At 36.7% G+C, this 72,089-nt stretch overlaps 5 protein-coding genes and 1 long non-coding RNA gene across 9 annotated transcripts; 3 read left to right on the top strand and 3 right to left on the bottom strand.

The window, feature by feature from the left end:
- Positions 1–2,899: 2,899 nt before the first annotated feature.
- LOC136815098 (uncharacterized) lies at positions 2,900–7,468 on the bottom strand. Its single transcript, XM_067071538.1, has one exon. It carries the CDS (start codon positions 7,466–7,468, stop codon positions 2,900–2,902), a length of 4,569 nt encoding a protein of 1,522 aa, XP_066927639.1.
- Positions 7,469–10,705: 3,237 nt separating this feature from the next.
- LOC136815099 (uncharacterized) lies at positions 10,706–15,715 on the bottom strand. Its single transcript, XM_067071539.1, has 4 exons — positions 15,633–15,715; positions 14,492–14,640; positions 11,191–14,246; positions 10,706–10,714 (listed from the first exon to the last, which is right to left on the bottom strand). Exons 1-4 carry the CDS (start codon positions 15,713–15,715, stop codon positions 10,706–10,708), a joined length of 3,297 nt encoding a protein of 1,098 aa, XP_066927640.1.
- A 16,577-nt stretch (positions 15,716–32,292) lies between these two features.
- Positions 32,293–33,600, top strand: LOC136815100 (uncharacterized). Its single transcript, XM_067071540.1, has one exon. It carries the CDS (start codon positions 32,293–32,295, stop codon positions 33,598–33,600), a length of 1,308 nt encoding a protein of 435 aa, XP_066927641.1.
- A 7,897-nt stretch (positions 33,601–41,497) lies between these two features.
- LOC136815101 (probable serine/threonine-protein kinase DDB_G0267514) lies at positions 41,498–46,303 on the top strand. Its single transcript, XM_067071541.1, has 6 exons — positions 41,498–41,573; positions 43,962–44,080; positions 44,255–44,338; positions 44,587–44,643; positions 44,923–45,081; positions 45,195–46,303. The coding sequence occupies exons 1-6, from the start codon at positions 41,498–41,500 to the stop codon at positions 46,257–46,259; spliced, it is 1,560 nt and encodes a 519-aa protein (XP_066927642.1). The 3' UTR covers positions 46,260–46,303.
- Positions 46,304–47,439: 1,136 nt separating this feature from the next.
- Positions 47,440–48,629, top strand: LOC136815084 (uncharacterized). Its single transcript, XR_010847672.1, has 3 exons — positions 47,440–47,681; positions 48,125–48,230; positions 48,390–48,629. It is a non-coding gene; the product is annotated as an uncharacterized lncRNA (long non-coding RNA).
- A 455-nt stretch (positions 48,630–49,084) lies between these two features.
- On the bottom strand, positions 49,085–55,594 carry LOC136815156 (uncharacterized). 4 transcript variants are annotated; one of them, XM_067071606.1, is made up of 13 exons: positions 54,652–55,594; positions 54,082–54,187; positions 53,310–53,530; positions 52,960–53,091; positions 52,455–52,619; positions 52,062–52,198; positions 51,339–51,450; positions 51,105–51,188; positions 50,511–50,691; positions 50,285–50,374; positions 49,908–49,994; positions 49,694–49,752; positions 49,110–49,229 (listed from the first exon to the last, which is right to left on the bottom strand). In XM_067071606.1, the coding sequence occupies exons 1-13, from the start codon at positions 55,129–55,131 to the stop codon at positions 49,164–49,166; spliced, it is 1,920 nt and encodes a 639-aa protein (XP_066927707.1). In that variant the 5' UTR covers positions 55,132–55,594; the 3' UTR covers positions 49,110–49,163. The 4 variants fall into 4 exon arrangements, 3 of the variants coding, with proteins under 3 accessions (XP_066927708.1, XP_066927707.1, XP_066927709.1); XR_010847678.1 differs by having other exon boundaries at positions 49,166–49,229; positions 49,535–49,752; XM_067071607.1 differs by lacking the exon at positions 49,694–49,752 and having other exon boundaries at positions 49,085–49,229.
- Positions 55,595–72,089: the final 16,495 nt, after the last annotated feature.

Consider the following 72,089-nt stretch of genomic DNA (forward strand, 5'->3'; position numbering starts at 1 on the left):
TAATCAATTTACTTCAAGTCAAAAAAACTCTTTTTTTGGTTTAAAGTTTTAATTTGACTAAAGGGGAATTTCCAGAGATAGAGACATTGAAATAAGTACCTTCTTAAAAGATATGGAATACAGTTGTTCGCTAAGGGTCTTAGATGAGCATCTGCAGCAGTCGTTGGTAGTACCCATACGTCGCAACCTATTTCCTTTATGCTCGCTGCTACAGAAGAGATATTTTGCTATCGGATATCTAAAAATATTCGACAGTGCGTTTTGCTTAGAGGTGGACGATAATGGACTATATTGTTCTTTCGTCAGACGATAAAGTGAAATTTCTATGCTTACTGTTTGAAATTATTGCATGATCTTGCAGTTAGAAATGCTGATTTCTATTTCCTGAATGTACAGTATTTGATTGATGTGTTATTCGTTATTTGTTATTCTTGTTATTAATGCTGAAATGAAATGAAAGTAACAATACAATTGTATTCACTTAAATAATGTGACTAGAAAAGTTCCAGATTATATTCCAAATCATATAATATTCATACCAATGTTTATTAAAAAAGGGAGAAGGAAAAAGAATGCTGAAATTTTTTTATGTTTGATTATGATAAAATTTGATATTTAAATAAATTAAAAAATGCATTAAATGCTTAAAATTCAACACTGGAAAAAATACATAAATATTCCTTTTTTTTGTTCATGATTTAAATCAAAATTAGTTTATAATTTGATAATAATGATAACAATTTGATATTTAAATAAATAAAAAATGCTTTAAATTCAACACTGGAGAAAGTAATTGGATTAATTTACATTGTATCTAGAAAGGTTTACACTCCTTGTGAATCGGAAGATGCGATGTATCCCCAAAATTTGGTAGGTGAACCCAACTCAACTAGTACCAGTGCCACTTTTTTTTTAAAATATGATTTTTCTAAATTATTGAATATCTTTTTCAAATCTTAATGTTTCCCCAGACGTGCATGATAATTTGGGGACATGTTTGTAGAATCAGCCCTTAAAATTTTGAAAATTCAATTCCCCATAGATATTTAAAGGGGTTTAGTTTAGCCTCCCTTCCCCGTTAGGGATGCTCTGAACAAGTTTCAAGAGTTAATTAATAACGGAAATTCATCATATAGAGCTAAACTATACACAACTTTACGCAACTAAAAGTTATATACTATTAAAACTCCATTATATAAACAATATGTACACTATTCAACACTTTCAACGTTATCTAAACTCAAAGTTTTCCAGTATGGAGAGAAAACTGTATTATAAATTTTAGTAATAAATTCTTTTCAACAGTGAGATTCAAACTGTTGTATGTTTTTGAGACCCAATTATTGCTACGTGCCATGATGACATTTTCATGTTATCATAGCTATAGCTGAACACCTACAGAGTTCTCTCCATACAGGTTTACATTGAAAACTTTTTGTAAAGTCACCGACTCTCTTCTGACTACTGCCTTTTTGACTCTATTGTTTCTTTCTTTGTTGTTGTTGTTCTCTTTACTTTTGTCGTTTTTGAGCCAAGAATCTAAGAAACCTGGCTCATCTTTACACCCATTGCCCGTCCAAAATTTAAATGAGGAAAAAGATCTAGGCCCCCCATTTGCCCTTCTCATTTTTTTGTATTGTTTGTAAGCATTAAATTTCTTTTTATTATTATTATCATTTTGATCTTTTTTCTTTTCATCGTTACTCGTTTTATCATTAGTTTGCTGCTTTTTAGTTTTTTTGGATTGTTTGAGCTCGGTCTTTGAAGCAAATCTTTTCTCTCTTTGCTCCTCGGCTGCAAGTTCATCTGAAAACGAATCGTTGGATTCCACCTCCATTAACTCATCCTGCAAGCTCATATTGTGTGTTTTTTTTAAGATTTTACACTAAGAAAGAAAAGTCTCTATGTTACCATCAAGTATGATAGCAGCTGATCTATCCAAAAGGAGATAAAATTATAATGACCGTTTAAATTTAGCTACCACTGTTGTTTGAGTAAAAATTTCAAAGATCTTATCACCTTTTGGATAGCCTTGGCTTTTTAGTTGACATTTTCAAATTACACTTTTACTGCTTTGAAAATGTGGAACAGGGTACACCACGTGAAGGTAAGCCATAGGATTTTGTACCCCACCCTAAAAATACTAATTACAAAAATAAAACAATTTCTTTTAGGGTACAAGGCTGTTCAGCTGCTTTTGACTTTAGACAAAAGTTGATGTACCCCTGAAACAAACAACTATCAGCATGTTCCAGGGTGGCATGGATAAACCACACCACTATGAAAACAACTATCAACATTCATAGGTAAAAACTCTGTATGTGACAGACAACTATCAACATGTCACCAGAGGGTGGAAACAACTTTCAACATCCACTATTGATGGAAACAACTATCAACATCCATCAATCATCAACTTAAAGTCATTTGCAGCTTGACAGACAGAACAGCCTTGATTTAAACTAATGATAGTGAGACAAATTCAATTACATGTTTTAACAGTTCCTTTTCAAAAGAAGAAAAATTGAGCTTAGATGATTCATAGCCTTCAAAATACTGCCGAATTAACGTTTGTTTGAGTTGATTTAGAGCCTTCATTTTCCCATGTTTAATTGTTTTAATAGTTCCTTGATTGAAATACTCAGAATTCTATCTTTGAGCTGCTGTTCCATTCATAACAGTAACATTTGAAAATGTCATGCATTGCCAAAAGGTCTTACATCTCTGTTTTAATGTAGAATAAATTAAGTTATAATTGTTGTCTTAACTTTTTAAGGTTTTATCAGTCTTATTTATAAAACATGTAATTGAAAACGCCTTTCTATGCTAAGCAGAAAATTTAACAATTGCATATAAAAAAAGCATTACGATGCCCTGAAACGATGTTGAGGCAATGTGATCAAGGGTCTTCAAAACATGTTAGACCATCATTGACAAAGCGATCAAATTCACATAATAGTTCTCTGTAGGTATTCAAATCGCTGTAATGGCCATATGTTTGAAGAGTCTCGCCACTCAAAATTTTCAATCTTTCTTCTACTTCCCTTCTTCGTGGCATCCATGGATGGTTATTGATATAATTTAGCCTATCATATGGCACTTTTTCGACCAAAGCAACATTTTCTAGCTTAGATGCCCTACTGAGGGCTGTATAAGTTATGCCAAGGTTAAGTTTCTCCATAAAAATCTCTTTATTTAACTTTATCCGAATATGAGTACATGGCTCATTAGGACCTATTGTCATACCTTGGCTTTTTGATATAGGTATACAATAACCAGGCATCAAGGGAAACCCCCTTCTAGAGCAACAGTTAGTATCACAACGTGCTTCATTGACAGGTATAGGAACCCATGTTGGGTGTTCTGGAAGCCAGCTTGGGCCTTTGTATCTTGGAAAATCTACAACAACTGCTTCTGGAAATGATGGAGGTGCTTCTCCCTCAGCATATAATATTGCAATCACTTTCCCAATTGCTCCATTATTCAATCCAAGAGGTGTTAAGCTGAGCTGATTCTTAGTCAAAAGCACACGACTTCCAACAGCAATGTGAGAGGTTGCAGGAATTTGACCCATCTGATTAACAGATTGAGTGTGATGACGTCCTTTTCCTTTGCTTGGTATAGTAGCAACAGGGATCCCCAAATCAGCTAGTTTGTTGTGGTTCTCAACATTTACCTCTTGCCACGTTTCCATAACGGTCAAACATGTGTCTGATCTAAATCCCTCTTTGGCACTTTCAGGAAGCTCACCTTCATATCTTGAATTTATTGTCTTCCAGTCATTCAAATTGAGTTTGCCCTCTCTGATTCTCAGCAACATTTCCAAAAAAGACAACTGATCTGGGCCTTGTCGCATAGTTTCATTTAACAGAATACAATGTGAAAATGTACGATAGATTCCATAACCGGCAAGCTTATCTGGGGCGTCTGAGGATAATGGCTCAACATGCAAATCATGAGAATCAACTGGACCTAGCTGCCCTAAATCTCCAAAAAAATTGACAGTTGGTATTGCACCAAAGTTGTTGAAAAAATCACATGTTGCCTCCTTAAAACGTTGGCTACACCATGCTAACATACGGTGACTATACATACCTCTTTCATCTAAATTCAAGGTCATCAATTTCATAGAATTACCTTCCAGAGTGCTACCAGTTAGTTCACGTAAGGCAGTGAGAGATATGCTATTCAATGGCTTATCAGTTAACTGCAATGTTTTGGATTCTTTTCTCTTCACTCTTGGGATGTTTGTTGTTGAGTGAACAGTTCGTCCTAAGGGTAGGAGAATAGATGCTGCTCCAGTAGGTGCTAAATTCATTACAGCATTGTTTCGATTGCAAATTCTTCGCGACAAATAGGTCAAGGCAACAATTGTAAATGTTTTACCACTTCCAGCTGTCCCCTGCACTAAGAGACGCACTTTATTTTGGTGTTCATTATTCACAACAGACATAATATTAAAAATGTTAATAGCTATTATTACTCTTTGAAGAGCATTAGCCTTCAATAAATCAATATTTGGTGGCAAATCACAATTCTGATTTCGAGCCTGTTGCTGTGCAGCTGCCACCTTTGAGATGTTTTCTAGCCAATCTGAAGCATTATCAGGCCAAGCACCTCCAAAAGATTCAATTGCATACTGATGCCAATCAAAACCTTCTCCACCATCAGGCAGATCTCTAAAAGCATTCAAATCTTCAAAATCTTGGGGTCTATTTTCAGCCAAGTATCTTAAAAATTCATGTTCGTTTCTGATTTCATTCTCAAACTCATCTTCAGATCCAGATTCGTGGTCAATAGAACTATCATCAACATCAAGGTTTTTCCTCTTTTTTGCTCTTTGACGATCCCTTTCTAGTTTTTTGTCATGCTCTAATTTTGCTTTTTTGACAAGTTCTTTCACAATCATAGGACATAGGTCACTTTCTAAAAACTCCATGAATGATTCTAAATAAGAGTCTTTTCCGTTCTTAAGGTCATTTACATTTTCCCATGTTCCCAACGAGTGAATCATTAATTGACCCTTACAATAGTCCTCTTCTAGTGGCCATATGGGAAGAGTTGGAATTCCAGTAAAAACAGGAACATGGTTTTTAGCACACTTAGGGGTGCAAACACAAATTTGAGCCCAATTATACAAAGTCATATTGGGATAACGTATTCGACGTTTTTCACTCAAAAACTTTTCTAGAGGTGTTTCTTTTGTTGCATCCCCATCAGAAAACTTTGAATTTATTGCACGAAAACCACTAAGACCTATTCTCCTGAACTGTCGAGTGCAATGAAACAAACGACCCCCACAATTCAGAAAATCAACAGCAGCTGCTGGCATATCAATCAATCCTATAATTTTCAAAATTAGTTGTTGGGCAATACTTCTTACAGATGCAACATCACTATTAACATCTAATAAATGTTTATATAGACGAATGAAATCGTCTGTAGATTTGGCACCCTTGCAGGCATACTGAGTGATGTATCTTAACAGAGCCATTAAGTCTTGATCAATGATGGCTTGCGTGTCTGAGTTGGCTAACCATGTTAACAGGCGTGTTTTGACATGAGATATCAGAAAAGAATGATCTCTGTTGCCTTCAAAACGTGGATGTTCTCCTGGTTTTATTAGTGAATGGAAAGGATGAGTTTCTTTTCCTTCTGAAGTTCTATTTTCGATATCAAACTTACCAAAATGGAAACGACAATATTCTGTTTTAGCACCATCAGACTTCTCATTTAAGCAAGTATTATTACACTTATGCAAGCCCACCTTATTTGTCAAAGCAATATTAAAATCTCTCATGGATTCTTGGCTTGAGTGGTCAGAGAGTTTTTCTGACAATGGATTATAATCTGGAGGTTCATAATCTCCATCAGGTTTGGGCCATTCAGATTTGTTGGGGATCCAGACCCTTTTGCCATTCTCGTCAATTTCTTCATGGCCACCTGCAGGGTGCATAGATACAAAATTAGGAGAGTGAAAATCTTCTGTATTTTGTAAATCAGTCTGAAGTAAACTATGAAGTTCAAATGCTGCATCAGATGTATTTACATTACCTTTTCCATCATCGGTAATCAGAGCCATTGAATTTTCTATTTTCTTTGCGTGTGATTCACTAAAAACAATAGCGTGACTATGAATCTCACCACGACCTTTTGCAAACTCATACCTAATCCACATGTCAGATGTTTGAAATAGTTCTTTCCCGACAGTTTTGTAATAATTAAGGGTCCTTCTCTCAAAGTACTTGGTGACAATATGGAGATTTGACAAAACTAATTTACGATGGTATGAAAAATCATTATTAATGCACTCAAGGACGGTCTCGACGGGTACCCCTTTAACAACAGATTCATACTTGGCAAGCAATTGCTTAAGGGGATCCCAGTGGTATTCAGCCATAGAGTTTGTGTCAAAGTAGGCTGGAAGGTCCCCATATCCAATCTTTCTAAACAAAGCAAGGTTGTCAAGTTCAATTTTCCTGTCTCGCCAATATGGATCACTATTAGCAAACTTAGCACCAACACTTATCAATTTTCTTGGTACAGAAGTATCATTATTCTCTAAATTTTCACGTAATTCTTCAACAGAAAGATGTGCGTCATGAAGTTGTTGTGCAACAATAAATGAACCTTGGTTTAAAGCCCTTTCCCTTAGGCCAAGATTTAAAAGAAAAAATCGAAGTGTTGGATGGGAGCTCACACGGTTGTCACCGCAGTGGTAGATATGATCCACCCACTCTTGATAATCAGGGGTTGTTAGTTGAGGAATGGTGATGTCTGCTGAACCATTGATAAATATTGTTGGAAAAGCCATTGCAAAAAAACCACATGTTTTCCTTTCGGGCACAAGTTCACGTTTTTCACTTGTTATTTCGGCCACCCCAACTCTTTGAAGGCGTACAAGATCTTGTACAGTCTCTTCATCATCTACAATTTTCTGTAAAAGTTTCTCAAGATTCTTATCAACATCATTAGGTTCAAGTGGTGAGACAACACCTGAATGTGTATTTTCCAAATCTGAGGATCCTGGTTGACCTTCAGATAAATTCTTATTCAAGTTGGGAACCTTTGTTTTGTATTCAAGATTTGGAACACCTGGACAAATTTGTCGGCCATCATTAGGCAAATTCTCTAATCTTACATGGTCAATTATAACATCAAAATAAAAAGGGTTGGGAAGCCATAGAAAAAACCTGCCTTTTAGAGGTGTGTTAATATGATCTGGTCCATCATAAACTTTAGAACTAGGAAAGGCAGTACCCATTCCACCATGTGGAAAACCAAAGACGAGCCCTTTCAAAGCCTGTTCAACATTATCTCGTTTGACAATAAAGTCTTTCAAAACTTCCCCATTCTCGCCTTTCTTTCGAACCAATATAATTCCTACTTCTTGGGGGAGGCTTGGCAAAGTCTTTACAATTTTCATGTCATGTGGAACTGCAATAGAATGGCCGCGTCCTTTCAGCATGCCGTATTTAAGGATGGTAATATTAGTTATTATGTTGATTTTTGAAATCATGGCCGTTTCCAGAATACTCAGATTTTTCAGGTATGGGGGAATTTCTTCAAAATGCATATTATTATGTAATGTCCCATCTCCATGACTACTACTATCATCATTCCCGTACATGGAAAAAATACCAGAAAATTTGGGGGCGGCAGGTGGATTTTTTCTTTTACGATTATTTTTTTCTTCTTGGCGACATCTAATGCACTTACCATCCTCCCCTACTGACCATGAAGCTGGGGAAAACAAATCATTGTTGTTCAATTCAGGCTCAACATGAACAGTTTCATGAAAAACAGGTCTAACTTCATTACAAATTTTACATCGATCGATGTTGTGTTTTAACTCCCCTTCCTCAAAAATGCTCGCTGCTTCAAACTACCCTAGGATTAGAATGTAAACAACTGTTATTACTGAGAGGTCTTTCTTCAGCAAAAAAAACCAAGAAGGAAAAAGGCACACAGAACCCAACAGCGTTACACTTGAGGCTGCGAAAGTGCTGGAAACATAGAACAGACCCCCTGCTTAAAATTTTCTTCCATTTGCTGCTCTGGTTGTACCTTAAGTGGATTAATTTGCGTGAAGATTAGAGTTTTCCTCAAAATTCGCGAAATATAATCCTCGCGAAAAACTAATCATAACTTTTGTCGAAACCCTTAGGAAAGAAAATAAAAGAAATTAGTTCAAAAAGGGGCCGATTCGCGAAATGTTATCCTCGCGTAAATATTTTCTGTGCTCGTGAAAATAGGTCCTTATTTTTGAAAGAATTTGGCTCGCGAAAATCAATACAAAATTGGTGAAAACTTACATTCAATTTTCTCCATATCCGAGCCTGGAATATGCTTAGTGTTATGCTTATAAAAGCATAAAAAGAGTCTGGTCCACCCAACCACCCTTTCACATTGTGTTAAATTTCAAATGTATAGCAAGAACATGTGAAAAATCAAGGCGTAAAAGTAGTTTATATTTAAAAAAAATTTTCCGAAAAAAGCAAACAATCGATTGACGAATTACACGTTACAAAAAAATTATTTATTTAAGATCAAACATAAAGTCTCCTTTTTGTGTGATTTTGGAGCACATTCAGAAAGCTTTTAAAGATTAGACAATTAATAGTAAGTAGCGTTTATTACGTTTCGAAATATTTAACACAATGTGACAACCAGACTGACGCCAATCCCAAAAATGCACGAGCGACAAGCTCAAAATGCATCATAAAATCATGCAATGCACGAGCGACAAGCTCAAAGTGCAAATATAAATCATGCAATGCACGAGCGACAAGCTCAAAGTGCATATATAAATCATGCAATGCACGAGCGACAAGCTCAAAATGCATATATAAATCATGCAATGCACGAGCGACAAGCTCAAAATGCATATATAAATCATGCAATGCACGAGCGACAAGCTCAAAATGCATATATAAGTCATGCAATGCACGAGCGACAAGCTCAAAGTGCATATATAAATCATGCAGTGCACGAGCGACAAGCTCAAGCGTACGAGCATCAAGCTCAAGTACACGAGCGACAACCTCAAGTGCAGGTATCAAGTTATGTTAAATTACGTTAAGCCGTTGCTGTGGAACCAAATACTGAGTAAAGTTTTGTCTTATAAGGATGTTAAAAGCGAGGTTTTGTATTGCACTGTTAAGGTAACGGGGTTCTCGTATTATCTGTAAAGTATTAACTTGATTGGGTTTGGACCAGGAATTACCTATTAAATGACAATCTTAAAGGCCTTAATAGAAAATTGGAATGAATAAATCAAGTTTAAACATGTCAATTAAAAGAAAAAAAAAAAAAAAAAAAAAAAGATTATGTAATTAATTACACCAAAAAAAACTTAACTTTTTAATCTAGCCTTAGTTAAAACGCAACAAAAATATGTTCTGTATGTTGTTAGATTTTGGAGTAACAATAGATAAATGTTCCACTAAACTGTCACACCATACATTAATTCGATACAATTTTCATTCACAAACTTTAAAGCAACCCATGCGATACTTTCATGTTTTTAGAATCAAGCCATTGACAGTCGCAGCCATCTAGTCTTCAAAACCAAACCAAAGAATACACCAAACGAATTCAAAAACGTGAAATATGCTAAGCATTCCAAACAGGTTCTACCGTGTCGATTATATAACCAGTTCTAGCGCAACTTTTATTGTTATAATGTCTGATATATAAAGCTAAAGAGGAACCTTACAGGTCCTTTCAACATGCTAGTGTGCACTTGATTAAAATTTATCATAGTTTGCTGATTCGACCAAAATTGTTAAAGTAATTAAACTAATTAAATCCAATGTCAATACTTCAGGTCTCTTTATGTTTTACAGTGCTCATTAAGTGTTTTTTTGAGTGTTATCGCGAAAAGATCGTTTGTGTTTTACTTATGTCTGTGCGCTGTTTTTTATCTCCATTAAATCAATGATTCAGCCAATTTTTTTTATTATTTTATACTGAAAAGAAGTTGAAAAAGTAAACATTACCTTTGCGGAAATAAATATTTCTTAGACTGTATTGTATTATATGCCCTGTGGTTTGATTTTAAGTATAGGGAACGACGAAAGATTTTTGTCCAGATTGCCTCCCTGATTTACGATTTTCTTTCAAAAATGTAAAAATTGAAAAGCAAATTGCTCGATGTAGTTTTCTAAATTGTTATCCAACGAATATTTGAAAAAAACTTGCATTCCCTAAACAAATCAAATCAGAGGGAATCTATGTAGAAACTGGCATTGCTCAGTCAGCTACAGAAAATACAAAAGTGGGTACTTTTAATGGCATAGAATTTTGCGGATTTTGCAGAATTAAGTTGGAAAAGCCTTATCCCCAAAATCCTTTAAAACAAAACATAAAAAATGTCAAATAAACTACTTTTTAAATGTTTACTGGCATAAAAGAAGCGCTATTAATGTGTATTTCAACAGCCAACATGCATGATTTGGCTGTAAAAGGTATAAAATATCGTGAAATATTGTCTCCCAATAGTGCCATCCGTGAAATTAAAAAAACAAATTCTTTCTATAAGGGTTGGAAAATTCACAATCGTGAGGTACCTAGTACCCACATGCTTTATCATCAATTTGAACAAGTATAAGTTGCAAGTAGAAGCTGTTCGGTATAAAGTTTTAATTGGTAATAGAACTCCTACTTTTACTAAATCTGGTTTCAAAATGAAATATAGTGCTGTTTATAGCACCTGGTTGAAAATAAAGTAAAAAGTACATAAATGGATAAAAAATAGATAAGGGAAAATACTGATTAAAATGCTTAACACGGTTTAAAAAATGAGGAATAAACCAACTTCACTTTAAAGGGATAAGACAGACTCTTTAAACAAGGCTCAAGGCTTAGGTATTTTGTAGATCTGACAAAAAACAAAGTTTAACACACTCAAAGTAGGTCCAAACCCTTCAAGACCCTTATTAACAAACTAAACAAAACTTTTAGACAAATTTCTTTTGGTTCTTCTTGAAACAGCAATCAAGAGCTTAACGATCTTTTACAGTTGTGACATTCAAACATTTCGTCATTGACATTAATATTATCAATATTTTTAAGGCACTCATAATGATATCTTTCATTACAAAAAAAACATTTTATCATTTTATCAGTTGCTAGGGATTGACAATCACAAAAGACAGGGATTTTCTCTTTCGATTCTGCCTTAAATACAGAGTCTACATCATCAATATTATTTATAGGAAACCTCTGTAAGTCATATGAATCAAGACAAGATTCCATATGTTCTCTGAATTTATTTTGGATGTAACACTCGTTGTCTGGTAGTACCCCATTAGCAATATCAACTGCATAAGCTATGCAAAAATAACCACAGTCATTAGTTCCGTGTTGCTTCAAAACTTTAGGAAAATAAACATTGAGATAGCCATCTTCAACAAAAAACTTGTAAATTTGACACAACTGCTTTTGTAATTTTATATCAGCTTTTGAGTAGATGCTATCATAAACATAGACCTTCCCATTTCGACCAGTCGACAACACCCAATGGTTATTTCTGACATGGTGAATTTGAACACTTTCATCATAAATGTTGACTGGCATCAGGTTGTTCTTATCATTTTTAGAAATTTTAGCAGCTTTAATAGGATCTTGAAGACCCTTAAGGGCTGGGTAACTTCTTTCTAACAATGTCATTACCTCTTTCAAGAAGTTATCATTTAGCCAATTAGTTTGACTCGAGGTGTAATTGAATTTATTCAAAATTGAAACAGCTTTAACTTTTGCTTTCTTATTTGAAGAGCTTGCTGGGTTTTGCTTCTTCGCAGGTTTAGTCAAGTCAATGGATTCAGTGGAGGACTTGTTGCCTGTGCTTGTTCCAATGCAAGCTTCGTCGGCCCTCTTACGTTTTTTTATTTTCAATTTTTCATTCTGGGGAGTTTTGTCCTTTTCATCTTTTATTTTAGGAATTTTTTCAGGCCTATCAAGATATGCAACAACAGAAGCTTGTCTTTTCTTAGTTGAACACTTAGATACAGAATTCTCTTTCACTTCATTATCCATTTTAGAAACATCTGCAAATAGAGGGGTTGTTAGTCCAACTCGTCTACTGTAGCGGAAAGGGCGATCAAAGCATGAATAATTCAACCAAGCTGTTTCTTCAGAGTTTTTGAATTTGACAAGATACAGGAATTCATGACTTTTCAGGTCTACTTTTCTTTCAACTATGCTTTCCACTTCTTGAAATTCTAGCGGAAGCAATGATTTGGAAACTTTTTTGACGATTTTTTTATTTTTTTCATCATTTAAGTCATTTCTACGATCAGTCAGATTTTTTTTAAAATGGGGCAAAATCGTAAAGTATGTTTTAGAATCATCTTCTGGCTTCATAGCAATCTCTTCAAGGATGCGAGATGCTTTTAATTCTTTTGTCATTGTAAGAGATTCAGGAAAAACAAAGATAAAAGTGCCCATTCCTGTTTCCTTTAAAGGAATAAGTCTGCATCGAACAGATTCATCTTCACTGGAAGCACTAGGAATGGAAGATCCATTTCGAGTGATGGATGCTACTTTGCAAACAACTATTTCATCTGCCAAATTAGCAAGCACAAAACGAAAGGCTATAATATTGTGTGTTTTATCGATAGTACCTCTGCCCGGAAGAAAATTGCTAGCAATATGACGACGAGATCGATCACGTGACACATGCTCACGAGGTGTTAGAATCTTCAGAGCAGCTCTTAAATGAATTTTTTCTATTTTACCTCCCTGCTTTCGGGTTAAGTACCACTTGGCAGAATCGGGCTGCTTACTGGTACTAGAATATTCAGAGCCTGGAGTTTTATCAAGAAGGTGAGTTTCAGTATCATTTGCCTGCTCTTTCTTTTGCTGTTCCTCTTCTAGAGTGTCGAGGAGTACAGAACCATTCTCGTCTTTTTGGGCAACAAAGAATTCTGATATTTTCTTTTCCTTTTCAGTTGTTTTGTCAGACAGATATTCTGATGGTTTTATTTCTTTCAAAACCCTAACACTGTAATGATCACTAACAAAACCCTCAAATTGATTTTCCTTTGGAACTTTTTCATCACAATAAAGGAAAGAAAACTTTTTACACTTTTCATTTGATTCTAGAAAGGCAATTCCTTTTGAACACAATTGCCTGTACATTTCAATCCCTGCTTTTTCGCCCTCTTTGTGCGCTGAGATTAAGGAATCTCGAAATTCGTCAAACGTGGCAGGATATTTGTAAGACCCCAAGACAACTTTTGACAATTTTTCTTGGAGTCTCCTACGATTAGTTGTATTTTGTTTTGAAGCTCCCGCAGCCTTTAACCTATCTTCTGTAATATGATTGCTTTGTACTTTTGAAAGCTTATCAACAAGATCTGATAACACAGGCTGGGCATCCAAGGATTGAAGTGCATTGGTTTTACCCTGTATATCACTAATCAGGCGTTCAGTTGTTTTTGTGCCAGATTTGAATGGAGACAAAACTGATGGACCTAGGTCCTTGAAATGAGCAAACATAGTAAGCATGTAGTATGTTGCTGCAGCAAAAAGAATTTCTGCGGTTTGATTACAACCATAAGTCAGAAACATCCCCCGTTTACTTGGATCAATTGCAGCAGAGCGCACTGCGTGCACCCTTTTGCCCTTCACTTGTAGAATCTTTTTCCATATTCGAAGGACTGTAATACCCTTACTTATACTGAATTGCATCTCAATGGGATTTGAGCTAGGCTCTAAGTAAGGTTGGAATAATGCAGCTACAGAACGTATATACAATTCAGTTCCTTTTGAACCAGGTACATGTTCATGTAGTTGATCAGCAACAGATAGTTTGAAAATTTTTAGTGCAGCATCGACATTTTGGTCAAAGTAAGCAGAAAACAAAAGATCATTATTGGAAAATCCTAATTTATGACCAGATCCGTCACAAATTTCTTTCAACTCTTTTAAATGGTCAATAGAAGCTCTACCTGAAGAATTGGTAGATGGAAAGAAATCTAAGTCCAATGTTGGATATTTCAAACATTTTAAAAAGAGTCTAAGACAATGATCGTAATCCAAAAACGAAATCGAAGGTAAAGGACCAAAATAGGGTGCAGCAAATCTAGTTGCCCCAATGCCAAGAGTCAAATACTTTATCTTTAAGTCCAACAACTTTGAGTTAGGAGACATAAGAGCAACTGATGCTGCAAGTTGAAAACCTGCAGAGTCAGTTGCATGACCAATCAATTGGACAGGACGATCTTTAAGATTTCCTGTGTCTTCGTCAAAAAAACAATTTGACCTAACAATGTCCCATAATTTTAACAAATGTTTTCCTTGATAACCTTTATTAGGAGTAGGCCAAGAGGTTTGCTGTAAACCCCAGATAAGGCAGATAGATTATGTACGGCACAATCTTTTGCCAAACGATTAGAGGCTATTGCATTTTGAACATAAGCCTCTAAAGCTGAAAATTCATCTTGAAAAGATTCATTTGAAACAATGTTTTCAAGAAGAACTTTACTTTCACTCCATTTGGTATAATCAGGGTCAAAACCTTCCCCTACAAGTTCAATTTTGTTGTCCTTATTCAAGACTGGTGTAATGAATCTCAGAATACGAGCTTCATCTGTTGAGTCAATCACTGGACCTCCTTCATAAAGTAGTTCAGCACTATCGAAAAAATCATTAAAGCCAATTTTCAAAGCATTTTCTTTAACATGCCCCTTTGCACATGTTTTCCCAGGAAGTCCAAAAATGCTTTGAAAAAGGCTATACTGATTTTGGCCGACATGGTTTATCAAATTTGAGCCAAGATCTTTCACTATGTCAGAAAATTTGTGATTATTTTTGGATTTTAACTTCCCAATCAAATTTTTGCAAACATGATACTGAATTGAAAATTTTGCATCATGTTGTTGAAAAAGACTAACCATATCTACAGCTAATTTGGTTATATCATTATCGTCACAGGCCTGAAACAAAATATCCTCCCATGACTTTTTTCAAAATTTGTTCTTTTGTTCATGGCTTTAATTGTTTCTTTCAATTCTTTATTTTCTGCTTTAACATCAGTTAAGTGTTCCTTCATTTCAGTTTTGGTTGCATAACCTGTTCGAAATCCTGGTCTACCAATTCTTGTCTCTGAAACCAAGAGGGCTGCCCCTTCGTTTTTTGTCTTCAACTGACCCAGGTACTGTTTATGGGATGCACAATTTCTGCAAGTGTAAGGATGCTCCCCAAAAGGATCTGAAAATTGGAGACAGGGGGGATTAAGACTTTTTAAAGATCCATCTGTCTCAATTGGGGTTGTTGTTTTCCCAGGTATAAAAACAAGTCTTGAGGATTCACTTGATTCGTCACATAGCTTTCTCCATTCATCATGGTGTTTCAGCTTCCAATTCTTGAAAACTGGACAGTTTTCATGTCCTTTTAAGTTCACACAATTTTTCCAGAACTTTTTCTCACCAAACAGTGTTAGAGTACTTTTTGTGTGAATTGTATTGTTATCCCTGTATTTGTCAACAATATCTTTGTCCCAAATATGAAAGCAGGGTTGTTTAGAAATCTTCCCATTTAATGTTTCTTTGTAAAACTTTTTCAAAGTTGGGTCATCTTTCATAGAACTTATTTCGAGACTGGAAGTTTCATTTTGTTTAACTAACCAGTTTAAAGCAGTTTTATGATGGTTTGTAATACTATGCTCATAAATCTGACGAAAGCCAGAAAGTTTACCCATACCTTTCATTGTGACTCGTTTCCCAGAAATTTTCAAAATCTCATAATAAATTTCACAAATCTCACATTTAAAATTAAGGTTTAAAGTTTTGGACTTTGGATCATTTAAATGAGTAAATTGAGGAAATCTATCACCTTCTGTTAAATATTCAAGCGTTGAGGCAGCAACATTTCCAACTGGCACAGGGACAAAAGAAGAACACAAAAATGCTTTTAGTTTTGGAAGAAAGATGTTGGATGATGTCTCTGTTGCCCTTCGGATGCATTCTTTCATTTCTCTACTTTGGTTATGAATAACTTTGAAGGTTTCTACCAATAGAGTCTCAAGCGAATCATGCTTAGTAGGTAAGTTAACAGTTGTAACAGTTTTGTAATTTTGAAAATGGCGTGAAAAAATCAAGTTTTCATAAAAAGGCAACTCTTTATTTTCCTGACGAAACGGGAAAGATTTTGCAGTGTAAGAAATAACCTCCTTTGATGCATCACAAATATTTTCAGTTGCTGTAAAATAGCCAAACAAATTTTTAGAATTTGCTTTAACTCTTTGCCTTGTTTTCGGAGGAATACACCGATTAGTGGGAGAACTAGTTCTGTACTTGTCCACAGAAATGGTTTCAAAATCGCCCTCTATATCAGAAATGTCATTTTCGTTTACACCTGTGCTTTTTTCAATAATACTTTTGTCATTTTTTTGACTTGATTGTTCTTGGTTAATAAAATCAGTACTAGACAACATAACTGACTGATGGCCTATTGCACTATTTTTAGTATTGTCAGCATTAAATGACTCCAAAGATTTGGAGTGTGTAATAACTGACACACGATGTAGATCAAAAGTAGCAACACTCGGGTTGTCATCATTCAAATTTTGTTTCTCATATGAAGTTTTTAAATTGGTAGATTCCTTGTTCATTAGGCCGATGACAGCTGCCTTGTCTTTAAAGTCAAACTGGTCTAAAACAAGGCAGCGTTTACCCCTACATTTTTTCTTGACAAATCTGGGATTGCAGTTCAGGGCTTTCAATAAATCCTTTAGAGCGTCAAAGAAAAGGGATTTATCAACAAAATCTAACCTGGCATAGTCCTTATAAGAATCTATTAAATCATCTACACGAATCTTGCAACAAGACAACTTTTAAACCAATCGCCTAAATTTTCAAACGTTGAATTCATTGCCTCAAATATAGCCTGGGAATCCAAGCGTTAAACTTTTTTCACAGTCTAGTTTATGATATTTTTGCTGCTGGTTTAACGCTTGGTGCAGGTAACTCGCCTGCAGGGAGATTTTTCCCTGCAATGCAGGTTCGGCCTGATTGGCCAGCTTTCGGCGTATTACTTAGCAGTACTTTTGCGCGCATTTTGATTATTTCGATGCGCGCGCATAATTTATGGAAAAAGCTGACTCTGCAGAAAAAAGGAAAACAAATGAAAATGAAAACATCAATTCATTTCAAAACAAAATGGCTGTTGGCTGGAAGTCTAAATACATGTGGCTGATGTTTTTATTTGGTTTTTAGTAGCTTTGAAAGTCTTTATAGATTGTGGAGGAGTTTTATGGTAAGTTGATTATGTGTGTTTGCCTGGGTTTCCAAAGTTCAGAAACTCTGGTCAACAAGGGTTCACACACAGACTGTTTATAACATTCTGTGTCAGACACTAATCTACCTGCACCAAGCTCTATAATTTTAGAACTTTGCGAGGTGAGGTATTTTTTGTTTTTCTAAAATTATGAGCTTGGATTCCCAGGCTACCTAAAATATAGATAAGTGAGTGGGTTAGTGAAAATTCTATTAAAATGAATTCTAGCAGTGGTGGATGTGAGGGGCTTAAAAAATTGTTGGTTTGCCGTCACCTGACCCTAGATTTCTGAAGTGGGTCGGTCGGCCGGATTTTTTTATATTTTGGCCATCACATAGAACTTTTACCACACAGAGTTGAGTACAAAAGGCACATGGCCGCATAATGCTACCACGGAACCAATTGTATTCAACTCTGTGTGAAGTAGTATGGGATCTAAAATTATGAAGTAGTTCAGACCAGTGCGATTTGTGTTGGTTCTATTTTAGATGGGCGATCACATAGAACTTTTACCACACAGAGTTGAGTACAAAAGGCACATGGCCGCATAATGCTACCACGGAACCAATTGTATTCAACTCTGTGTGAAGTAGTATGGGATCTAAAATTATAAAGTAGTTCAGACCAGTGCGATTTGTGTTGGTTCTATTTTAGATGGGCGATCACATAGAACTTTTACCACACAGAGTTGAGTACAAAAGGCACATGGCCGCATAATGCTACCACGGAACCAATTGTATTCAACTCTGTGTAAAGTAGCATGGGATCTAAAATTATGAAGTAGTCCAGACCAGTGCAATCTGTCTTGGTTATATTTTTGATGTGCAATCACATAGAACTTTTACCACACAGAGTTGAGTACAAAAGTCACATGGCCGCATAATGCTACCACGGAACCAATTGTATTCAACTCTGTGTGAAGTAGTATGGGATCTAAAATTATGAAGTAGTTCAGACCAGTGCAATCTGCCTTTGTTCTATTTTAGATGGGCGATCACATAGAACTTTTACCACACAGAGTTGAGTACAAAAGGCACATGGCCGCATAATGCTACCACGGAACCAATTGTATTCAACTCTGCGTGAAGTAGTATGGGATCTAAAATTATGAAGTAGTTCAGACAGTGCAATCTGCCTTGGTTCTATTTTAGATGGGCGATCACATAGAACTTTTACCACACAGAGTTGAGTACAAAAGGCACATGGCCGCATAATGCTACCACGGAACCAATTGTATTCAACTCTGTGTGAAGTAGTATGGGATCTAAAATTATGAAGTAGTTCAGACCAGTGCGATTTGTGTTGGTTCTATTTTAGCTTGGCGATCACATAGAACTTTTATCACACAGAGTTGAGTACAAAAGGCACATGGCCGCATAATGCTACCACGGAACCAATTGTATTCAACTCTGTGTGAAGTAGTATGGGATCTAAAATTATGAAGTAGTTCAGACCAGTGCAATCTGCCTTGGTTCTATTTTAGATGGGCGATCACATAGAACTTTTACCAAACAGAGTTGAGTACAAAAGGCACATGGCCGCATAATGCTACCACGGAACCAATTGTATTCAACTCTGTGTGAAGTAGTATGGGATCTAAAATTATGAAGTAGTTCAGACTAGTGGGATTTGTGTTGGTTCTATTTTAGATGGGCGATCACATAGAACTTTTACCACACAGAGTTGAGTACAAAAGGCACATGGCCGCATAATGCTATCACGGAACCAATTGTATTAAACTCTGTGTGAAGTAGCATGGGATCTAAAATTATGAAGTAGTACAGACCAGTACAATCTGTCTTGGTTATATTTTTGATGGGCAATCACATAGAACTTTTAACTAAGCTCGAAGGCCAAAATCATTTAGACAGAAAATATGAATTTAGCGAGGACAAAAAACTTGTACAGTATAAAATGAAAATATCAGCCGCTCAATATTAAAGGAACACAAAGAAATGGATAATATAGGATAATATCAATATTTTTATAATGAGGTTTAGTGTTAATTGAAGAGGTGCTAGTGATAAATTTAATGTATGTAAATCTGAATGAAATTAGAATGATTCATTTTATCATATTATCAATAACTATAACCTTTTCCTATTTACAACATAATAAAAATGATGGAAAATAAAGTGTTCTTTATATAAAATAAAGAGTCTGTCGGTCTAAAAAGTGAGTCGGTCGGTGGGTCTAAAAAGTGAGTCGGTCGGTGGGTCTAAAAAGTGAATGGGTCGGTCGGTCTAAAACGTGAGTCGGTCAGTCGGTCTAAAAAATTGAGTCGGTTGGTCGGTCTAAAACGTGAGTCAGTCGGTCGGTCGGTCTAAAACGTGAGTCGGCCGGTCGGTCTAAAAAAGTGAGTCGGTTGGTCGGTCTAAAAAGTGAGTCGGTTGGTCGGTCTAAAAAGTGAGTCGGTCGGTCGGTCTAAAAAGTGAGTCGGTCGATCGGTCTAAAAAGTGAGTCGGTCTAAAAAGTGAGTCGGTCTAAAAAGTGAGTCGGTCGATCGGTCTAAAAAGTGAGTCGGTCGATCGGTCTAAAAAATGAGTCGGTCGATCGTTCTAAAAAGTGAGTCAGTCGGTCGGTCTACAAAAGTGAGGCGGTCGGTCGGTCTACAAAGTGAGGCGGTCGGTTGGTCTACAAAGTGATGCGGTCGGTCGGTATACAAAGTGAGGCGGTCGGTCGGTCTACAAAGTGAGTCGGCCGGTCGGTCGTGGAAACGAACATATTTGTGATTGCCGCCCTACAAAGACTACCAAATTACTTGGATGTATTACCATGCAGCAAAAATATGCCACTCTCAATTTTCAAGAGGGCTAAAGTAAATGTTTCCATTGGTCGGTCTTTGGTCTGTGTTTATTTTGTTAAGACGGTTGGTTGCGATAAGCCCCATAATAATTTCTGAAGAACAACTGTACAAATCCATAACAAAATGTTCTCTATTTATAAGAAACAGGATACCATAACCATTAAACCATTCCCTATCCATGTACAAACGATGGCACCAGTGACCAGAGCAGAGAGACCAGATCAATCAATCAATATTAAGAAACCAAAGAAAGAAAAAGCAAAATAGCTGTTGAGCTTCTTGCTATTCAATGTTTTATTTACTTTTACGAAAATTACCAGTAAAGTAGAATTTCGAAAACGGAGATACGCTCCCGAACCGGGCGACGTTTCCCGATCGGCAAGGAACCGTACGCATGTTTTCCGATGACGTGTCTCAAAAGAAACGTACTCCGTCTCAAAAAAAGAATACTCTACTGTTTTCCCGCTCGGAGCTCGATTTAAAAAGAGACTTGGAAAAAAATCCATAATGGCTTCCCCACGGCTCATAGAGAATTAGACTTTTAGTATATACTTACTAGCCGTCACCCGGCGTCGCACCCGCCGAGTAGAGTGTTGTTGAACACATCAAAAGACCTTTAGATGGTGGGGAGGGTATATAATGAGCTAGAATTCTAAGTCGAAAAAACAAAATATTACCACTTATCAATGATTGAAGCTCGAAAAATCGCATATTTCATGTATGGTGACATCATTTTGGGCCCTCAGTGACGTCAACGAAAGGGTAATAAACTTTTCACTTCACTGAAAGTATTTTTTCATTGACCTAAAAGATTCTCTTGAGTCTTGATGATTATCGATCCAATGAGGGGTCAATCATTGCTTAAATCCTTCTCAAACTCCAGATATCCGATTTTCAGGTTTTATTATTACCTATTGTTTAAATAAATATATATATCTTTAAAGAATTGTTCTTACATATATATGTACTGTACATATACGTTAACTATTGTCAATTGACCCCCGGTGCATGTCGACCGGGCGGAAGGCGGATGGGACGAGAAACAAACCGTTAGCAGTCGAGTACTATTGCAAATTAGGAGAAATGCGGGTATTTCGCTTAAATAGGATGAATTATCCTAAATAAGATAAAATCGATAGCTTAGTTAGGAGAAATAGAAGAAAAAGTTGATTTTCTGAACAACTTCAGAGATCCGCGTCTTTTTAACTCTCTAAATCAATTATACTCATAAAGAAGATCATGTTAGGCCAAATGTTTGTAATGCAACCTTGGTATTGTTGAGTATGTTTCCATACAAATTATAAAATTAGAAAAACCAAAAAATTTATTTCACAGTTTTCATTGAGTCTCACTTGTTTTCCTTTGTTCTTTTGTTTCATTCAGTCCCTTGTGACACATCAGTTTCTCAATTCTCATGTGGAATGTCTTTTGTTTTAAAGTTCATTTTTGTCAACAATGTGTCACTCTAGGATAATTACTTTTAATTATTTATTCATTTAATTGCTTTTTTCACTTAGTTAATTTAATGACATAATATGGATAGGGACTTATTTTTTATATAAATACAGGCACACATTTCAGTTCACTTCAATTCTGACTTGACAGTCATAGAGTCAAGATGTCAAGGAAATCAGATTTTCACAAATTTTAATAATAATTCATTTTGATTTTCACTTGTGCACTGGGTACTCGCAGTATTTATTCACTGGCTACCTGGTAGGTTTTTGTTTTTGCATTTTTGTTTCTTTGCTTTTTTCATGTGTCAGCCATTTTGTTTTTCTGTGCCTTAGCTTTAAGACTTTGTATATTTTCAGTACATTGAAACTTATTCACTCATATAGACTTATACTTTTTCAATTCATATATACACACTATACTTTCAAACATCTAGACTTATACTTTTAAAGACATTTTGGACTTAGAAAATCTTTCAAATATTTTGGACTTTTTTATTTTGAAACTTATTTGACCAATTGTAATTTACCTTTTTAGTTTGAACAATATCAACGTTCCGAACACTGTCAGTCTCAAATCCCTTTGCACTACATTCAAACAGTGGTGACACTTCAACTCAATTCAATTGTCAATGTCAAGACGAGGCATCACAAGGATCGACTACAGCCAACTCAATTCAACTGGCCGAATCATTCCCCTCAGAAGCATTGACGAAGAACTCACCTCTCATTTTCATAATTTATCTATTCGCGAATCAATTCACCCTGATTCCGACGTAACTCATACCGACTCCGACGCAACTCACACCGACTCCGTCGCAACTCACACCGACTCCGTCGCAACTCACACCGACTCCGTCGCAACTCACACCGACTCCGTCGCAACTCACACCGACTCCGTCGCAACTCATACTGACTCCGACACAACTCAAACTGTTCAACTAGACTCCATAATGGCAGAGCCAAGTGATGAAGCCATCGATCTAATGATTTTGGCACAAGATGCTATTGACATGATAGAAGAAATCCCAATCAATGATCTCAGTCCTGAAGATTCAAATGTTATCATCACAAAGCTCGAACAAATCAGAAGCTCAATTCGCAAAAAGGAGGTCATAATCAAACGTCGAAAAGAGGAACTCGAGGAAGATGTGAGGATTTCTGTTAATCAAGCAATTATGTCAATTAAAGAATTCATAACAGGCATTTACGACCGAAAATCAAAAGCCAACCTGAGTCAGACCAAAATCAAAGATAACGAAGCAGCCCAAATAGAACGTAAGATCAACTTTCGTCTTGATTGCATCAATAGAGACATTGAAAAGCTAGAGATAACTTTTGATTGTGCAATGGACAAAGCAGAATCCTCTGAACTTTTACTCTTACGGAAAAATCTTTCTTCGAACGTTCATCAACGATTTGATAAAATCACAGAAAATTATACTGAATGCCTTGACTCACCTATCAAAAGTGCCGAAACACTTATCATGATCCGCAAAACTGGGCAAAGATATGTCGACCTAGATGAGAAGAAACAGGCTTACGTCCTCAATCTTACCAAGGAAATTAGTAAGCAAGAACTTGACAAACATTCTGAGTTTAACAAATCTAAACTCAATATCAAATTAGAGAAGTTCTCTGGTTATGACTCCAATACTGATTTTTATACGTTTCGAACCAACTTCGAAAAAATGTACTTGTCTTCAACTCCGAAGGAACTTTTACCAGATCTTCTACGAAACAATTATCTGACAGATGCAGCACTAACAATGGTGAAGACCATCAACAACATAGACAAAATTTGGGAACGACTCAAAAAATCCTTCGGTGACTCAAAAGTGATGTTATTCAGAAGACTTCATCAACTCAAAAGCATCGACTTCAGCAAACGAGATCCTGAGAAGCTCATATCCGGCATAAGCACTCTAATCAATATCATGCAGGATGTGTCGTCCCTTGCAGAAAAACACAACATTGAAGAATATCTGTACTATGGTAGCAGCATTTCAGATATTCATGAAGTCATCGGTGAAAGACGATCAACTCAATTTTTGGTAGATTTTGGTGAAGAGGATCTCAGCCCAAAGGAAACTTGGCAAAAGATGATTGAATTCTTAATCAAGGAGAGACGAGTCAATGAACAAAAAAGTCTCTTAAATTTCAAGAAAGAGACAATCAAGAAGAAGGATGACAAGAATGCTGGTGCCAGACGTAATGGTTCGTGTCACTGGAATCAAGACGGTGATGACGTACACTGCAGCATTTGCAATTCACCAGAAGGAAGAGCAGACCACATTGCAACCAAAAGCCGAAATGGAAAGAAAATCATGCAGTACTACACATGTAAATCATTCGTATTCAAATCACCTGGAGATCGATACACCATCTTGAAGAAGAAGGGATTTTGCGCTCAATGCTTATTTCCCGGAGCAGATGCATCTTCGGGAAAACATGTCGATGGAAAGTGCCAACACGACTTTGTCTGTGCTCATCCATCCCATCAAAACGACACCATCAAGAAGCATGTGCTAGTTTGTGAGGAGCACAAGACTCAACCATCAAATCAACAACTTCTCGATACCTTTGTCAAGCGTTTCATCAAAAGTCCAGCTTTACCTCAATTCTCAAGGGAGATCAAACTCTACAAAGCCAGCAACGAGATATGCGATGATCGTGGTGTGTCTCCTTCAACAAATATCCATCAATGGCAACAACTTGTTAATTTTCTACGACAATGGTTGCAGCGATTTCGTTGTCAGCAAGAAAGCAATAGAGCTACTCGGCAGCAAAGCAAAGAAGATATCATCCGAACCGGTCATACTTGGTGGCGTTGGTGAGTGTCAAACCAAATCGTTGAATGGAATCTTCAGTGTCACTATCCCACTTCACGATGATCAAGAAGTCACGTTCTCCGGTGTTTGTCTCGATCGTATCACATCTACATTCCCAACATATCCATTAGACGTCGTTGAACAAGACATCATTGACTATCACATCTCATCAGGAGGAACCAGTCCAATTCCAAAGCTTCCAAACAACATTGGTGGTGAAGTGCATATGATGATTGGAGTCAAATACCTTCGTCATCACCCAAAAATGGTCATCCAACTCCCATCAGGTCTTGCATTGTACGAATCGAAATTCAACAATTCAACTGGGGGAAGAGGAGTGGTCGGTGGACCACATCACAGCTTCACCAAAATTCATCAGCAATTCAACACATTGACATCCTCCACATTCTTTTCAAATCAATTCAACATGATTAGAAGCCAATCAGCTGTCCCTCTGCTAGGATTCAGCCAATGCAATTCAACAGATCTCGTGCAACAAAATTTCCACGATGAATCACCTACCCACATTTCAACAACAATGAAGATTTTTGAAGAAGTAGAAGCAACAGGTAGTGAGATATCATATCGCTGCCCAGATTGTCGCAACTGCAAAGCATGCAAGCAACCATCAAATGATGTCATCAGCTGCAAAGAGGAAATCGAGCAGAGCATCATCAATTCATCCATCACCGTTGATTTGGAGAGCAAGACTGCAACAGCACTCCTTCCTTTCATAGCAGATCCAGAAGCACGCTTGGTCAACAACAAGGACAAGGCAATGAAAACATATCAGCAACAAGTTCGAAAACTCAATCATCCCAACAATCAAAAGGACAAGCAAGATGTTCTCGAGTCAGAAGCAAAGCTGCAGCAACTTGGATATGTTGAATATGTATGCAACCTCCCAAAAGAAGACCAGGACCAACTGCAAACTTGTAAGATGCATTATTATATTCCATGGAGAGCCGTTTGGAAATCTAACTCCTTTAGTACGCCTTGTAGAATTGTGTTCGATGCGTCCCAACCTACAGCTTCAGGTTTCAGCCTAAATGACGTATTGGCAAAAGGCAGAAATAACCTGAATCATCTTCAAGGATTCAAGAAATATTAATCAGATGGTCTGTCCAACCAACAGCTATCCATACAGACATAAAGAAGATGTACAATACGATAAAGCTACACAAGAGTCATTGGTGTTATCAGAGATATCTTTGGCAAAACAGCTTGGATCCATCAAAATCACCAGAACAGAAGGTTATCAAGACTCTGATATACGGAGTCAAATCGTCCAGCAACCAAGCCGAATTCGCTTTGCGCAAAATTGCTCAGTTATCAAAGGAGGAATACCCCAAAGTCAACAACATTGTGCAAAAGGATATTTATGTTGATGATTGTGTAACTGGCGAGAAAGACCTTGAAACAGCTCATCGTCGTGCAGATGAGCTCGAACTTGTATTGAATCGTGGTGGATTCCAATTGAAAGGCATAGCATTTTCAAGAGAAGACCCACCAAGCATCCTCAGTGATGATGGAGAAACAATCCATGTTGGTGGTATGAGATGGCTTGTCAAATCAGATGAGCTAGCTCTCAATGTTGGGGAACTCAATTTCAACAAGAAGATTCGTGGGAGGAAACCTGAACAATCAATAAAAGGTATACCTTCAAATTTAACAAGAAGACTGTGCATCCAAAGTTGCTGAATTGTTTGATTTGACTGGTAAAGTTTCACCCTTAATAGCTTCAATGAAAATTGATCTTCAGGATCTAGTACAGCGACAACTCAATTGGGACGATATCATCCCCGATAACCTCCGGTCCATCTGGGAATCAAATTTCGACATGATGAAGGAAATAGGAGATCTACGATTTAATCGAGCCATAGTCCCAGAAGATGCAATCGACTTAAAGATGGACACTCTGGACTATGGAGATGCCAGTCACTCAATGGTTTGCGTTTCAATCTATGGAAGATTTCTACGGCAAAATGGAGAGTACTCGTGTCAACTGATCTTTTCAAGAACAAGAACTGTGCCAAAAGGAACATCTCAACCACGAGGAGAATTGTATGCTGCTGTGATAAACACCCATACAGGAGAGATCGTCAAACGCTCATTAACCACGTGGCACCAATCTTCAATTAAGTTGACAGACAGTCAGATTGTTTTACATTGGATAAGTAACGAGAACAAACCACTCAAGCAGTATGTTCGAACCAGAGTCATCGAAATCAAGCGATCCACTTCAAATCAAGATTGGTTCTACGTCAACACTAACAACATGATTGCAGATATTGGCACTCGAAAGGGAGCAACCTTGAAAGATGTTTCCAGGACCTCAACTTGGATAAATGGCTTTGATTGGATGCATTTAGATCATTCACAATTTCCTATCAAGAGTGCAGAAAATTTGAAGCTAAGTGATTCAGAGATCTCTGAGGTGAATAAAGAAGTTCAAATCTTCCACATTAACAACAAAGAATTCAAGAAGAGATCAACACACTCAAATTATCTCATCGACCCAAACCACAGAAGGTTTTCGACAGTCATCCGAATTCTTGCTTACGTTATCAAATTCTGCAACATCACAAGAAAGAAGTCTTCATCCAAATCAACTCAGCTAACAAACGATGAAATCCATTTGGCTGAGCTCTATTTCTTCAAAAAGGCGACAGAAGAAATTCTTCATCTCGTCGAACCACGAAAATATGAACCAATTTCAACACTTAAAGATGGGATACTAACATACAATGGACGCATCCTTTCAGATACAAAGACAACAATCGTCGGACATAAAATTCTTATAAAAAAGAAAGAGTTGGAAAACATTATCAATAAAAGTTTGACTTATAAAAATAATTTGTTAGTGTCGAAATTTCTTCGCTTTGCGAAAACGGAACGGTCGTTCCGCAACCCCTTTTATGTTGCCGCCTTTTAATTGCTTCGAGCGTGTCTGTTTGGTCATCCAACTTGATGACGACTTAAAAATTAAGAGCAAAGGAGCTTATTTTTAACTGAAGTTGGTCAATTTTTTCCTCCAGAGAGAGGCTGAATGCCATAAACATTCTCCGTTTGGGTACTTGCATCCATTAAACGGATCGTCTTGTTAAAAAGATGTGAATATTGAAAATTCTATGCAAATTTGACTTGTCACTCATTATAAAGTGCTCTATACCTACGGTAGAGCGTTATATCATTCAATAATAGAGACGATTTTTTATTTTTCCGATTTTGTGCTGTTCTAAGCAGTCTTCAGTCAAATTTTTTTTTTCGAATATTGAAAATTCAATATTTTACTCAAAAGCAATTTCATTTTTTCAGTTGCGTAGATACATCAAATAATTCTAACTTCCTCCAAAGTTACTGAAAAAAAATTAAGTTCTCAAAATTTATCGGAACCTTGCATTTTCCGGAAATTAAGGAGCAAATTTTTTGAAAGTTGAAAAATACAAATAATAGTTTGTAAATATTGTTTAGTACATAGTAAATAATGTTGATATATGAATTTTTATACACTGTTAATATATGAATTGTTAAATAAAAGTATTTGTTATAATAAACCTGTTAATAAAGCTGATAAATGAAACCATTTTTTGCGGTCATTATTAGAAACTTGTTATCCTCGTTATGCCCAAAAAACTCTTGCCTAAGGTCCCAGGTCCCAGCTCTTCCATCTTTATAGGATTTTATGTCATGTATATATCTTTCTCTTGTTCTTTAGATTAACATTCATAGTTACTATAAATAAACATATGAATAAGACATTCTTCATGTTAATCTTATTCTAATGGATGAATTGCAATGTCCAATCCCTGGTTGTAACTACAAGACACCAGCGGGATCATCAGAGAATGTCGCATGCACCCTTCTTTCTGCACACAGCACGATTCATATGGGTGGTCGCACACCTGTCACCCCTGGACCAAAGTTGGATCGGCCCAAAGTGGATAGCGGCCTCAACCAGGAGGATTGGAACTTATTTATTCACCGCTGGGATGCATTTGTGAATGGATCGGGTCTTGACCCAAATGATTGCTCGACTCAACTGTTCCAATGTGCCAGCCAAGCACTTGGAGATAGTCTTCTTCGCTCGAATCCGGGAATTATGAATCGTCCCACTAATGAACTTTTGGCGCTAATGAGATCACTTGCCGTTGTTGCTGTTGCCACTTGTGTCACCAGGACCGAGCTGATGAACATGACTCAACAGCGTGATGAACAATTTCGTGTATTTGCCTCTCGTGTCAGAGGAAAGGCAGTGACTTGTAATTATAAGACGACATGTACCTGCAATAACACTGTTGATTTCACGGATTCAATTATTAGAGATATTTTGATAGCGGGTATTGTAGATTCTGATATTCGTCGAGAGATACTAGGTGTGAAAGACATACTAGATACACCTATCAATGACATTATCGCACTTGTTGAAAGCAAGGAGATGGCACGCGATGCGCTTCCCCTGCCAGTTGGGAGTGTATCATCCTCTTCCTATCGTCGCAACAGGTCGAAACAAGTCGAAACACGTCAGACCGACATTCCTGTTCCTTGCCCTGGATGCCAGAAGCCATTCCTGCGTTTCAGTGAAGGTCGAAATGGTCGCAATAAGAAACCTCATAAGCTCTGCATCGAATGTTACCGTATCCAACGTCGCCAAGATAAAACCAATTCCAATCCGCCGACCAAGCCAGACGCATCAAATACTGCCGGTGTTGGTACCATGTTTACTCAAGTATCAGGAATCACCACTGCAGGATCAGATCCCACTTCTGTTGCCGACCAAAATGCAATTGCTTCACCTCACAGTATATTTACCAAGGGCCAGTGGCGGAAGTCGAAGTTCAAAAATCACCCTAGGGTAGAACTCTTATTATCTGTTCTGTCATCTGATTATAAACAGTTCAGTAAAAGATGCCCTAACGTCGCTCCTACCAAAATCACAGCACTGGCCGATACCGGTGCTCAGTCTTGTCTTTGGTCGCTGAAAGAATTCGAGTCACTTGGCTTCACGAAAAATGATTTGATTCCCGTTAACATCAACCTCATGGCTGCAAACAAGTCACCCATAACCGTTGAAGGAGCTGCTTGCGTTCGATTAGAGGGTGTCGCATCAGACGGCTCCAAGCAGTCCTGCTCCACTATGGTTTATATCAGTCGGCAGGCACAGGGATTCTACCTTTCGCTGGAGAACATGATGGAACTGGGTATAGTCCCGAGAGACTTTCCTTCCATTAAACCGTTGTCATCGATCGATCAAGTTGGTCACACCACGAGCACCGTTGATATCGATTCCATCAAGGAAAAGAGTTGCTTCTGTCGTACTCGCACACCCGTTCCAGAAATGCCCAAAGAGTTACCGTTCGATTGCGTGCCTGAAAACAATGACAAGATGAAAAAGTGGATTCTAGAACATTTCGCTTCTTCCACTTTTAACACCTGTCCTCATCAGACCCTCGAGAAAATAGAGGGGCCACCTGTTGAAATCCACTTGAAGGAGAACGCAATTCCCAAAGCCGTTCACACTCCTGCCAGCATCCCAATCCATTGGCAAGACCAAGTGCACAAGGACCTTTTGAGAGACGAGGCACTTGGCGTTATTGAAAAAGTGCCATATGGTGAACCAGTGTCATGGTGCCAGCGCATGGTCGTCACACGAAAACATGACGGCTCCCCCAGGAGGACTGTTGATTTATCTCCTCTGAACAAACATTGCCAACGAGAAACTTTCCCCACTGCATCTCCATTCCAGGCTGCTAGACGTGTACCACCCAACACCTGGAAGACCGTAAACGACGCATGGAACGGCTTCCATAGCGTCCCTCTTCGCGAGTCAGACAAGCATCTAACCACGTTCATTACACCCTACGGTCGTTGGAGGTATCGTGCTACACCCCAAGGGTTCTCCGGGTCCGGCGACGGGTACAACCGCCGATTTGATCAGATATTATCGGACTTTGAAAGGAAGGAGCGTGTCACTGACGACGTTCTTCATTATGACGCTTCTCTCAGGGAACATTGGTGGAGAGCCTTAGAAATGCTTACCACGCCTGGTAGAGCAGGAATTACGATGAACCCAGACAAGTTTCAATTTGCCCAACGTACTGTGGACTTTGCAGGTTTCCGAATTACAGATACGTCCATTGAACCACTCCCGAAATACACTGATGCAATACGTAATTTTCCGACACCGAAATCAATCACCGACATCCGCAGCTGGTTCGGTCTTGTAAACCAAGTGTCAAATTACGCCCAACTACGTGATTATATGGAACCCTTCAGACCTTTCCTCAGTCCACGTGTACAATTTCAGTGGTCTCCCGAGCTCGATCTTGCTTTCCGGCAATCCAAGGAGTCGATCATGTAAGCCATAAACGAAGGTGTTACCATTTTCGACCCAACCCGCAAGACCTGTATCCGTCCTGACTGGTCCCGTAAAGGTATCGGCTATTTCCTCTATCAGCAACATTGTGAATGTCCAACCGATACACCAGATTGCTGCAAACTAGGATGGCGGATTGTACTTGCAGGATCTCGTTTCTTGTCAACAACACAACAACGCTACGCACCTGTCGAAGGTGAGGCATTAGCTGTCGCTTGGTCGCTCGAACAGTCCAAGTATTTCACACAGGGCTGCCCCTCGCTTATCGTTGTAACCGACCATGAGCCTTTGGTGAAGATCCTCGGAGATCGAACGCTCGACGAGATTACGAACGATAGAATTTTTCGGCTGAAACAGCGAACACTGCCATGGTCCTTCAAGATTTATCATCTACCAGGGAAAACGAACCTTGCATCCGACGCCACGTCACGCTATCCATCGGCTGTCATTGGATTATTGACTTTTGCTGACCAGGTAGAAGATGCCATTAATGCGGCCATTCGTGCTGATACCAACGCTACCTTCAACATGAGCTGGGACCAGATCATTGTTGAGACAGCTAAAGATCCATCGCTTTCCCTCCTCCTGAAGCACACACAGTCTTCGAGGAAATCCAACCTGACGAAATTGCCACAATATCCGAGTACTGGCGATATCGCGAGTCTCTCTACATATTGGATGATGTATTGCTTTATCAAGATCGGGTTGTTGTTCCACCATCTCTTCGCGAAACCGTCCTTTCGATACTTCACTCAGCACACCAAGGAGTATCTGCCATGTCATCCAGAGCTCAATCCATTGTCTTCTGGCCCGGTATGTCAAGAGATATCAGTGCAACACGTGCCAACTGTACCCAATGCAACCGAAATGCTCCATCCCAAGCGGCCATGCCTGCAGCCCCACCATCGACACCGTCCACTCCATTCGAGATGATATTCGCTGACTTCTTCTCTTATGCTGGTTCCCACTATTTACTCGCCGGAGATCGACTATCTGGATGGGTTGAAGTTTATCGTTCGCTACACGGTAGCAATAAATCTGGTGCCAAGGGACTCATCACAGCGTTACGCTCTCTTTTCGCCACATTCGGTGTACCTGAGGAGCTGTCGAGTGATGGCGGCCCAGAATTCTCCGCACATGAAACTGAATTGTTCTTGAAGAAATGGGGAGTGAGTCACCGTATTTCATCGGCTTACTTTCCCCAGTCCAACGGTCGCGCAGAGGTAGCGGTTAAGAAGTGCAAACGTCTTCTCACGGAGAATATCGACCCGAACGGTTCTCTTGACAACGATCGTTTCCTACGTGCTCTCCTTCAGATGAGGAACACACCCGACACCGACTGCAAGATCAGCCCCGCTGAAATTATCTTTGACCATTTTTAGTACGCCTTGTAGAATTGTGTTCGATGCGTCCCAACCTACAGCTTCAGGTTTCAGCCTAAATGACGTATTGGCAAAAGGCAGAAATAACCTGAATCATCTTCAAGAAATATTAATCAGATGGTCTGTCCAACCAACAGCTATCCATACAGACATAAAGAAGATGTACAATACGATAAAGCTACACAAGAGTCATTGGTGTTATCAGAGATATCTTTGGCAAAACAGCTTGGATCCATCAAAATCACCAGAACAGAAGGTTATCAAGACTCTGATATACGGAGTCAAATCGTCCAGCAACCAAGCCGAATTCGCTTTGCGCAAAATTGCTCAGTTATCAAAGGAGGAATACCCCAAAGTCAACAACATTGTGCAAAAGGATATTTATGTTGATGATTGTGTAACTGGCGAGAAAGACCTTGAAACAGCTCATCGTCGTGCAGATGAGCTCGAACTTGTATTGAATCGTGGTGGATTCCAATTGAAAGGCATAGCATTTTCAAGAGAAGACCCACCAAGCACCCTCAGTGATGATGGAGAAACAATCCATGTTGGTGGTATGAGATGGCTTGTCAAATCAGATGAGCTAGCTCTCAATGTTGGGGAACTCAATTTCAACAAGAAGATTCGTGGGAGGAAACCTGAACAATCAATAAAAGGTATACCTTCAAATTTAACAAGAAGACAATGTGCATCCAAAGTTGCTGAATTGTTTGATTTGACTGGTAAAGTTTCACCCTTAATAGCTTCAATGAAAATTGATCTTCAGGATCTAGTACAGCGACAACTCAATTGGGACGATATCATCCCCGATAACCTCCGGTCCATCTGGGAATCAAATTTCGACATGATGAAGGAAATAGGAGATCTACGATTTAATCGAGCCATAGTCCCAGAAGATGCAATCGACTTAAAGATGGACACTCTGGACTTTGGAGATGCCAGTCACTCAATGGTTTGCGTTTCAATCTATGGAAGATTTCTACGGCGAAATGGAGAGTACTCGTGTCAACTGATCTTTTCAAGAACAAGAACTGTGCCAAAAGGAACATCTCAACCACGAGGAGAATTGTATGCTGCTGTGATAAACACCCATACAGGAGAGATCGTCAAACGCTCATTAACCACGTGGCACCAATCTTCAATTAAGTTGACAGACAGTCAGATTGTTTTACATTGGATAAGTAACGAGAACAAACCACTCAAGCAGTATGTTCGAACCAGAGTCATCGAAATCAAGCGATCCACTTCAAATCAAGATTGGTTCTACGTCAACACTAACAACATGATTGCAGATATTGGCACTCGAAAGGGAGCAACCTTGAAAGATGTTTCCAGGACCTCAACTTGGATAAATGGCTTTGATTGGATGCATTTAGATCATTCACAATTTCCTATCAATATCGCTTGCAAATTTTTTAAAACTTTCTTTTTTCAGTTTTTTTTAAAGCCTTTATATGTATATAGTTAACTTAACTTACACCCGACTTACACTAGTTTCTTCAAAGTTTCAGCCCAAATATAAACTGGAATAAAGAGGGCTTTATTAAAGAGAACGTTTTTAAAGTACATATTTATTAAACAGAGGGGTAAAAGGAAACAGCTAGGTAAAAATATCAACAAAACTAATTTTATAAGTTTCGAAGTTGCTCGAAATTAATTGATTGACAAGCTCTTGCAACATTTTCTACTCTCGAAAGAAGACATTACAGTGTCACAAAAAAGAGATCCCCCAAAGCCGTGATCTTGGTAAACCTTAGAGAGACTTTGGGAGGGTGACCCAGCCCTTAAGGCACGTGTCATACCCAGCGCCCATATTTTTGCCGAAGTACCCCCCCCCCCACCGGGAGTTCAATCATACTAAGAAAATAACAGCCGAAATACTGCTCAAGTCTGTATTCAGTTCATTTGCGAGACAAATTTTTTGCAGTGCTCGTATCTCATCTTGCTGAAACGTATCTTCGGCTTGTCTTTAAAAAAAATCTCTTTATACTCTTTACTCTATCTTCAAACGAGAACGATTGACTCATGACTATGCTTCTTGCCTTGGTGCTTCAACGATTTGTCTTTCTAAGGAAAAAGATAAGAGTGTATAGTTTGTTACGACACTTAATGTCGGACGGAAAAATACGTACAAATTGATAGATCGGCTCGTTTAAGAAAAACATCACAAGATGCATGATTTTAATCTCGCTTTTCATGTCAGATCGACGCATGATAGAATTGATATTTTATACTTTTCGGTTGTAGAAAGTCGATTAAGAAGACCTTTTAACCTTTTAGAGATGAAGTTAAGAATCATCACTTTTTGTAATACCCCCTCAAGAACAACAACAACCTCCTTTGACCTAAATAAAAGCTCGACACGGCAACTTAAAAGTCGAAGAGACGCTAACCGAAATATTCAAACTGGGAGATAATGAATCCTACAATGTAGTACTTCACCTTGATAACTTAACACGATATAAAACTTCTAACCATACCAATGTTTTTTTTTCTCAAACCAGTAATTTGTACTTACAAGCACTGTCTCAAATTTTTTAAATCTAAATATTGTATATCATGCTGAAAAAAGAGACAACAAATTAGTCCCCGATCGGCAGCCCTCTCTTATCCCCCCATATACATCATACCATGTTCTCGTTACGATCAAGAAAATCGCCTAAATTTGTTCATTGTAATATTTTTTAAATATAAAAAACATAAAATGAGTCACGCAAATTTTCATCCAATTACAAATCAGGCTGAAACTTTGATCACACCTAAAAAGAATCTGGAATCAAGCAAATGTAACACCCCTTCTCACAGATCTGGTAGAATTTTTCAGCCTGGGGTGGGAAGGGGGTAAAAATAACGGACAAAAACTTGATGGGGATGATACTAGTGGACCAAAATTATTTTCAAAATGTCTAGATGTATAGTTTCTTCTTCAAAATTATCAAGTTATCATCAAGCTAACTAAAATATGTCTCAAAAGTATGTGAACATCTTAGTTTTATGATTTATCAGCACCTATTCATGCTATATTAGAAAGTTATAATACACCGTTGGAAACATATTTTCAAAAAGACTAATCTAAAGAAAAATTTTTTTTGAAAAATTGTTTCCAACGGTGTATTATAAAAAAGAATAAAATCAAGATTCTTCGTTTAAATTATTCTACTTATTCTATTATTATTCTGAAATATCTTTCCAACGGTGTATAACTTTCTAGCATAGCATAGCATAAATGGGTCCCGAGAAAATGCTCAAAAGCTGAAGTATCCACATACTTTTGAGACAGACTTTTTTTCAATACACCACCTTTCTTGCTTGAGTCCTCATATGGACTTTTTTACAAAACCGTTCCGAACTTAGCAAAAAATCTGCTAACCAAAAAAAGAGTTGAATGATAGAGAACTTTGATTGACAGTTTGTTGTCTTTTGTTATCTTGAGAGTTTTGTTTGCTAATTCAATTAATTTCGATAAACAAAAAGAAATAGAGGAGAAAGAGAGATACACATCGAGTTTTTTGAAAAATACAAGTCGCCAAAATTCTGCAAAATACATAGCTATTCGGTAATTTTCTCGGAAGCGATATCAGAGCCCGATTCGCATCCCCTATATCAAAACTAATTTGGGGATGCATGCAGCCTATCAAATGGCGGGTGTACCGGTAACGGTCTGTGAAATATATTGATTATCGGGAAAATGATTCACATTCGTAAAAACAAAATGGCGATGGATTGACCCCACTGACCTATTATATTTATATAAAGGTCAGTGTTGACCCTCAGGAATGGAGAATCAAAGCTTGAATTATATCCTCATAATCCAACCTGAAGTCTTTTCAAAGACCTTCTTCCTTTACAGGATTAGCTGTGCAAACTATCTCAAGGTAAATTTTGACAGAATTTATAAAAATTTGTTTCTTATTGTTGTTCTACACTACAAGCCTCATATTTGGAAGGTAAAAAGTATTGGAGCCATAAACATCATATTGACATATTGACATCTTTGCATCATTTAAGAGTCATTTATCGCGAAATTTTAAATTTCGGATTTGATATGAGACCTCAAAAAACAATAAACCTAAAATAGTGTTTAGTTCTCATAAGGTCTGGACTTTGAAATATTCCTCTTTTCTTTTAAAATCAAGTCTGTGACAAGCTTAGTCTACATAATTTTTAGTTCCGTAGGCTTTGTTAAAAAATTCCGTTCAGATTGTCGAACTCCCAGCTACTTTAGGTTTAAGATCTATCGAGCTTATGGCTATTTTAGGTTTCAGAATTTTGTAATCCTAAAATAGTCTTTAGTTCTCATAAGGTCTGGACTTTGAAATATTCCTCTTTTCTTTTAAAATCAAGTCTGTGACAAGCTTAGTCTACATAATTTTTAGTTCCGTAGGCTTTGTTAAAAAATTCCGTTCAGATTGTCGAACTCCCAGCTACTTTAGGTTTAAGATCTATCGAGCTTATGGCTATTTTAGGTTTCAGAATTTTGTAATCCTAAAATAGTCTTTAGTTCTCATAAGGTCTGGACTTTGAAATATTCCTCTTTTCTTTTAAAATCAAGTCTGTGACAAGCTTAGTCTACATAATTTTTAGTTCCGTAGGCTTTGTTAAAAAATTCCGTTCAGATTGTCGAACTCCCAGCTACTTTAGGTTTAAGATCTATCGAGCTTATGGCTATTTTAGGTTTCAGAATTTTGTAATCCTAAAATAGTCTTTAGTTCTCATAAGGTCTGGACTTTGAAATATTCCTCTTTTCTTTTAAAATCAAGTCTGTGACAAGCTTAGTCTACATAATTTTTAGTTCCGTAGGATTTGTTAAAAAATTCCGTTCAGATTGTCGAACTCCCAGCTACTTTAGGTTTAAGATCTATCGAGCTTATGGCTATTTTAGGTTTCAGAATTTTGTAATCCTAAAATAGTCTTTAGTTCTCATAAGGTCTGGACTTATCATTTCTAAATGAATTGAAGAATCATGCATTAGTTAACTCCCAGTATAAGTGAACTCGAATAAATAGGTTTGTCATTTTGTAAAAATATTACTATGTTGATATAAAATTTTTGACCAAATACGGTTAAAAATATTTTTAAAAACGCACGGCATTGAAAATATAGAAAATTACAAATATTGTTCTTATAACAATGTGCCTGACATGACATGTGCCTTGACACAATCCAAGAATGTTGTACATCCGATGCGTCTTCGACCACTTAAAATATTGAAATGAAAATGTTTCTTCTAGGGGAGAACACATCCTCATATGTTTATGGGGACCTAATGACTACTACTGAGAATGGATAACTACCCATAGATAACTAATAACTACTTTCACTCGAAGCCAAGACTACTAAAATCTGTGACCACCAAATCTGTGACCACCTAACCCTAACCCTAACTGGCGTTCCAACCCTAAAATCTGAAAACAGTAGCAATAATTTCGGAATAGGGTTTGGGTAGCATCGGTCTCTATTTTTGACCTAAAAAGGCATTGAACGTCAAAAAAGCAATTTAAAATGATGGGACTAGGTGGAACTTATAGTAAAACTTCCGTAGATTACGATTCTATAAGTTTCAAGTTGTTAAACGGACTTAAACCTTTAAAAAATTTCAAGTCTTAAATTTTCATAGAAATAGATGCTACTTAGGGTTGGACAAAAATAGCTATATCCCGGGGATCTTTAGACAAAGGGTTTGACCGCTACATTTGACTACAGTCTTAGAAATTTCAGATTCTGGGTCAGTTTTGATTGGGCTTTCTTGCCATATCAATGTTTTTGGCTGGGGCGGTTAGGGTTAGGGTAATCTCCGATTTTGGCTGAATCCAAGTAAGATGTAAATCTGATGAGTGTTGGACCCGATCCTCGATCGAAGATGTTTTTTTTATTTCTCAGCCAATAAGTTATCGAAAGTTGCGATTTTCACAGGATAGGTTAAGTAGCCTTCGTAGAATACAGTCCAATTTTCGAATTTCGCAAATGACGTCATGTTCGATTTTTATTGACAAAACCCTAAAGTAGCTATTATTTCTTGAACTTTAGAGGCGATTGTTTTTGTCAAAATCGGTATTCCCGATATCTTTGAGGGCGGGATTTGGTCAAATTGACATGGAGATCATCACTATATGTTTTTTTTTGCTTTATTTCATCAGGAAAAAATAGCTATAGCTATTATACCGATTTCTGTGACACTTTTCAAACCACATTTTTATAGGCTAGAATGTATCTTTTGAGCTATAAATTCATTTCTTAATTGAAAATTTCAATTTTTTTTCATTTCTTTGCAGGTATGAAACTTATTGGATTCCATCTCATAGTATATGACGGTCTAATCTTTGTAGAATACAGTCCAACTTTCGAAATTCTCAAATTACGTTTTCTTCGATTTTTATCGATAAAATAAAATAATAGCTATTTTAGGGTTGGGTGATGTTAAAGTCTGTACTTCCTTAGTAATGTCTGAAATCTGAGGCTTAGGATTCTTCTTAATTTGTTCTTAGGTCGTTTCAGCCTCGTGTTCTTATAAAATTGCTCTTGTACGTGCGTTATAAAGATGTTTGTGAAAAAATGTTTGAAACGTTAAATAAAATAGAATGAAATATAAAATATGTACGCGAAAAAAAATTCTCAAAGACTAATCAAAACATAATAAAAAGTCCCTCAAAGATGGTAAAAAACAACCATAAATGATTCTCCATAAGGGTCTCAAAAATACGAAGTATCAAAAATCAACTCCCCAAAGGGTTATTAACTCTCGTAATTTGGACTAAAGTGTCTAAACTTTGGCTGAAAATAGTATCTCAAAGGGTCGTTAAAACGTTTAACAAGTGTAAAGATTTTCGAAATTGAATCTCTGAAAAGTCGATGTTTGAACTCTAACTCGGACTTACCCTCGCAAACCTAGTATCACCCTCTTCCCACAACCAGGACCATTACTTCGACTGAAGAGTTTCTAAAACATTGTAAAGATCAAACGAGCAGATTCAGGATGTGAACTTTTTTTTGATGTTTTCAGTTTATAGGGTAATCCCCATAAAGCAATTTACATTCCAATATCAAAATCTGAGTTTAAAATCTGAGAATCTGGGTTTACAAGTGTCTAGGCAGGGCCAAATATTATGGTCCGCTGCGCGGACCTGCCTGAATGAGAGAAAGGTGCCCAGTAGTAAAACTTCAAATTAATTCGCTAGAGAGAATCAAGTCAAGCAGGGCCAATTTTGGAGGTTCTTGAATCAATCGTTGACAAAAAAGGTCAAAAAACGGTCAAAATCTTAAAAAAGTGGATTTTTGTCAAATTTTTGCATTTTTTTGCATTTTTGGCTTAAAATCTCGCTGAAAAGACTCACTTTTGATTTTTTTTTGCTTGACCATGAAACCCAATCTAAACTTACGAGTTAGACCAAAATTGACGATTTCTAACTCAAACTGCGCATGTCTAGTATACTCGTCATTGGTACTTAAAGGGTTAACTTAAGTTGTGTACTTTAATAATGATAAGATAGTAATAAAATGCTTGAAATCAAAATTTAAAATTTAAAATTTGCGACGTAATCAACCAACCAATGACGCTATACTATTGTTTCGCAAAAGTTGGCAAAGAGTTGGCCGTCTAAAGTCAAACATAGACAGCCCACTTTCGATCCACTTTATACCAACTCTAGCAATTAGAATAGGCAGGGCTAAAAGTGGGCCGACTAAACCAGAGCTTAATTTTAAACGTCTCCTAGATTTCATCCTCCTCCAAGTATTTTTGATATGATTTTTTTGGTCTGAAACGAATTTCTTTTCTCAATGTATCTAAACCACCGTCCGACATCATTTTTGCAACTCCTTGATTCTTTGGTAACTTCTGAAATCTCTCTCCAATTTTACTATTAACTTTTTGCCGAAGCCTTGTCCATGAGTTGGTTTTAGCATTTTCGGTGAACACATTGCATAGCTCTTGGATGAACCACGTGCCCTTAGTTGGATTACGATACGAAACTGTTCCTGGAAAAGATCAAACGATATACACATTAAACTAAATATTAGGGTTATTAAAGTGTTCGACCAAAACCTGGAGACAAAAAGCCGTTTGCTGAACCCGATCTTTTTTTCGAAGGCGATGTATTCAGCACGTATTTTAATTGGTTACTGAGAAAGAAATTATTTTCCTCTTAATGACTTTGGAGAGTTTTCTTTATCACGTCTAAAGACAATCGGATGTTTTAGTTGAAAAGAGAAACATTTTTTCAACAAAAAGTTTATAATTGTGGCACTTCATAACCTTATGAGAAGGCGTGTGTAGGTGCAATCTGGCTCTCTCACCAACGGTATCGTAACAGAAAGAATCAGAGCCAGATTTTTTTGGCTAATATAATTTTAGTAGGTTCTTCGAGTCTAAACCTAGAAGGCTCACTGGAACATAAACCTCGAGTATTTCTCAAACTTATAAATAATTTCCATCGTTAACACGCTGCTTGGTACCGACTATGATAACTTTACTCGGAGTAGAGACAATCTTTTCGTGGACACACTATAAATGGCCAAAACTTTTGATACAGAAACCTCTGTTTACATTTTTATTGCATTTTTGACTCTACATGAAATTCTGCATCGATCATTCATAATTTACAGGCATCTGAAGCCAAACCAAGGATAGGAACCTCTGAACGTCAATTTTTGGTCAATTTTTGAATTTTCTGAAAAGGGCTTGACAGTGAGTTAATTTAATATACCTGGAGTAGCAGAGACAAAGAAGCTGAAATCAGCTTCGTGGGCCAGGCTTGATGGTGATGGTCATGGTTCTTTATCCTTAGCAGACACGGCTGCACCTTCCTGAGGGCCTAGAACAAATGGGTCAGATTGTAAAGACAGACTCGGTGGACCATCGGTATTAATGTGTGATTCTTCAGCTTTTCCACTTCCCTGGCAAGCTTGAATGTAGAATAACTTCGGTTTTCCATTCAAATTTGGGCAATTCTTTCCGTTAAAATATTTTCTCATTTCAGCAAAATCCATCTCTTGACCATCATTGCAATAGATTCCTTTCTCATAACCATGCGATAAGATACATATCACCAAGCAATCATGATTTGCATTTCTGTCATCTAAGGCATAGTCACGCAAGATTTTCAACATTTGCGATCTACCGACATTTTCTTTTGTTTCACCTTTTTATGTAACGGGTATACGATGAGTATCGCTATCACTTGTCGAAGGTTTGCCATGCTCATCGTTGCACCTTTACTTTCTAGATTTCTGGAGCGAAGGGTAAACTGATGGGTATCGTGCTTTAAGTAATGTACCGTTATTGAGAGTTTGGACATAGGTGATTCTATCATTGTACCGTTATTGAGAGTTTGAACGTAGTGTTTATCAATCTGATGGAAGCAAGCAAAATGGCGGCGATAAACAACGAGGAATTCAACAACGAGGAGGACGAGGAAAAAGAAATGAACCAAAATTTTAATGAAGGTATTCAAGTTACTGAGACAAAACTAAGTGTATACATCTGATAGTGTTTTTTGAATTGGAACAATACTTTTACTTTAGGTTTTGGGACCTAAACTGTCGAAAGTATTCCTTTAAAATTTGAAATTAAGAAATATTTATTTATAGCGTGCCTGCCTGTCGGCGCACCAAACAGTGCGGTGTTTTGTCTGGTCTCAAAAATTATCCTTTTGCTACACCAGATGTGGTAAGTCCAGTGTCAGTCCGGTGTTTAAATGCCGGGAGCTTTAGGCACTGGACGTGCGTCGGAAAAACATTATAAACGCGCACACCACACGCTCCTCACCAGACACGTCAGCCTTCAGACTTCCGGTGTTGAGGGTGTCCGTTGGTAAAAAGTATTCTTATCCAACACCAGACCTTCACCATGTCCGGTGCTGTCAAGTCCGGTGTGCCGGCAGGGTCGTACATCGTAAAAATTAAAACCAAAAAAAATGTTGGTTTTTCATCACATCCATCCAGTTAGTCCATCCTGGCATCCATATCTACATCTCCAGACGATCTCAATCGAACGGAATCGACAATCTAACCAATCAAACCAAATCAAACGTCAAAATTCTGGATAATATTCGATTGGTTTGATTGTTGTTCGACTGTGGTTTGATCGTCGATTCCGTTCAAATGAGATCGTCTGGCTTTATTCTTGCAGCTTCCCCACATCCCAGCTCTCAAACATCACAAGCCAAATGAAATTAATTTCGATTTCCCGTAGAAATTATGTGATGAACAATCCGGGGGTCAATGAATTGACGATCGAACGCAATCAAACATCAATCGAACGCAATCAAACATCGATCGAATCTGAAAATTGCGGTAATATTCGATTGAGATTCGATTGCGTTTGACAATCGAATTTCAATCGATTGATTGCGTTCGATTTGGTTTGACTGGTTCGATTGTCAATTCCGTTCGATTGAGATCTACATCTGGCAATTGAACAAGGTGAGCATTTGAACAGGGTTTTCGTTGCCCAGTGCAAATGAGATAGGATGTCTCAAGCTAATGAAAAGAAGCAAAAATGAACCTTCCCCGAACCTTAGACCACTTACCGTGAGTGGTCCTAAATCCGACAACCCTGCCTAATTCCGACCCCCCAAATAACTGTTATGAAAAAAATTCTATGTTTACAAACATTCCCTCTCCAAGTTGAACAATAAACTATTGCAAGAACTCTTAAAAAAAAGCATCTAAACAAGATTGTCAAAATGTCAATCAATGTAATTTTAAAAAGTGTGAATTGTAAAAATAATTACTTTTTATGATGCTGTTACTGTTGTTGTCATTTATGATGTACATATTGCAATGAAAAATTATGTTTTGTATAAAAAGTAATTGTTGAAATTGTTATTTGGTTCAATGTATCAAATCTCTTAGTTTAGTTGACACTTTGGTATCTTTGTTGCGTCACAGCAAAAGGTTTGTTTTTGTTTTAGTTTGTATCTTTGAAAGACCCCATCGGATTTAGGCAGGACTGTCGGATTTAGAACCACTCACGGTAGATAAAAAAGGCAAAAGGTGAAGAAAGAGCTCAATTTTAATTTATTTTTTCTGTATTGATACTTACAGATAGACCAAATTGAACGCAGTCGACCAATTGAAATTTGATTGTTGAATATTGCCATAGTTTTCAGATTAGATTGATATTTATTTGATTGCAGTCGATTGCATTAGATTGCGTTTGATTGAGATAGGATGTAGGATGGGATAGGAAAAGCAAGTGTTATCATAAGGATGGAAGGACAAATTGCCGAATTAGACCACATGACAAATCATATCCTTGCCATACGTCATACAATTGGGAAAGTATGGTGAAAGTGGTGGATTGTATGTTTACATGACATCAGAGTACGTCAAACACTCTTCTTTGATTTATGATGGAAAATAGGCCTTCTTTAGAGCATAGAACAATCAAAGGCAGTTGAAAGACTACTATATTTTAAACAACAATCGAACACAGACGAACGACAATCGAATGCAGTTGAACGATAATCAAACCAATCAAATGGGTCCGTCCCGTCCGTCACACTTTTAAATTTTTCTTGCAGCCTAGGGCCAGCTACATAAGTTACATTTCAAGTCCAATAATTTCTTAAAATACACCAAAATGATACCTTTAAGTATTAGTTACATGCTAGATAGATCTTCCTCCTCTGCAATATGCGAAAATGTGCTAAAATCTTCCTTTTGGAAAAATCCAAAAAAGGATAATTTTACAGTGAAATCTTTGTTTGCTGAATTGAATTGAGTGAAATTTTATGCTTATAAAAAACATGTAATCATTCTCAGGTGAATAGACCCTATACAAAAAGGTTGCTATTTTATTGTTGAAATTTTTTTCTTATTCATCACTAGTAATTTGGGATCAGATCTATGCTTATTTTGTCAAAAATTATGACAAAAATCACAACAGAGAAAAATCGGGGGCACAACAAAAGAGACGAGTACGACAAAACATAAAGACCAAAGTGATGGTATGCATTATTATTTTAAAATTATTGTCTCTGTAAACTATTTAATTGAATTATCTTACAAAGACAAATATCATACTATGGAAGATATCACCAATTTATTCTAGTTAATGTACTGTAAGTAAACTATATATTTTGTTTCCAAGTATTTTTCTTAGTAAATTTCTTCACTCATAGAAAATATGTAAAGGAATTGAGAGAGGTGAAAGTGTGGAGGAAATCCTGAAGAAAGTTGCTGACTACGTCTCAACATTATTTAAAGTAATTTATTTTATTGTGTATGCTTTCAACAGAAAAGTTAAAGAGCCAAAAATAAAAATTATTTGAACCAGTTAAAACAATTACTGCACAGTTCTTCATGCAATCTCCAGGCAATAGATTATTTTATTTTCGCATAACTACCAAAAAGTAAAGTTCTTTTGCCAAAAATTGAAAACAAGTTCAAATATGCTAAATGTGACATGTTTTGTGAAAATTGAACAAATAGTTTTTCCTTTAAAATTATCTAGGTAGCTGTAGAGATAAAAATTGGTTCATTCCATCATAAAAGTGGTTGTGATGATGAGGTATTTCTTTGTCTAAAAATTTTGTTATTTTAAAGAAGTATGACCTTTTGATTTATGTGAATAAAACTACTGACTTCAAAATAATTTCTCAAAATTGATTAAAAGGCTTTTTAAAAGTGTTTTACTCCACAATGCAATCCACAAAATGTGTAACCGTACATCCTGTGCCCATGTTCAGGAGTTGCCATAAAGCCATTATGGTAATAACCGGGAGGGCACATTGCTATACATTGTAATTTTTCCAACTACTTAGTTACCTTTTTTTTCTTCAAAATAAAGGTTGATAATTACATAGGTGGTGGTAAAGGAGAAGAAAATGATGATAGCAAAACTGATGATAGCAAAACTGATGAAATTAACAATGATAATAACGTAAAAACTAATGAAAATAATGATAACTGGTCTACTGAAGATTATGAAAGTGAAGAACAGGAAAAGGTTTCATTTTGATTTTTAAAACAGATTTGATCAATGTATTGTTTTTAATAAAATTTTGTTTGTTTTACTTGATAGTAAGCTATGGTTATAACCTCTTTGCCCCTTTATATTAGGTACTTCAGTCATCCCCCAAGCGCTTTAAAAGATGGAAAGTAGTAGAGTCAGAGGTGGATATAAACAAAAGGCGCCTAGAGAATGCTAATGCACAAATCAAACGACTTGAGAACTTTAATAGAGCTCAATCAGACACAATTAGCGTCCTCAAAGAAAAGAATGCTTCTCTCTCCCACCGCAATGCGGAATATACAAAATTGAAGATCATACAGCAGCTTGGAGAGAGACGTTCTACTCTAATGGTTGACGCTTCATTGTTTAGCAAAACTTTTCACTGCGGGGATCAACTAATGCAAGAGCAAGACTCCACAATAATCGATCCAGAGAGTTTTAAAGTGGCAAAGAAAGTATCTTTGGCTAGTGGTACTTTCTCTAATTCTGAGAAAGCTGTCTTTCCTGATGGTGACTCAGTAGTGATCAAGTCCTTAAATGGCAGTTTTGGCATGCAAGCTCTTGCAGTTGCATCACATGAGCATCGAATTCTGACCTTTTTAGGAGTTCATCCAAACATTGTTCAAACTATTGGTCTAGTGCAGTTCAGCAATAACTTTGCACATATTTTAAACTTTGAAACTGGGTGGACACTCCAACACGAGATTGATAAGAAATTTGTAATGTCCTTGGATAAATTAAAGCAGCATATACTTGGTATTTCAAGTGCCCTTCAACATCTGTTTTCAAGAGGTGTTCTTCACAATAATTTGGTTGCCAGTAACATTATTTTGACCGACCGCACTAAACCAATACTGATGGGATTCACGTTTGCGTGTCGTGAGAGTTGTGGTAAGGCAAAAGTTGAAGATGTTTTAAAGCTTTTCAGTAATCAAAGTCACTTTGCCCCTGAACTCTTCAGAGGGTCAAAGGTCACCTATTCGTCCGATATTTATTCGTTTGGCATCCTCCTCCAGCGAATATTGAAGAGACCTTCATCGTTTTCATTGGAAGATGTACTCAAGACACGGTTAGAGTGCATTGCTCAGCATTGCGTGGAAAAATCTCGTGGAAAGAGACTACCCCATCTATTTTTGCAGAGCAGGCTAATAGCGATCATTGAAAATTCCTGATTTTATGGTTGTTAAACTTAAAACTTGAGTGGCAGACATAATATATACAAAAACTTTCGTTCCTCTAGAAAATAGATGTTGATTGCAAACAAACTCTCTTATGTAAAGTAATCAAATACAAGAATCAAATAAACTAAACCTGTCAACCTTTTTTTATAAGCATGAGTTGTTTGCTTTATTCTTTAAAGATTGGAACCTTTTTTATGCATACACTTTCCCTTTTTTTTCCCATCCAAAAAATACTTGTAAATTTGCTGCTAAGAAAAATCCCTATAGGGGTCATAATAATGTGATTTTAGAGTTAAAATTTTCAAAAATTACGAAGTCCCCTCTCTTATTTAGACACAGAAGAGTGTAAACTTAACAAAACGAAAAATTACTTTCCTGGAATTGAAAAAGTTGGTGTTTTGATAGGATCTTCTTGGATGTGAAAAGATATTTTTGAAAGAACTTTTTATGGTATTTTTACCACAAATAAAGACAGGAAATAATATTCCCTCGAGTTTGTTTGCAGCCAAGCACTTTAATATCAGAAAAGCTTTGTGGAAAAAACTTTAGAATGTTTAAAATTCTCACACCTGCCTAAAGATAGCAATTGAAGGTTACATTTATATTTTTCAAGCCTGCTTGCTTTTTATTTTGAGCACCCTGTTTCTAGGGATAAAATTTAGAAAAATAGACTATTTGCAAAATCGGCTTACTTTTTTCCATTCATATTGTCTTTAAATAATGGTGACTTCTTAAAATATAAATTTAAGTAGATCCACATACTGATTGATCTCTTAGCATTTATCCTGAAACACTTTTGTTTTAAGTGAATTTTATCTACATACTAGCATAAACTTGATCTCTCACAAGCAAGTTTGAAGATTTCTAGAATTATTAGCTTATTTCGATTTTATTTGTTAAAGAGAAATATCAAAGTCCATATTATGTATTTTATTTATTCAGTTGTTTAAGATATTGTAGTCAATATTCCTGAATATTCTTGTAATATTTTTCCACGAGGCATTTAACTAATCAAAAAATCATGTCATCATCTCTGAATACCAGACTGAAAAATTTAATTCTTACATAGATCTCCTCCCTTTTAAAGGTATTAAATACAGTAATTACTACTGTAATTTTGGGTGAACGCTTTTACAAAATATAAAATGATGCTGTTGTTTCACATCGACTATGTTGCTGTTCTTGTTGTTTTTTCTTTTTATTTTAGTTTCTGTAAATAACATCGAAAAAATTCATTGAAATAACAACGTCATGTCTACCAAAGTAAAAATTGTCAAAACTGCTCAACAGATTGAAACATTGGAGAGTTTTTTTCAAAAAGGGATGACATCATACGGCAGGGACAATGTCAACGGGCTAAAGCTGTTGGATGAGGCTGTCAAGGAAACTGGCCTTACTGAAACAATTGTTAAGGTAAACACCCTGACAAAAATTTATCTTATATATAAAACTTTTCTACCCTGTTAGCTTTGTAGCGGTATAATATTGAAAGTAGTGAAAACTTGGCCTTCGTCTAACTATCAAAATTACGAGTAGCATGGATATGCTTGATAATTAATCCTTTTTTTTGATCTTTGCAAATTGATAAAAAATACTGACACTGCTACTGACAGTTTCGTGCGCAAAAATGGATACGTTTTTTAATACGCTCGAAAAACCTTTTCCGTCGTATACCAAAATTAATATTTGCTAAAATTAGCAACTTTAAGGAAATCTATTGGAAGATTTTGTGTTCATGATTTTCTAAAAAAAAAAAACAGGAAAATTAGAATTTGACAAAATAAAAATGGGGCAGATTTGAGAAATCTTAAAAATCCTAATCACGAAAATTATTCTTCACGTGAAATTTACTGTAGGAATGGATCAGGAATAAGAAGAAGGCCCCCAGTAAAAAGAAAACCGAGAAGGTCAACGAGCGAAATCCAAGAGGATACGACCTATTCAAATCAAAATGGTTGACTGGTAAACTTAATTACAGATTTTATTTTATTTACCTGTTTTCAAATATATTCAATGATGATTTTTTTTTTCATTTCTAGTTGTGTTTTAATTAAAACTATTACATTATTTATTCAATGACAAGCCAATAAATAGCTTCCTCTTCTTCTAATATGATTTCAGATAACCCGAATAGCTCGCTACGAGAAGCTAATATTGCATGGAAGGAATTGGTAGATGAAGAAAAGCTGGATTTCAATAAACGGGCATCGGAAATCGAAGAGGTCAATTTTCATGACAAACCAGTGGAATGGCAAAAGAAGAAGATATCCCTTACTAGGAAGAAAATTTTAGACTTGGTAAAACTTTTTATTATTCTATATTTCAATGTATGATGCATTCACGATTATTTTCATAAAATAGTAACCACTAAAACTATATACGACGATTTTAAATTTCTCGAGATACATTTTAGAAATCGACTAAATCCGTAATATATCTCTAATCTAATTTTTCTGAGAGCTTTCGAATGGTATAACTGGTTAGATGTTTTGACAACTTCGATTTTTCGTCGAATTCTAAGGGTCAAGGGTTTTATATCTTTTGTCATAGGATGCAATTAACGTACAAAAGAAATTAACGCAAACGTTGATGGGATTGGAACTACTCATACAAACATATGGAAAGTAATGATCATGGCAAAAATAAAGTCTATTTTTAGATTTACCGCGGTACGCTATTCACATGAATAAAGGGCTCGATACCTTAGATTTGAATATACTTTTAAGGGTAATCGGTCCGTCATAGTTACTAAACGTTTGTTCTTGATTTAAAATGTGTAACAAAATAAAAAAGTAATTTTAAAAAGCATGGATAATGGTAACTCTTAAAACCTAAATTACCGTTTTGCTTTTCGTTGATGTAAGGCAACATCAGATACTTTTTCACTCATCAGTGCTAAAGAAGATTCCCTGTTGAAGGTTTTAAGCTTTTCGTAATAAATTTGTCTCCAGTCGGCAGCATCTAAAAAGAAAAACGCACATTGCTATTACCATTAAGTTTAAAGCCCGAAGGGCTAGAGTAGAAACTTTTGTTTACAGGCAAGAAAAGTGAAACCACTTAATTCTTTGTTTTCAAGTACTATATTTTTCGAAATCTAGTGATAGATTTAATTTCAATCCGGCATTTGTGTAAAAACCATACGCAGGTGTTCTGGATAAAGATAAAGATTAAATAGCTAGGAAATGTCCCATCCAGGTGTTTCACGTCTAGCCCCTTCGGGACTTTAAACCCAATGCCTATAACACGTAGCTGAATTATAAGCTTACCTCTAATTATAAAGAAGTAAAATGCTACAAAATTCTAACGCTACGTTATTATTTTATTTATTCGTCAATGTCAAAGGAGTACTGTCATTGTTTTCAAATTGGCTGAACGTTTGAAGATTTGTCCTAGAATATTATTTGTCGTGTCCGTCAGTAGAGTACCGTCAATGCTTTTGTCAATAGTTGCCTAGATGTCCTCAAAATACAGATCGGTTGTATATCTGAAAAATAATACAAAAAATGGTTCTAAAAGCCTAAAATCATTATTCTTTAAGTTCTGTTACAACGTAAAGCGCTCAAGCAAATTAAGATAAATTAAAGTAAGTAAATAGATTAAGTAGTCCAAGAAAAGTGCTGTGGTAGAAGCAGTAATGACCTGGTTGCAGTGGCCTTTTGTCCTTGTTTACAACACTGTCTTCCTCTCGTTTCCAAGCTTCAATGACTTTCTCATCCACTTTAACTTCTACAACGGAATGAGATTGATGAATTGCTAAGTAGTAGCTTTTTTATTTCACTGAATACAATACTCTTTATTTCCTTTTTATGATAGGGATCATTACGATTTACCTAGAGGGGAGAGACTTTCATGTGATTGAATTTCAAGAACTGACGAACGAGTTTTCTCCCGCAGATAAAGGTATAATAATTATAGTTTTCCTACAACTAGTAAATAAACAGTAGGGAATCAAAATACTTATTTATACCATAATGGATTGTAGACACGATCTGAATGACAATGAAAGGAACCATTACCAGTCAGTTTAGAGCATATCGCTTTAATCTCCGACTCACAGGAATTCACGGTTTCGATCGCCTTGTTACGCAAAAATACAAGATATTTCCCTAAAGCAAAAATTGTGCAAGCTTATACGAAAAATAAAAAAATTGAAAAATAGTATGCTTGTGTTTTAGTCTAAATAAAACGTCACAAGTCAAAGAATTTATAAGATGGATCTCGAATGTTTCTTAAAGTACTTGCCTATGTTTCCCATTTTCTTTGAGCCAAAGTGCATCAAGGCATCACTGAGTAAGTCAGTTCGATGCGCCGGAGTCATTTCTTTGGTTATCTTTGAAAACGACCTCAGGTAAGACCACAGGCGCTCCATCAGTTCTCCATCCATCAAACCAAACGTTTCAAGCCGACGAATGGAATTCTTTACCTGGATAAACAATAAAGTTCAGGGAATACACTCTTCTCGAGATGCATAAATTTATTGTTGTCCTCGTTTTCAAACAGATTTCATTGCTACGAAATTATACATTTAAACCAATTTAAATTCCCAAAAGGCAAACATTAACTCTAAAACAAAAGTACTTGAAATTCAAAATGTCTCATGAGGTGTAAACAACACAATTATCATTGTGAATATGTAATTTTATAACAATGAAATCTGTTTGAAAACGAGGACAACAATAAATTTATGCATCTCAAGAAGAGTGTATTACTGATATTTTCTAGTGTAACGGAGGGTGATAATAAGGGCATCATCAAAGCGTGCTTCAATTTTGTTTATTGCCACTCCAGGATGACGAAGATACATTCATCATAATGGCGGAGAAGAAAAATTATTACCTGACAATCCCCTCTGTGACCATATGAGTGAAAAACTGGTATTCCAAAGTGGAAATCTTTGTACTTCGTAAACGTGTTCTTTTTCTTTAAAAAAGCAAAGAACGTCTAATGTGGTTTGCTTGTGAACATTAGTCATAGATGAAGAGCAAAACATCGCTAATACTAGCAGGTACCCGGCGTCGCTATAATCTTTGAGAATGACATTGGAAATAAGAATACAGTAAGTGTACATACCTTCAAATGCGATTTTAATACACAGGCTATGTCATATATAACGTGAGTGAGTAAACTTTTGTCATGATTTTCTTCCAACAAACGGTCAAGTAAATACACAGCATATCCCAGCCTGAAAATTTTTATATGATGTACAATAATTTTTCAACCCCGATATCATTAATAATGACCTCCCATTTTATGACTTTTATCCTACGAAGTACCAAAAAAGGGTTAAAAGCTTCATTTTCCAAGATTCCAAGGAATCTTCAGCACAATCAGGCCCCAATCAGACACATTATGACCCCTCCCCGATTTTGTTGATTTTATTCTCGAGTACCCACCCGTCCCGCTTATTCTATTGTCCCCTAAAATTAAGCACCAAAGAGTAGCATATGGAAAATGAGCTCACCCTGGCTTAAATTTCGTTAATTTATTTTTGCCAAAATTTTGCAGATGAACTTTGTCCAAGAAAGACCAGATTTAGGATCGATTTATGATTTCAGAGCAGTTCCACAAAGATTGCTTTCGGGAAAATATCTTCCCACAAATATTCATTTCTAAGGAATTATACTACACGTTATTTTTATAAGTAACCAAGTTGCCAAGATTCAAGCGCTTAAAATGGATCTGAAGATCTTGGAAAGAAATTCTTTTTTCAAACTTCATTAAAATTGTATTTGATTCTATTCTCCTTGAGATTCAATTTAATTGTTGGGGATAAAATTCAACTCATTTTAATACCTTTCACCATGCCTCATATTTAGGAAGAGTTTTGGAAATTCGTGTCTACAAGACATTCCGAAAATTCCGGTAACACTTAATTTCTTTGTTTTTCTTTTCGATCGAAGATTGTTTCCGGCTTGGAAGTTACTGCAATCCTAGTAAGAAGTTCCTAAAGAACTACAATGACTTTCAATTATAATATTTTGTAACACAGTATATCAGAACATATAAGGACTCATGAGGACTCATAGCATCTCAATTTTTATAGGTCAAAATATTAATTTCACAGCTTCTTAGATTAAGATTGCTTTGATTTGATTTTGAAAAATTTTAAAGGTCACTCCTAGAGAATTTAATAAATTAAAATATGTTTAGGCATCGCTGCTTTTTAAAATAGAATAAAAATCTCACCTTTGTTTTTAAAGCATCATCATAGTTCACCATGAATGAATCGATATCTTCATCAGGAACAAATAAATTGGAAGATCGCATCGCAAGTTTCTTTGATTTGGAAGCAGACGCTTTGAGTACTAGACCAAAGTTTGCATCTAAACAATAGAACACACTGCCGTCTTCCTAAACGAAAGTTGATATTCCTTCTTTAATACACATTATTTTACTTAAAGCAAGCTAGTTGCTAAGGTTGGCCTTGCTCATAAATTTGCTGTACTCTGAGCCTTTGATAAGCAAAGCAACTTCTTCTTCAACAACAGATGTTCACAACATGAACAAGAGAAAACCTTAGTGGCCTATTGAGCAACAACTGCAACCTTGAGTTTGACAAAAATCTTAGCGACCTTAGCAATGAGCCAGAAAATAATAGGTTTGCTTATTAAAATGTGTTCCTTAGTGTCAACAATGTTATGCACCTTAGTGGTTCCACTCTGATCAAAGCATGTGTAAAAGTAATTCTTACTTTGGGACAAGCAGCACACTCTTCTAGTCCAGTGAAGTCTTCACAAATGCTTCTGAGGTTAAGAAGTTGCCTCCGAAAGTTCCTAAACTGATCGATAGTGTCAGTCTTCTCCAAACGATTTAGATATCTTCTCTAAAAATAAAAATAAAAACTCAAGCGCCAGAAAACAAGAATAATTGAAAATATCTCAACGAGTGTAAGAGCCTATTTATTAAAAAATAAATCAAGCAAAGTAATAATAATAACATATATTTTAAGTGGCATGCTCCGAATATTCAGTATCCTTTAGACACCTAAAAAATTGTTTCCACGAAGGGCAACTAATACTAGTTTATCATGAAAATATTTACCAAGACAGTGTTTCCCATTCCTTTTTTCCACGCTAGACCATCACAAAAAGAATGAAAAGATATCTTCCCCTCCAACTGCAACGAGATGAAAAGGTGTAGGAGATCTATAGACACCACCGTATTTGGTTTGATTGGAGTCACAGGCCACAAGTCAAGACGAAGTAGTGTTTCCAAATCACTTTCACATTCACAAAAATAGATAGAGCACTGATGATGTAGTCCTAGAAAAGATGACGTAATTTTGAAAAAAAATTATTCAAATATATAGATTTTATCTTTCCCCCCTATTTGTATCTATGTCTTATAGAACATAATGCTGAAATTCTGTAACTATGAAAAATCATAACGTTTAAAAAAAGAACCATAGACCCAAAGTTTTAAAACTTTCAAAAGGATATTTGCATGAACAATTTAATTAGATTATCAGGTAGCCTGTTTTTATCAGAGAATAAATTAATATCACATTGTTGGTCTGGGAGGGGATGAATTTTTTTTCCAAGGTAAACATCAAAGAAAGGTATCAATCTTACTTATTGATTACATGAATATCTTTTTTTGTATAATGTTTTTGCATGAATTTATCATTTATAATTCATTTTGATGTGAACCAACAACTTTATATAAGTAATTTTCAGATCGAGAGACCAGAAATCAAACAGTAATGGGGAAGGAAAGCCAGATGGGGGTTTTCAACACCGGATGGGGGACCCAAAAAACTTGCATGACACCATGTGATCCTTTAAAGTAATGACATGTAAAGGATTTTTAATACCTGTTTCTGAAATTACTGTCAATAATCTAGGCTTGGCATACAGACATTGGCTTGTATGTTTGCTTTTCAGCTCATAATTGACTTGAAATTCGTGAAACCCATCATCCTTCAAATAGATTAGGAAGAAATTATATAAATCAAAAGTTTTTTGATGGCCAGTCTGATTATTGTCACTTCTTCAAAAGACCACTAAACCCTGAATCTAGCGCAAATGACAGGAAAGAAATCTGCAACTACTTTCCTGTACATTCCATGCTTTCTAGAAGAGAACGCTTTTTCTATACATTACTTTCATAAGCAACCTAAGCTGCTAAGGCTCCAGCCCTGAAACAGAAATCCATCCGTTGGTATCAAAATATGAAATCCCTTTGACCACTTCAGCCCTGAGCAAAAAATTATCTCAATATGTAATCAGGCAAGGGTCCAGCTTCACAAAAAAAGAATCAAGTTGGGTTATCATAAAGACCTCAAAAATAATCTTAATTTATTTTAAATGTACCTGTATGTTTATTTCATTTGAGACCCAAGAGTATACCCTATTACCAGTTACTCTAGGATTAGAATACTTACATTTATTTCATACAGACAATGAAAAGGCATGTGCTTATGGATCTTAACAGCACATCCACTGCAATATGTGGTTCTTGGCCCACATGTTTTGCACCATACACAATTTTCAAGTAATTTTGTTTCACAGATAACACATATTGTGGGTAGCATTTCATCGAACTTCTCTGCGTACTTCCTTATCACTTCAGGTGAGAAGGTATCCCATGCCCCAAGCTCCTTTTCCTTCATTGTCTGGTACTTTGACCTTTTTGAATCATCGTTTGTTTTGTTTACTGAATCAGTGACAAAGTTATCCTCTTTTGAGCTCTCATCCTCATCCCCAGATATACAAGGACTGAAAGACTCATTTTTCAAGTACTTTGATTGAGATGAACTGCTCATGAAAGGTTGGACATAAGTAGTCCTTTTTCTACCATTTCTTATTTTTGTGCTTTTAACTTTGACAACTTTCTTTCTGAATGTTCTTTGTGTTCCAGTCATTATTTTAAACCTTAAACATAATCATTGTACAGGAAACAAAATGAATATCTGTTTTATAAAACATGAACTTTATGAAAAAGGGATATGTTTTTATACCTGGAATGCTGGTGTTAAAGCCCTGAGGAGAATTCAAAGGGGAGATGCAATAGAAAAATACATCATGATAAAAGGAAGAAAGAATAAAGATCTTATATTGAAAATATACTTCAATATAAATTTTTACAAATACATTCACCTTGAAAGTTTAATTTTGTCTCTCAGGTCAGAGTTTACAACTGGGGTCTTTGCAGTATATAATTATAGTCCTAGTCCACGATCAATAACAAAGTCCAAAATCAATATCATATTGGTTTTCAAATATATGTTTTGATTCAATCAAAAAATTCCACGAAGACACACATTAAACACACAATTGAAAGCAGTAATTATAACCTCATACTTTCTTTCCAGTGCAAGAAAATATTAAAACCCCTGTTTTGATCTACGACATCCAGGGCAAGACGTTAGTAAAAACAAGATTTTGCCGCTATTAATCAGGCCAGGGGGTTGAAATCAATGTTTTGATTTGAAACATGACGTCATTTTGGCTGCACTATTCCCAGGAGAATAATTTACCGTCAGATGAAGGGTTATATTTGCACCTTCGCTGCTGAAGTGAGAGGTGCATTATTTGTACATAATTGATAATATCTTTTTAACGCACAGACAAAATATTTTTTCCATAGATCAGATTCTTTTGATAAAGAAAAGCTTTCTTCTCGTACGATTTTTTATAGTCGATGTTTGTTTATCTTTGTCAACCAGCACTATATGTAGTCGTTTTAAGCCTTTGTAGGCTAAACACGAATGAAAACTACTGCAATACACCTTATCGGAAATTCCACAAAAACAATTGCGCTAAAATGGATCCGTTGAAATTGGGAGGTAAACATAAATGGTAGCGCGAGTAGCGACGGTATGGCTAGCAATCCATGGAGTACGTTCGCGTGGTACGGCCCAGCTTCAACACTACATTTCCGTCACGTAAATATACTACATGAATTCTAACCCTGTATAAAAGTTCCCGCGTAAAACAAGAACTCATTTGCTTATATCTGGCTTGTTTATGTTCCTAAAAATACACTGAATTTGAAAAAAACAAACAAAACAAAGCTTTCAAGATGCTAGCAGAAGCTATTAGAAAGAGAAAAACAACAAATTCGGTGGTTCTTCAGTTGATTTGGAGGCTCTTTTGGCATCAACATTTTGGGTGTTTTGTAAGGCTTTTTGCCTGAAAACCGCAATATCGAGCTTTGTTTACCTCCCAAAAAGTGTTGCGTAGCAACAACGCGAGGAGGTGGAATTTCCGATAAGGTGTATTGATTGCAGTATACCGCAATTGAGGGATTTCCATCCCTCCTGTGACTGTTTAGGGGACCCGTCCATATTCATTTGACAATGCAAAACGTCAAATTGACGTTATCCTCTAAACCCCCCACCCCACGCCAATTTGATGTTATGCGTTGTCAAATGAATATGGACGGCTCCCCTTATTTCCCTAATATCAAATTAAAAGTTTAAAAAGCCTTTAATAGCAAAAATCATGAAAGAGGAAAACCACAACACAACAGCTAAACCCCAGAATGGAAATTTGAACTGATTCTGCACATTATCTTCTCTTCATTAATAGCATAGATAGTAAGCAGTAAGTAATCTATACAAATCATTCTGTTGAGCAGAATTCCCATCCAGCAGACTGGCAGAAAAATCTACGCGCCATACATTGCACTGCTCATCTGCCATTATGAAGATCATAATGCGCATGCTCAGACAGGTGAAAGTTGGTGAAAGGGTAGCCTGACTATCGACACGCCTTGCTCTACAGTAGGTACGACGCGAAATATCGTTTGTTTTCACTCATCCCTATAAAGCTTCAGCGTGCTGGGAAAAAACAATCACAATCTGTTCTCAGGTTAGTGAAAGCGTGAGAGCGATACCCATCAGTTTACCCTTCGCTCCAGAAATCTAGAAAGTAAAGGTGCAACGATGAGCATGGCAAACCTTCGACAAGTGATAGCGATACTCATCGTATACCCGTTACATAAAAAGGTGTTTGTTTCGACTTTAAACTGTAACCAACCTTTTCAATAGCTTTACCATCAACGTCGGTACCATTTCTCTGACTAAGTAGGATTCTATCACGTGTCTTTACTGTGGATAGGAAGTAGTTATTGATAATGATGCAAAATCCACGTGGCTCTGACGTCATTTGATAAAAATCGGCGGGATTCTCGCTCTCTAAAATATCAGTAATGCCAAAAGAATAAAATGATGAAGTTGATGAATGATTATAAAAAAAGGTTATAGTCCATTCACTATCATCTGAGAAATGGTTTAGTACTATACAATCATGGTCGAAATATATTGACATTTTAGTGTATTTTAACGTTTTTCCGAATTTAAAGTTTTATTTAGATTTAAAGGGCGAGAATTGCTATTTTAGCACTTCCACTTTCATTCATTGAATGCTTCAAGTTTAGAGGGGTTCGGTGACTTCTAGGCTATATTCCAAGCCTTATTCGAGCAAATTTGAGCTTTAAAATCCTGAAGATCCTAAGGTCCTGAAACTCAGAGTTAAAACTCCCATTTTCAACTGTAGTTTAAGGCACTTAAAAATCATTTGTGGTTTTTAAATTTTCACCGGGAAATCCCCGTTGTCTCAAATGTTTTGTCCATGATTGTAGAATCTGTTTTTGTTGCTGTCGATGATAGTGGAAAGCAAGCGTTTCCAATGAAAAGATGTTAACGATTACCTAGCAGATAATGAATAGACTTTAACTTTGTTTTTTATTATGTATTCTCAGATGTCTTTTAAACAGTGGAGATCAACTGAGGAGGCAGGCAAATGTTTAAATTTCTTAACCCTATTCATCCTAGGCTTTTAGGGGCGGTTTAAAACTAGGGGGAGGGGGCTTTTCCTGTACCACTCCATAACTTTTGATCTAGTGGGTCTTTTTGGATGAAATTTGGAACACAAGATCCTTGCCTCCAATTACTGCGCGGGCATTTTTTGTCCGCTTTATGCCACTAAAACCGTCCCAGTCTTTTTTTTCACACCTATAGACAATAGAATAATGTGTCAAAAAAGGATTGGATCGAGTTTAGTGGGATAATTAAATAATTAAGTGGCACGCGCCTGACCGTGCGGCTACAGTCGAAAAGGCGTATTGAATACTCGATTTAAAAAGAGATTTTCGTCACTCGATCTTTTCAAACAAAATTTCTTCTCCTTAGTAATAATACAGGAACACCTAATGGTGATTAATAAAATTCATTTTTTCTTACCATTCATGAAATCCATAAATTTCGAATCACTATCAATAATTTCATCAAAATCGTTTTCAATTTCTTTCACCTGTTTGCGAAAGTCGACTTTCCCGTCAAAATAATTTGGGTCGGATAAAAGTTTAATGACTGTTTTGATTGCCATGTGTATAATCTTAAACAGCTCATCTTGTCCACCATTGATGTCTTTAAAATTATTACCAAGAGATTTGCTGCGATTACAAACAAAGTGTTCACATTCTTCGCGAGTTACATGGAATAAATTTCGCCATTTCAACATAACCTCAAGGCTTGCTTTTAGATTAGCCATATAACAAAGATTCGAATTTTCCATTGTAATAATATCACAATTCTTATCTTTGCCACTCAAATAAAACTCTTTGAAATCTTCAAATTTATCACGGCTGCATTTGACGCATTTCCCACATAATTTGCAGCATAATTTACCGCAGTCTGCCTTGTCGCAATTACACAATGGGCATCTCTTCATTTTATGTTTACAAGAGTTACAACATTTAGCACTATGGTGCACACCACATGTCCCTTTGTCTCTTTCAAAAAGAAAATCAGTTTCAATCAATAACTTTAACAATACCTGGATATCCAGATTATTAAATCCAATATCCTTTCTTAAATTATCTTTCTTAGGATTGTTATTGTCAAAAAACTTGTTAGTCGCCAATGAATATATTTTCTTTTTCTGACCATTGTATGTGTCTTTCATCCTTTTAGCAAAGGCTTGTGAAGGTGTTGCAGCAAGGTCATTATTGTGGTATGATGCAAAAGCTTCAACCAACAATGAACACAATGGTTGTAGTTCAGCAGTAATCTTCCATACCAGACCATGCAATTGTTTCCCATCCATGTCATTTGTTCATAAGTTTCATTGTCTTTATTATAGATAATATGCTTGTGTACTGTTTGTTATTGCTACCTGAAATTAGATGTACAAAATCTAGATGAATTATTTCTTCTATGGAAATTTTCACGTCCAAAGGAAAATGTAACTTCAAATTGATGAGAAAACAGATAAAATTGCTGGAAGTGATTAAATCCTTCGGTCCGGATGATATACACCCGAAAATGTTAGTTGAGCTGATTGACCATCTAGCCGAACCCCTGAGTATCATCATGAACAAGACCTTGTCTGAGGGAACAATACCAAAAGATTGGAAGATAGCACATGTTACTCCGATTTATAAAAACAAGGGTGCCCAAAACCTTGCGATAAATTATAGACCTGTTAGTTTGACTTCAGTAGTCTGCAAGTTAATGGAATCATTTATAAGAAAGCACATTATGAAGCTCATCTAACTGACGAAAAGCTTCTAACCAACAAGCAATACGGTTTCTCATTAGTCGCCACTCCACCGTCACACAACTCCTAAATTATTTGGACAAGTGCTGTGAAAGTATAGATAACGGTGGTGTTGTTGACACTATATATTTCGATTTTGCAAAAGCTTTTGATACTGTGAATTAGGGCAAAAGAGGGAACTTTCAAAAAAGAATTCCCGAAAATCAATAAGCGGGGGGGTTGGAATAAGAATGTCCTGGGTGGAAAATTTCCGAAAAATTAATTAGCGGGCCCCCCGGCTATTAGGTACCCGAGAGTAATTAAAAAGCTGAAAGGATATGGAATATCTGGAATCATCTTGAGATGGGTAGATTCTTTTCTGCCTGACAGAAAATAATTGGTTAAGGTTAACCAAACTCGATCTAAGACAGATGATGTTATCAGTGGTATTCCCCAAGGAAGTGTTTTGGGACCACTTCTCTTTGTTATCTACATCAACGACCTCCCAGACAATATGCTGTCTTCGATTCTCCTATTTGCTGATGACACGAAGATTTTCAGAGAAGTCGACTCGATTGAGGACTCATTGGCTATCCAACAAGACATACACAAACTTGAAAAGTGGTCAAATGACTGGCTATAAAGATTTCACCCAGATTAAGTGCCACTTTCTCACTCTCGGTAAATATTGGAATATTGTCCACGTGCACCCTTATTCAGTTAGAGGTGAACAACTTTAACATGTTTTTGTTGAAAAAAGATCTCAGTGTTCTGATAGACTCTGACTTATCCTTTGAAGAACATATATCAAAACAAGTGAAAAAAGCAAATTCCATTCTAGGAGTCATCAGAAGAGGTTTCGAAGACCTAAGCCTTAAAACTTTCTTCACTCTGTACACAACCTTTGTCCGGCCTCATCTCGAGTATGCCCAATCTGTATGGTCACCAAAAGTATGTAAGGACATCAACTTAATTGAGGGCGTTCAATGGCATGCCACTAAAATGGTCAGAAGGTTAAGTAATCTACCATTCGAGCAGCGCCTACGAAAACTTGACTTGCCTTCTCTCGAAGACACTTCGGAGACATGGTTCAGATCTACAAACACTTGCACTTCTACGAAAAGGGCACCACAGTTGGAAAGTTTATTCGCAGGGTGCGTCCATCTCGAATTTACGATTACGAACTGATACCAGGGATATGTTATAGCGTAGCTGGATAACACACATTTGAAAAAGCCTTGTTCTATCTCTGTCCCTGACATTAAAATTTGATATAAAATTAAACTTTTTTAGTTACAAATTCGTGAAATTTGGATTTCTTTTTAGCCAATGATTCTGCTGCTGCATTTATTGTTCATGATTAAAAACTTTTAATTATCAAGAGGGTCTGTAAAACATTGGTGAATGACAATTTAAAAGAATGAAAAACATTGTTTTCATTAGTAAAGTTATAAGAAATTTCTTCTGTAAGATTATAAATAGCTCTTTTTCATTTGAAATTCCGCGCTACACCGTGGGGTGCCTCACTTTCTAACTGATATTTTCATAGACTAGTAAACTAGTCGGTTATTACTTATAACCTTATAATAAAACTGTCAATCAAATAATGTAAACACTAATTAAATATTCAGCGTGCGTGAGAGAAAAGGAAAATAACCGACTAGAAGCTACTTCCAACGCCTTTTTTTCTTCACCTAAAATCGTAAGGAGACACATACAGATTTCTGTATGTCTGACCCGTGCGGGATTGCATTTATTTTTCTTTCTGTTTATTGCGTTTTTAGAAATGCTCATTTATTCATATGTTCCCATGTTCAATGTTACTATGAAATATGATTTAGTCAAAAAAGTTGGATGGATTCTCAAAAACCTAAAAAAAGTTGTAAAATTAAACAACGTTTTTTGAGGGAAGTAGCTTCTAGTCGTTGAAATTCAGAAAAGAGACGCAACTTCACCCCTTCAATTCTTTTTATTTATTAGAGCTTCATTTTTTGTATATGGGTCTGTTTTCAACGACTAGTTTACTAGTCTAATATTTTCAGATAGCAAGTCGGTATGTCTGATTATGGAAAAAATCTCAAGTCAATTGAAACAATATTTGTCAAAATATTTACATCCGAAATTTTTTAAGAGAAATCATGAAAGCTTCTCAAATTCATAACACACGTTGATAAAATTAGATTTCATTTACAAAGAAGCTTTTGGGGTATCTTTTGCAAATATTATTTTGATGAAAAGCGGGAACATCATAGCAAAATATATGCAAACGTACTGCATGAATACTTTGTCTGCTTAATTTTTCTTATAAAAACAGAACACTCAAGGGGACAGAGATGGATTTCTATTATGAACAGTTTACAATAGAAAAGACAAAGAAGCAATCCGCTAAGGAATTCTCGTCCTTCATCCAGCTACGCTTTAACATATCCCTGCTGATACCAAACTTTGCAGACGATGGATTCAGAGATGTCAAGACCAAGTCGTTTTATTATCGATGTGTGACACATGGAACCAGCAACCAAAAGAGACTAACCAAGGCATGGAACATACATTGCGCTACAAATCAAGATCTTTGTAATTGTAGATGATAGATCGGTTTAGAGGCCCTTGTGTGCCTGGACTGTAAATCTTCATTAAAAAAAAAAAAAAATTCTGACACCTTGACTAGTAAAAAATAGTTTGACAAAAATCCGGAGAGGGTGTGGAATTATCGGACACAGGTGTTCGTAACGTTATGAATTGATTGATATTGAATGTATGTTCAAACTGAAAAATAAATTTGATACAAATTGATCTAAGTTGATAAATTACAAATTTGATTGAAAAACTTACTTTAGAAAATTTGAGTTGACAAAGCCTTGATATAAAATAAAGTTTAGAAAATATTAGCTTACCAGCCTGCCAAATGTGAATTGATATGTGAAAATAATTCCAAATGGTTCAATGTAAATGTAAATGTAAATGTTCAAATGATCAATGCAAATGTTCAAATGATGTAGAAAACTTGATTCAAATTTATTCACTGAGTTCTTGAAAACATTCTGATCTCTTCATACCACACTCACGCCTTATGATATGTGATTGAATGAGAGTGCAAAAAGCTGAAAAGTGAGATCTGATATGCGAGCTCTCGAATGCTCACGGGAGACATTAATTGATAAATATAAAAAACTAATTGACAAATGACGTCATAATGACCTATGCGTATAAAAAAATTTTTTTTTTAATTGCTTTTCTTATAAATAAATAATATCTTTTGCACGTTCGTGCTACATTCCCCCAACGTGGAAAAGTGAAATATCCATCCAGATACAGTTCAGTTCTTGAACATTTTATTGAGTTCTTGCAAAACGTCCATTTCATCAACATGATGAATTACAACTAAATCTCTGACACATCTGGTAGTTTTACGTTTTGCAGTTTCATTTGAATTGACCCCGGAATTGACATACTCAACATCAACTTTACGAATTTTACCATCTTTACTAACATGAACAGTTTTTATTCTTCCAAGATGATATGTCTTCGCAATGGAAGAATCATTCTTAAGGAAAAGGACAATATCACCCTTTTTCAAGTGCTTGTCGTTCTTAAACCACTTTGGTTGTGAAATAAGCTTTGGAACATGTGAGATCAACCAATTTTCAAACCACGTGTTGAAGATGTCGATATTCGTTTGGATGATTTTGTTGAATGTTGATGGAACGTTGACTGGACCAATGGGACCTCTCTCGTTGTTGCGTCCGAGAAGAAGTCTGTTGGGTGTAATAAGGTCCATGCTTTCGAAATCAGATGTGATGGAACCAAGTGCGAGAGGCATGTTATTGAGACTGTTCGAAATCTCTGATGCCACCGTTTCCCATTGAAGGATTGATAATCGTGATTGAGAAATCGTCCTCTCGATCGATCTTGAAATCTCCTTGATTTTGCGTTCAACCTTTCCTTGGTAGTTGTGTGCACCAACTGGACTGATGTCGAATTCAATGGAGTAGTTGCGATGAAGCCTGGCTCGTAAGTCGTGGAAGTCGATTTTGACGTCTTCACATCCTTTGATGAGTTGGCTACCAGAGTCGATGAAGAGCTTCTGAGGATAACCATGGTGAGATGAAAATCGTACGAACGCTTGGATGAAGGCGACAGTGCTGTAGTCGTCCATGATCTTGATTGATGTAGCTGAAGTGGTCATGCAGCAGAAGACCGTCAACCAAAGCTTGATTGTTGATCGTCTGTGGTGATTGCAGTATGCCTTTACAGGCCCTGCAAGATCAATCTGAGAATAATAAAATGCAGGGGCAATTGTTAATTGAGGAGACGAGAGCTTGCCCATTTCAATGCTCACAGTCTTCTTCTCGATGTACCGACATCGAGTACAGTTTCGTTTGATACGTTTGACAATTTCACGTCCTTCAAGAACGTAAGCTCTCTTAAGGACAAAACGTAGAATTGATTCGTTACCACTGTGTTTCACTGTTTCGTCATAACAGTGAACCTCGTTGATGATGCTGTATGCTAAAGGCGAGTGTTTGTCGACGAGTGGAACGAAGAAGCTTGTTGATTGCAAGTCGTGCATTGATGATGCCATTGGAGTGACGATGTTGATGGCTTCTGTTGGTAGAAACCGTCCTGAGTAGTAAAGGATGCCACTGACTTCTTGGCTGATTTTGTTGTAGACAGATGGCTTGTTGAAATGTTTGACCTCCATCGTTGCTTTGCGAAAGAAATAATCTTCCGCTTGCTTGATGTCGTCTTTGGATGGACCATTGCTTGATTGATCGAACTTTGCTGTGGCTGATTTTGTCTTTTTCTTGTTGTTTGTCATCCATCTCATCTTCCTGATGCTCTTGATAACTATTGCTAAAACTCTAACAACAGTCTTGAATCGAAATTTGTTTGGATCAATTAAATAACCCGAGAAAGTGTATCTTGCTTTTACTTCCGATGGAACAACAAAGTTGACGTTGCATGTAACATCAAGAGGTGCCTTTAAGTCTATTGACTTTAATGCCTGTGTTTCTTTGTGAAACTCTTGAAAATCTTTACAGGTAAGAATAATTTCGCTTACCTTTTTAACAGGAAACTTGGATTCATCTTGGTGCATCCAGTCTTGGCCGACGAACCATTCTGAATTTGGCTGGACCTCTGATAACTGGACACCTCTCCTTGTTGCTAAGTCAGCCATCATTTGATTGGAGTCGATGAATCGCCAGTCTTCGATGTTTGTGAGTCGATGGACTTCGATTACTCTGTTTCGAACCCACTGCTTGAGTTGAAGCTCAGTGTTTGATATCCAATGAAGCACGATGGTGTTGTCTGTGATTTTCAAGCATCCCTTGTGATGTTGTTGGAATGCTCTCTTGACAACTTCACCAGTGTGTACGTTTATCAATGCTGCAAACATCTCTGCTCGAGGTTGTGTTGATGGTTGAGGAACGAGTTTTGATCGTGCAAATACAAGTTGTGACGAATACGTACCATTTCTCCTTTGAATACGAGTGTAGATGGCAGCACAAGCTAGTGATGGGCTTGCATCACCGAAGTCGAGGGTTGAGATGTCGAGATTGAGTGCATCTTCAGGAATGATTGTGCGGTGAAATTTGATGTCCTTGATTTCTTGGATCATGTCGAAGTGGGATGTCCATAGTGAGCGAAGTGAGTCTGGAAGGACGTCATCCCATTGAAGTTTGTGATTGACTAGTTCATGCAGATCGAGTTTGAGACCAGCAGTGATTGGAGTCATCTTTCCAGTTGGGTCGAAGATTTCAGATACTTTGGAAACGCAGTGTCTTCTTGTGAGTCGAGATGGAATTGTACCTGATGATTCTGTCGGTTTCTTCCCCCTTTGCTTTCGAGCAAAATTCATTTCGGAGATGTCAAGTGATAGTTTGTCGATCTTTGGGTACCAGACCATTCCCCCAACAGAAATAGACTTGCCATCATGTGAGAGAGCTTCAGGTGGGTCACTGCCACTGAAGGTAAATCCTTTGAGTCGAAACCCACCTTTGTTGACGACGATTTCTAAGCTGTCGGCGGTTTCCATGGCTTCCTGTAATGAATCTTCACCTGAAATGCAGTCGTCGACGTAAACGTCCTTGTTGACAACTTCGTTGACGCGAGGGTACTTGTCCTTTGAGTGGTCAGCTGTCTTTCGTAGGGCAAGTTCAGCCTGGTTTCCACTTGACTTTACCCCATAGATCAAGGTTTTGATGATCTTCTCTTGAGGTGGTTGGTTTGGATTGAGATCGGTTGACCACAAATACCTCTGGAGGCACCAATGGTTTTCGTTCAATTTAACCGTATTATACATTTTACTTACATCTGTATGATAACCAATGCGTCTGATACTCCAACGGATGAGGATTTCGATCATCTTATTCATGTTGTTGCGACCCTTGGCACAGATGTTGTTGAGGCTATATCCACTGCTAGTAGGCTGGGAGGCGTCAAACACTACTCGACAGGGTGTTGAGATGGAATTGGTCTTCCAAACTGCCCTCCATGGAATGAAGTTCTGGACTTGGTTGTTACATAATTTGATTTGTTGTTCGTTAGATAGATTTTTGACAAAATCGACATGTCCTAAGTCGTGGAGCTTTTGCTCGGAGGCGATGACGTCATTCTTGTCGATTGGAAATTTTGACAACTTCTTCACTTGTTGCTCGTAGACTTTGAGTGCTTTCCATCGATTGGGATTGAGTTTGACTGTCGGGTCGTGTAACAAAGGAAGAGATGCGATGGTCTGATGCTTTTCGAAGTCGACTTTGACGGATTGATCGATAAGATTTTGTTCGACTTCCTCTTGGATGCTTATGGATTCGATGGTTTCATGATTTTTGCAATCTTTGCACGATCGACATTTGATGCAACGATAACTCACTTCGGAACCGGCAGATTCGACCTCGTGGAATCTCTTCTCTGCCTTGGAGACGAAGATTTGATCATTGTGGACGTGGTAGGTGTCTATCACCGAGTCTTTAAAGCCGAATAATGATACATCTGGGTTGATTCGATAGCCAGCTTGATACGCTTTGAGCTGACTGGAGATGAAGCTTGTTCGATTTGTGATACCAACGTGGGCAGCAATTTGATTGAAGACACGATGTGGACCACCGATTACACCACGAGATCCATCACTGTTTTAGAAGAATGAACGATAGATTGTTAAACCTGATGGAAGTTGGAAGATTATCTCTGGGTGGTAACGTAGATACTTGATTCCGATGATAAAATCGACATCACCTCCAATGGATCTTGGAAGTTTTGGTAGTAAGCTGGCGTCTAAATTCGTCTTGGATATCTTTTTCGACTTCTTCCAATTGATGAGTTGGGAAGGTAGCTGTTAGTCGTTCCAAGCAGACGCCAGTGAATGATGCAACGGTTTGGTTGTCGAACGTTGGGATGGATACGGTATACATACCATGAGGAGATTCAGTAGTGCTGTCACCGATTCCACCAAGTTGAATTGGACCAGCGTATTCTTGTGTACAGTTGCTTGGGGGTAGTCGTTGGATGGCGTTGAATTTTGAGACGAAGTCACTACACCCTGAATCGTAGAAGAGCAGGAATTGTTGGTTGTTGATTGTGATCGTTTGAAGTTGATAGATGGCATTGTCATTGTTAGTGGACGAATGATGGCCTTCTTGTCGATTGAAGTGAAGTCCCATGTCTTTGACGAATGGTGGAAGCTGTTCTCGTTTTCTCAAGAGCATATCCTTGTATTGAGTGAGAAGTTGGTCGTTTTCATGCTTGTGATCCTCGCATACGAGTACGTGCTTTCTGGTTGGGTACCTGCTATTGTTGTGAACTGGATTTTGACATGTAAAATTTCGTTGACAACGACCTTCCTTATGCTTGGGATGGGACAAAGACGCTCCAGGGAACAAACATTGGTAGCAAAGTCCTTTAGCCTTTAACTCGTTGAATCTTTCACGGGGGGGGGGGGGGTGAGATTAACAAATTTTTCACAAACGAAGTACTGGATGAGTCTAGAACCTCCTGGGCCACTTGTAACAACGTGGTCGGTGGCACCACAGATATAACATAAATTTGGATCTCTTACCCCTCCTCCTGAGTGGTGTCCACTTTGACGATTTTTAGGTGGATCATTCTTGGGTTGGTCGTTCTTTTGATCGTCAGTTCGATTCTTGATCAACACTTTACGAATCTCCTTCTCCAGGAAACTGGTGAATTTTCCCCAGAGATCTTCTCCTTCCAGGTCTTCTTCACAAGTGATTGATAACCAACGATTTTGTCTGTGTTCACCGATCACCTTGCATAACTTCTCGAGACTGTTGCTGTAGTACAATCTTCCTTCAACATTGTGTAGTTTGGCGAGTTTCATGGTGTCTTTGATGAGGCTGATGAGTTCACCAAGTGATTCGATTGTCTTCTCAAGGTTTTTGGATTTGAGCGTGAGGTTAAGTTTGTCGAATTGTTGGAGCTTCTTGTCAAGCATCACTTGTGGGTCACCAAATGATTTCTTAAGCCTCTTCCATATCTCGTCAATATCATTTGAATCCTTGACTAACAACAATGCAGTATGTTCAAGATAATTCATTTTTAACAAGTCTGGTAACAAGTGTTTAGGAGTATTTCGAAGATGGAATTTCTCAAATTTCTCTTTGGAGGTGAAGATGTCATAAGTTGAGTCGTATCCCCCAAATTTCTTAAGTTCGATCGTTAAACTACTGTCAAGCATCATTTTGTGTTTATCAACTTCCCTTTTCTCAAGTTCAGAGTCTAGTTTAGTTTTGTAGAGTTGGAATTTCTGAAGAAAAGTTTCATACCCTCCTCTTTGGTCCTGACCACCATATTGAACAAGTAGAGTGATTTTGGTGTCAATGTCTGTGAGACGTCTTTCGAGGTGAGGGATATTGGTACTGCGTTTTGTGATGTCTGCGTCACTTAGCTCTGGAAGTTTGTCTGAGAGTTCATTCTCCAGTGATGATTTGAGGGAGGTTATGCTTGAGCTGATGTCTTTGACCAAACGAGTGTCTTGATTCGTTTCTTTCTCTCTTTTTACTTTCAACGTCTTGATGATTTCAGCTAGTAGAAGTTTGGCACCTTGCTTCATTTGAAGAAAATCATTTCGGAATTCTTCTTCGATCGGGGACAACTCTTCTAGACGAATGAATAAATCTCGAAGGGTGTTCCTTAATTTCTCTAATGATGTGAAATCTTTATCCAGGGATTTGATGCTTACTGATGGATCAACTTGATGCTCGTCTATGAAGTCTGCAAGCTCAGCGTGAACGATCTTGTAATCGATGGCTAACGATGCAATTTCAGCAGCCATTGCGTGTGGGATGGCTACTTCTGATGTAGGAGGTTGTTCTTTCACGATTTTACAAAAGGTCTTATAATTGATTTGGTCTTTTGTCTTCAAACGATTACTCCTTCTCATTGATTTGATTTATGGGTGTGTCAAATTGATTAGATGACGTGAACGTCAGCTTGAGTCTGTGTGCGACGGTTTATTGAGCGTCAGCTACGATTGGTTAAATGTCGGACGACAGTTTGTTGAGTGTCGGCGACGATTGGTTTGATGTCGGCGATGGTTTGTTGAGCATCGGCGACAATTGACTTGATGTCGGATGACGGTTTGTTGAGCGTCGGCGACAATTGATATTTGTGCTGTTTGAATGTGGAATTATCGGACACAGGTGTTCGTAACGTTATGAATTGATTGATATTGAATGTATGTTCAAACTGAAAAATAAATTTGATACAAATTGATCTAAGTTGATAAATTACAAATTTGATTGAAAAACTTACTTTAGAAAATTTGAGTTGACAAAGCCTTGATATAAAATAAAGTTTAGAAAATATTAGCTTACCAGCCTGCCAAATGTGAATTGATATGTGAAAATAATTCCAAATGGTTCAATGTAAATGTAAATGTAAATGTTCAAATGATCAATGCAAATGTTCAAATGATGTAGAAAACTTGATTCAAATTTATTCACTGAGTTCTTGAAAACATTCTGATCTCTTCATACCACACTCACGCCTTATGATATGTGATTGAATGAGAGTGCAAAAAGCTGAAAAGTGAGATCTGATATGCGAGCTCTCGAATGCTCACGGGAGACATTAATTGATAAATATAAAAAACTAATTGACAAATGACGTCATAATGACCTATGCGTATAAAAAAATTTTTTTTTTAATTGCTTTTCTTATAAATAAATAATATCTTTTGCACGTTCGTGCTACATTCCCCCAACTTGGAGGTTTCTCTGCTCGTAGGACCATGGAAGAGGAATCAACAGATATCTTCATCATCTGACTATCCCTTAAGATAACGTTGTGTTGAATAATTATACTCCATCATCAAGAGAGCAAAAATTAATTAAACAATTTTGACTTTAATTATTCATAAGCATGCTGTTGTTTGAACATAACTTACACCTTAAAAAACAAGCAACATGCTGAATGGACCTACCTGATGATGAAGTTAGATAGCAATGCAAGAAGAAAAAGGAAAAAAATCAGTCAGAAAATATACCTTAAGGGAAGAAATTTTGGCGGGAATTTAATTTGGCGGGTGGCCAAAAAAGTTTTTTCAGAGGGAATTTAATTTGCCAGGTGGCTGGATAAATTGAATTTGAAGGGAATTTAATTTGGCGGTTGCGGGATATTTTTGGCCTAAAGCGTTATTAGGACGGATTTGAGGAATATGTGAAATAAATAAAATTTGGCGGGAATTTAATTTGGCGGATGGAGGAAAAAATAAATTTTGGTGGGAACTTAATTCTTTCATATTCACTTTCATGCTCACTTCGTGAGCAAAAAAACATCTATATCATCAAAAAATTGAGTTATTTCGCTAAGAACATATTGTATGCTTATTAATAGTGATTCTTATAGATAAAGATGCGTTTTTTGAGCTGAAAATCAGTTTTTTACAAATATCTGCTTGAGCCATCTTTTACCTACTTTCATGCAAAAAAATCAGAAAAAAACAATGATCAAATATTTCAAAATCCAACCCGTTTTTTAGCCGTTTTTTGGCCCAAATTTGCCCAAAAACATTTTTTTTCGAAAATCGGGCTCCGTCACATTCGAGGGTTTATAGTTATGCATCTTTGTGCAAAAAATCATAAAGAATGAAAGAGCCAATCTCGAGAAAAACTAATACCTAAGTAATTGATAATGTACTTATAAAAAAATATCGAATTTGGCCAGTTTTTCTATAAAAAAACGCCAAGCAACCAAAATTTCATGTCTAAACACATATATTCTTCAAAAGTAAGCCCTCATGGGCAAAAAAACATCTATCTCATAAAAAAATTGAGTAATTTGACTAAGAACATTAATGTATGCTTATTAATAGTGATTCTTAAAGATAAACATGCGTTTTTTGAACCCACAAAATTTTTTTGCAAAAATCTGCTTGAGCCATCTTTTACCTATGATGGTACTCTAGTTTCATGCAAAAAATCAGAAAAAATTAATGATCCAATTTTTCACAACGTCCAAAAAGCCGTTTTTTGGCTGAAATTTGCCCAAAAATTTTTTTCGGTGGTCTTCACCAATTGTTAGTTCTCATCACGATCAGTATCATCAGTTATTGTCAGTAAGTCTTAACACGAATTAACACAACAGGTAAATGTACAGTTCATTCATTCACATAAATTAAAGCTCCTCCACAGCTGTTATTATTTGTTATCAATTATTATTATGTCTGTAACGAAACAATGGATGATTAACAATCTCCCTCTTTCTTCTTTCGTTGGTCGAATATCGTATGTGTCTTCATCGTTGCATTGTTATCGTAGCGTAATCGTAAAGTCGTATCGTAACGTAACGTAGTATTGCACGAATTTCACGTTTAAAAAATAATTGTCATTGTTTGTTGAGTCGTCACGAATAAATAAACTCAAAGTCTCTTTGTAAGTAAAGCATTAACGTTGACTTCACTTTCAATTAACTCATTTTGTAAGGAATAAAAAGTTCGTTGTAACACAAGTTTCTCTGTATCATTTCAAGTCGACTAAACCACAGATCTACATCGGAAGCCAACCAGATTGGTACAACCAACTAGCTTAGCTGTCTTTCAGCAGACTTGAATAGAGTTCATTAAAAAGCTGTATCCCGAAATGAGTCATTGCTATATATTATATACATATCAAGTGTCAAATAAATTATGACCTTAATTATCATTCTACTTTTTTTTTTTTCTTTTTTTTTTTTTCATAACACAAAGGTTTTGTGATGGAGTTAACCATCTAAAAGCTTTCCTGATTGGATCACGTCCATCAGGGAGAAGGGAGAGGCTCCAGCTTTGGTCAGCACATTGTTCAATTGACTTTCGCCTTTGACCCATTTGCTCGCAATC

Source organism: Clytia hemisphaerica, unplaced genomic scaffold, assembly GCF_902728285.1.
Source record: "Clytia hemisphaerica strain Z4C2 unplaced genomic scaffold, Clytia hemisphaerica genome assembly, whole genome shotgun sequence".
NCBI lineage: Eukaryota > Metazoa > Cnidaria > Hydrozoa > Leptothecata > Clytiidae > Clytia > Clytia hemisphaerica.

Bases quoted from the DNA above. Each gene is read 5' to 3' on its own strand.
- LOC136815098 (XM_067071538.1), bottom strand. From the start codon at position 7,468: ATGCTGAAAGGACGCGGCCATTCTATTGCAGTTCCACATGACATGAAA.
- LOC136815099 (XM_067071539.1), bottom strand. From the start codon at position 15,715: ATGAAAGGTATGGGTAAACTTTCTGGCTTTCGTCAGATTTATGAGCAT. The intron at 14,641-15,632 runs GTTAGTTAAACA...TTTTTTCGATAG, and splicing joins CATAAAACTGCTTTAAACTG to TGCTGAACTACTTTATGAAG. The intron at 14,247-14,491 runs GTAAAGTTCTTC...TTTTTGACGAAG, and splicing joins TTATACCAAATGGAGTGAAA to ACACAGGAAATCTTAAAGAT.
- LOC136815100 (XM_067071540.1), top strand. From the start codon at position 32,293: ATGTACAATACGATAAAGCTACACAAGAGTCATTGGTGTTATCAGAGA.
- LOC136815101 (XM_067071541.1), top strand. From the start codon at position 41,498: ATGGCGGCGATAAACAACGAGGAATTCAACAACGAGGAGGACGAGGAA. The intron at 44,339-44,586 runs GTAATTTATTTT...AAAATTATCTAG, and splicing joins ACGTCTCAACATTATTTAAA to GTAGCTGTAGAGATAAAAAT. The intron at 45,082-45,194 runs GTTTCATTTTGA...CCTTTATATTAG, and splicing joins AAAGTGAAGAACAGGAAAAG to GTACTTCAGTCATCCCCCAA.
- LOC136815156 (XM_067071607.1), bottom strand. From the start codon at position 55,131: ATGACTGGAACACAAAGAACATTCAGAAAGAAAGTTGTCAAAGTTAAA. The intron at 50,692-51,104 runs GTAATAATTTTT...TTGTTTATCCAG, and splicing joins GTCACAGAGGGGATTGTCAG to GTAAAGAATTCCATTCGTCG. The intron at 49,995-50,284 runs GTAATGGTTCCT...ATTCCGTTGTAG, and splicing joins GATATGCTCTAAACTGACTG to AAGTTAAAGTGGATGAGAAA.